The sequence below is a fragment of the Phyllostomus discolor genome, chromosome X (genome assembly GCF_004126475.2).
Source record: "Phyllostomus discolor isolate MPI-MPIP mPhyDis1 chromosome X, mPhyDis1.pri.v3, whole genome shotgun sequence".
NCBI classification, from domain to species: Eukaryota; Metazoa; Chordata; class Mammalia; order Chiroptera; family Phyllostomidae; genus Phyllostomus; species Phyllostomus discolor.
Genome location: NC_050198.1, coordinates 59,209,573 through 59,266,240, shown reverse-complemented (window position 1 = coordinate 59,266,240; position 56,668 = coordinate 59,209,573). Strand labels below are relative to the sequence as shown.

Sequence of the window (56,668 nt, the reverse complement as noted above, 5' to 3'; positions counted from 1 at the left end):
TGTAAATGTACACATCTAAAAATCTCAGTGAAATCCAAGGAGGATAAACTTGAAGAGACAATACTGAGACACATTATAATAAACTGTCAAAAACCAATGACAGATATTGAAAGCAGTAAGAGAGAGAAAGAACTCATCACATGCAAGTGATACTCAGAGAAATACAACAACTTATGTGAATCAGAAACCAGAGATGCCAGAGGCAAAGGGATGTCATATTTAAACTGCTAAAATATAAATGGAAAAAATGCCAATAAAAATTTTGATATCTAACAAACTATCTTTCAAAAATAAAGGAGAAATTATGATATTCCCAAGTAAACAAAAGCTGATGGAATTCAATGTTTGTATCCTAGCCCTACAAATAATACTAAAGGAAATCCTTCAGGCTGAAATGAAAGGACATTAGGCAGTAATTTGAAGCCAGGTGAAGAACAAAAAACTTTAGTAAATGTAATTAACAGCATGGGTAAATATAAAACCACACATTACTGAATTTTGGTTTTAAAAGTTCTGCTTTGTTTCCTACATTATTGATAAGAATTCCATAAAGCAGTCATTAAAATGTATGTTATGGGTCACACAAAGTACAAAGAAGTCAATTGTGGGAATAACAACATAAAATGGGTGGGGTGTATAGCTGTACAGAAATGTACTCTGGTATGCTGTGCAATTAAGTTTGTGTCAATTCAAAAGAGATTTTTTAAAATTTAGGAAGGTTAATTGCAATGCCTATGGTGACCACTATGTAAATAACACACACACATATGACAAGTGAATAAAAAATACGGACTAGGAGAAAAATTGACAAACTACAAAATAAGTCACTTTAGTAGGAATTGAGAAAATAAAAAATATGAGAAATATAGAAAATACTGCAAAAATGCAGAATAAATTATTTTTAAAAAGACTGCTATGTACTATCTACAAGAAATTCAAAGAATGAAATAAGTTGAAATTGAAAGAATGGAAAAATGTATTCCATGTAAACAATAAGAAAAAGATAGCTGAAGTGGCTATGCCAAAATCAGACAAAATAGACATTAAATAAAAATTATTACAAGATACAGTGAAGATCATTAGATATAGCAAATACAGTAATTATAAACATATACCAAACTAGAGAAAGCTAAGATATATGGAGTATACACCGGCAGAACTGAAGGGACAAATAGACAGTTCTCCAAAACTAGTTAATGAATTCAATATCTCACTTTCAATAATAGATAAAATATCTATACAAAAGGTTAGTAGGAAAATAGAGGATTTGAACAAGACCATAAATCCACTAGAACTAACAGATATGTATAGAACACTTCAGCCAACCATACTGGAATGCACATTCTTCTCAAGTGTGTATGGGACATTCTCCAAACAAAAATATGTTAGGCCACAAATGTAGTTCTCAATAAATTTCAAAAGATTGAAATCATACAAAGTTTATTTTCTGACTGCAGTGGAATGAAGCTAGAAATTCATAACACAGGTATGTCTGGAAAATGCACCAATATATAGAAACTGAACAACACACAATTAAATAACCTATTGGTGAAAGAAAAAATCATGAGGGAAAAATTTAAATACCCTTAAGCAATTGAAAATAAGGGAAACACAGCATACCAAAACTTGTGAGATGCAGCAAAAGTAGTGCTCAGAGGAAAATTTATTGGTCATTAGGTAAGTGTAAATCAAACCATAATGGTATGTAAAATGATTCTGTTGCAGCACAGAACAGTTTGATGGTTTCTCACAAAATTAAACACAGAAATACCATATGGCTCAGCTATTCCACTCCTAGGAATATATGCAAAATAATTAAATGAGGTGCTAAAACAAAGTTTTGTACACAAATGCTCACAACTGCATTATTTACAATACTCAAAAGGTTGAAACAACCCATATACCTGTCGGAGGATGAATAGATAAACAAAATTGTGGTATATACCTAAACTAGAATATTAATCAAGAAAAAATGAAGTATTGATATATACTTCAGTGTGGATGAACTGCAAAAATATTATGCTAAGCCAGACACAAAAACTCATGTATTGTGTAATTCCATTTATGTGGAATATCCAGAAGAGATAAATACAGATTTTTTTGCCAGGGGCAGGGTGGTAGAGGGAAAATGGGAGTAAATACTTGAAGTGTATGGGGTTTTTTAGGTGAGAAGGCTGAAAGTTCCCTGAGGCTTTGATCACTGGGGCACTACATGAAATAACGTGGAATTACTCTTTATGTAATGGTAATTATCTCCTTAGTTTATATTTTTAAGAAATTCATACACATATATAGGTCCTGTTTTAAATATACATAAAGAACTGAAAAGTCAAGTGGTAGGAAATAACTTGTCCAAGAAGTGAAAATAGGGGCACAATTTGTAAACTGGTGGTACCTCACTTGTGTCAACATTTATAGGATTGAAACTTGAATTTGGTTTGGCATCACTATTATTTTAGTTTCAAAAATTATTCCTGCTTCTTGTTTAAAGTGCAAACACTACAGAAGTGTGGAGAATAATTCTGTTATTGCCCCTTTCAACTCTCACCTGCAACTCTGAACTGCTAATTTCCTGTCAGCAAGAAAGGTCCCACAGAACTGGCCTTAATGTCAGATTCCATGCTACTGTTGTTTGTTTGGAAGGAAAAATAAATGGCTGAATCCCCTCAGGAACATGGGCACAGAGCACCAGGTGTCAGCAATCTGAGAAATACACTGGGGAGACAGGCTGACTCTCCATCACTCTCAGGTGTAGAAGTGAGATCCTATCCACAGTGCACCTTCAGAAAGTGGGCGGGAGGGTGCTATACAGTGATTGGATGAGAAGACAAATGCAAGCATGGTGAGAAGTGTGAAAAGACCCATTTCCCATTCACCTGTGTGCAAATTGTAAACCTGTTTACTGGAGTATGGTCTTTGAAAATAGTCAACTGACCAGGAAGAAGTAAACTATGTGAGTTCCCTCTTCCTTCCTCCCACAGCCCTTACTATGCAGTAGGCATCTTTTGCAAAACCCCTTTGTGCTGGGTCTCATGTCTGCTTCTGGGGGCCTGTAGGGAGAGCACCCAATTGAGTCCTACTGTCTCCAAAGGCCAACCTTGGAAGCAGCATGTGTCCCTTCTTATCAGAATTTATTGACAAACCACCTATAGAGTCAAGCCTGACATAACTTCTAGGGAATGCCAAGGTGAATGACAGAATTGGGGGTGGAGAAGGAAGGACTTTCCAGTCCTACACCCATTTGCTCATGGTAGGGCAGGGGAAGAGCAATCCAAGACACATAACATACAATGTGTAACATCATTCTTTATTATGAAAAAAAAAACCACCCAGCAATCATTATATAAAAAAAACAACAACAAAAAAACAAAACACCCAGCAATCATGAATGGGGAAAATAAAGAGAACAAATTACCCTTCAGGTGGTTATGTTACCTGACCTATAAGGTAACTTCAGCTTCTTGATCAGCCAGGCCTCCAGCTCCAGTCATGGGTATAGGCTTAGGCTGGAGAAAACAGAAAACAGAACAATGGGGATGAAGACAAACATAACATCTGAGGGCTCTTTTTAAGGGGTTTGTTTGAAGGCCTCCTCTGAGATTGTGCCCTTCACCTGCAGGGGAGGAGTTGGGATGTCAGAAGAGCCAGTTCCCTGAGTTTCATTGCAGGGCACCAGGTTCCAATTTCTGGGCCTTCCCAAAGGCCCAGAAACATCCGCCTTAACCCACTTGATATTCAAACCTCACCTTGAGCATAGTGAAGACCTGAGCAGCTCTGCTGTATTTCCACCTGTTGTCCTGAAGGCACCTGGAGTGGGAGAACAAGTGATTTCCTTTAGTACCACAGTGCAGATACTCGACCAGAAAATGCCACCACTAAGTCTATGTCGTTATATCTATGCTGGGACAGATGTGCCAGAAAGAGCACGATGTGTAATGAGGAGGAAAGACCTAGTGAAAACCAAGACCTCTGTCACTAGCATTCATGCCCACTAGAATTCAAAACAGAAACATAGAGCTGTTCAGAAGAATGTGGGAGCTTAACAATGTTGATAAAGATTTTCAAGAAAATAACAAATGGAAACCTAAAATTGCAAGCTTTCAATTATACTTTATTGAGCTACAATGCACATACTTAGCAATTGCCATTTCGAAGTGTACAATTCAGTGATTTTCAGTATATTACAAGAATGTACAGCCATCACAAGTATCTAATTCCAAAATATTTTCATCACTTCAAAAAGAAACTCCTTAAGTCTAAGAGATCACTCCCTGTTCCTTTCATTTCCCTATACCTTGGCAATTACAAATTTGTTTTCAGTACCTATGGATTTGCCTATACTGGACATTTCATGTAAATGAAATCATACAATATGTAAGCTTTTCTGACTGACTTCTTTCACTTAGTGTAATGTTTGCAAGGTTCATCTATGTCATGATATATGTAAGATCTTTGTTCTATTTATGAATTTGTAATATCCTGTTATATAAATGTACTATATTTTTATCCATTCATCAGCTAAAAGACATCTGGGTTGCTTCTGAGTGGAATATTACTGGTATGAACCTTCCTGTGCAAGCTTTTACTTGAATGTATTTTTTTCGTATCTCCTGTTATATACTTAGGAGTGGGATTACTGAGTCGTATGATACCTCTGTGTTCAACATTTTGTGAAACTTTCAAAAAGATTTCCACAGTGAATGCTCCATTTTGCATTGTACCAGTAATATATGAAAGTTCTGATATCCTCACATCCTCATCTACACTTACCTTCTATTTCACTAAAAAACCATCTTACTGTGTATGAAGTGGTATCTTGTTTAGATTAGCACTCCCCTAATGACTAATGATGTTGAGCATATTTTCATGTGCTTGTTGGTCTTCTGCATATCATCTTCAGAGAAATGTCTATTCAAATCATTTCCTCATTTTCAAGTAGTCTTTTTTAATATATTTTATTTATTATGCTATTACAGTTGTCCCATTTCCCCCTTTTATTCCCCTCCACCCTGCACACCCTTCCCACCTGCACTCCCTCCCCACCTAGTTCAGGTCCATGGCTCATACATGTATGTTATTTGGCTTCTGCAATTCCCATACTATTCTTAACCTCCCTGTCTATCTTGTACCTACCATTTATGCTACCTATTCCCTACACCTTTTCCCCCATCATCCCCGCCCCTTCCCCATGGATAACCCTCCATATGATCTCTACTTCTGTGATTCTGTTCCAGTTCTAGTTGTTTGCATAGTTAATTTTTTAGGTTCACCTGTTGATAGTTGTTTGTTGTCCTTTTACTGTTCATAGTTTTTTAATCTTCTTTTTCTTAGATAAGTCCCTTTAAAATTTTATTTATAAGGACTTGGTGATGATTAACTCCTTTTACTTGACCTTATCTGGGAAGCACTCTATCTTCCCTTCCATTCTAAATGAAGCTTTGCTGGATAAAGTAGTCTTGGATGTAGGTCCTTGCTTTCATGACTTTGAATACTTCTTTCCAGCCTCTTCTCACCTGTAAGATTTCTTTTGAGAAACTAGCTGACAGTCTTATAGGAACTTCTTTGTAGGTAACTGTCTCCATCCCTCTTGCTGTTTTTAAGATTCTCTCCATATCTTCAATCTTGGGTCATGTAATTATGATATGCCTTGGTATGTGATTCCCTGGGTGCAACTTCTTTGGGACACTCTGAGCTTCCTGAACTTCCAGGAAGTCTATTTCATTACCCAGTTTGGGGAAGTTCTCCTTCATTATTTGTTCAAATAAGTTTTCAATTTCTTGCTCTTTGTTCTCCTCCTGGCACCCCTTTGATTCAGATGTTGGAATGCTTAATGCTGTCCCAGAGGTTCCTAAGTCTCTCATTTTTTGAATTCTTGTAGAAACAAAAATCATTCTGTTCCAGTTGATTGTTTATTTCTTCCTTATGGTCCAAACCATTGATTTGAGTCCTGGTTTCCTTCCTGTCACTGTTGGTTCTCTGTACATTTTCCTTTGTTTCACTTTTCATAGCCTTTGCGTTTTCCTCTATTCTGTGACCATATTCAACCAATTCTGTGAGCATCCTGAATACCAGTGTTTTGAACTGTGCATCTGATAGGCTGGCTATCTCTGTCACTTAGTTTTATTTTTTCTGGAGCTTTGATCTCTTCTTTCATTTCAGACACTTTTCTTTATGTCTTGGCATGCTAATTAAGTATGTAGGGGAGGAGCCTTAGGAATTCATCATAGTGGGGCAAACCATGTAGCTGCGTTGTGGTGCTGTATGTGGGGGAGAGGTCCAAGTGGGAACAATGCCACTTATTCAGCTCTCTACCAGCTTTCATTCACTTCTGCCCCCTACCCACAAGCAATTTGGGTCCATCTAGTGCTGATTTCTGGGTGTATGGACTTGTGCACATTCAAAGACCCTGTGGATCTCTCCAATGAACTCACCTGTGAGGCTGGGAGTTTCTCCCATGGCTGCTATTCCCACAGGATTTCTCAGTCATGGGTTTTGAGGCTTTATTTCCCTGCACTGAAACTCTGGGTTGTGTGGTCTGTTTTGCTCCCCAGTTGTTCCTCCCTGGTTTATCTGCACACAAAGGTGGGAGCACCTGCTCCACCCACCCCAACTTACAGCAAAGCCTCTCCACCCAGCTTCCCCTCTCTGCCCCTCCTACCAGTCTACATGAAGGTTTCTTCTTTAAGTCTTTGGTTGTCAGACTTCCATACAGTTTGATTTTGTATCAGTGCTGGTTGTTTTTTATTTTTAAATTTGTTGTTCTTTTGGTTGAGTGAGGTGGCATAGTGCATCTACCTACACCTCCTTCTTGGCCAGAAGTGAGTTGTTTGTCTTTATTGTTGAATTGTAAGTGTCTGTCAGATATTCTGGAAAGGATACCTTATCACATAGGATATTTGCAATTATTTTCTACCATTCTGTGGTTGCATTTTCAATTTCTTTTTTTAAATTACTTTATTGTTGTTCAATTACAGTTGTCTGCATTTTTCCCCCACCCCAGGCAATCCCACCTCCCTCCCTTGCTTCCACCTTCCCCCTTGGTTTTGTCCATGTATTTTTTATAGTAGTTCCTGAAAACCCTTCTCTCTAGTGTCCCCTCCCCCTCCCCTCCGGCTATTGTTAGATTCTTCTTAATTTCGATGTCTCTGGTTATATTTTGCTTGCTTTTTTCTTTTGTTGTTATGTTCCAGTTATAGGTGAGATCATATGGTATTTGTCCCTTGCCACCTTGCTTGTTTCACTTAACATAATCCTCTCCAGTTCAAACTATGTTGTCGCAAAGGGTAGGAACTCCTTCTTTCTCTCTGCTGTGTAGAATTCCATTGTGTAAATGTACCATAGTTTTTTGATCCACTCATTTACTGATGGGTACCTAGGTTGCTTCCAGCACTTGGCTATTGTAAATTGTGCTGCTATGAACATTGGGGTGCGTAGGTTCTTTTGGATTGGTGTTTCAGGGCTCTTAGGATATAATCCAAGCAGTGGAATTGCTGGGTGAAAAGGCAGTTCCATTTTGTTTTCTGAGGAAATTCCATACTCTTTTCCACAGTGGCTGCACCAGTCTGCAGTCCCACCAACAGTGCACTAGGGTTCCCCTTTCTCCACATTGTCTCCAACTCTTGTTGTTTGTTGATTTGTTTATAATGGCCATTCTCACTGGTGTGAAGTGGTATCTCATTGTGGTTTTAATTTGCATCTCTCTGATGGCTAATGAGGCTGAGCATCTTTTCATATGTCTTTGGGCCTTTTGTATGTCCTCCTCAGAGAAGTCTTTTCAGATCTGTTGCCCATTTTTTAATTGGGTTGTTTATTTTCATACTGAGTTTTGGAAGTACTTTATCAATTTTGAATATTAACCCCTTACCAGATATATCTGTGGATATGTTCTCCCACTCTGTGGGTTGTCTTTTTATTTTGTTGATTTCCTTTGCTATGCAAAAAGTTTTTAGTTTGATGTAGTACCCTTACTTTATTTTTTCTTCTGTTTTCCTTGCCTTGGGATATATATCCAAAAAACACTGCTAGAAGCAATGTCTGAGATTTTGTTGCCTATGTCTTCTAGGATTTTTATGGTTTGGGGCCTGGCATTTAAGTCTTTGATTCGTTTTGAACTTATTCTTGTGTGTGGTGTAAGGAGGTGGTCTAGTTTAATTTTTCTGTGCATTATCTGTCCAATTTCCCCAACACCATTTATTGAATAAACTGTCTTTAGCCCATTATATGCATTTTCTTTCTCTGTCAAATATTAATTGACTATAAAGGTGTAGGTTTATTTCTGGACTCTCAATTTTGTAACATTGACCTATGAGTCTGTTTTTATGGCAGCACCAGGCTTTTTTTTATTGCTATGGCCATGTAGTATAGTTTGATAATAGGTAATGTGATTCTCTCAATTTTCTTCTTCTTTCTCAGGATCACTGTTGTCATGTGGGGCCTTTTGTGGTTCCATATAAATTTTGAAATATTTCTTCTAGTTCTGTGAAATATGTCATCAGAATCTCAACAGGGATTGCACTGAATCTAAATTGCTTTGTGCAACATGGAGATTTTAATGATGTTAATTATTCCTATCCATGAACATGGTAGGTGTTTCTACTTATTTGTATCTTCTTCAATTTCTTTCTTCAGTGTCTTATAATTTTCCAAGTACAGGTCTTTTATATCCTTGGTAAGGTTTACTCCTAGGCATTTTATTCTTTTTTGAAGCAATTGTGAATGGGATTGCTTACTTAATTTCTCTTTCTGTTAGTTTGTTATTGACATATAAAATGCAACTGTTTTCTGGATATAAATTTTGTATCCTGAAACTGTGCTAAAGTTGTTTATCTTTTCTAGTATTTTCTAAATGGATTTCTTAGGATTTTTCCATGTAAAAGACCATGTCATCTCACTATTACACTGTTTTAAAATTCTTTATATATATCATCATAAAATTAGGTTACCTGGTTCAGAGACCTACTATTTTTGGAAGCAAAAATACACAAATGCTTATTTCTCCAAATTGCCAATGTGTTCCTATTGCTCAGCCAAACAATCCCTGAGCTACCTGCTACTCTCAAGGAAACCCAATACTCACTTCTGAGACCACTGTGGTTTCATGCCAGACTGGAAGGAGAAAAGCAGCACCATTTCTTGCTGCACCTGGGAGAGGGTGGGCTGAGAACTGCAGGAAGATGTGGGCATGGGAATAGAGAATGCCCTCTGAGGCTCACTGATCATGGTGACCCTCACAAGCAGCTCATCATTCATGATGAACATACTGGAAGGAAAATATGTCTGTAGACAACTAATGGGTGGATAAACCCACATCCTCAACAATGATCCTCCTTCCATCACCACTCAGCAACCAGATCCTCCAAAGCCTGACTAAACCCACCAGATTCCTTGCCTGTTAGCTCTGCTGCTCCCACTGAGCTCACCTTTGGAGAGAAGGTCTATCAGCTTCACTAAATTTGTATGTTTAACCCAATTGCATTTACTCTGAAAAACAGACCAAGGGAGAGGTCAGTCTAAGCCAATTTTCAGAAGAACACAGTGTCACAGATAGGTCATATGATTTAACTAAGGTATACATCTAGTTAGTGTTGGGGTCACAAAGAGAACCCAGTCTTCTACTCCAAAGCTCACATTCTTAATCCCAATGCTGGACTGTTCCTTGCATCTACCTGTTGGCTCCCCACAATGCTTTAAAAAACCCAGTCCTGCTCTGCTACATTCCCACACCCTCAAGACTAGGCTGGGCTGCCTGTTCCTACTCAGAGCACAGCACTCACCTGGAACTGCTGGCAGGGGCAGCAATGAAGGTCTGGGTGAAGGCATGCATAGAACCCTGAGACTGTCCTTCCACTTCAACAACAACAACAACAACAACAACAACAACAACAATTACCCCCTAGAGTCACATTGCTTCACAGGCTCCCACTGCATTCCTCAGTTAGGGTGAGACTCCACACATACCCAAGGGGACAGTGGTTCACTAGCTATCCAGAAAGGGGAGGGCAACAATAGGAGCAATCTTCTCCTACTGACATGGACCCTACTATGCCCTAGGACAACCACTTCACAAGTTCATTTGATTAATTTTTTGCAGCTACCCAATAGGTGGCCATTATTAGCTCCCATTCACAAAAGAACAAAATGAAAGTTATGTGTAGCTGGCAGCCACCAAACCCCATCTCTGTGTCCCTAACAGCCCAGCTATATGGTGCTGACAGGTCATACCAGGATGGGATGGTGGTAGAGTGGAGTCAGGAGAACAGAGAGGAAATAGGAAAAAAGAGGAGGTATCAGGGAAGTTGGGAGAGTTCTGAGAAAGATCCCAGCCTGCAGGACGGACAAGTGGGGTATCTGAAGACGGGACTCTCCACCCACTCACCTTCCTTGAACACCCCATTGACACAGAAGGAGAGCATGTTTTTCTTAAATAGAAGAGTGAAGTGCTCAGTCACCTTCTACACCTCTCAACAACCTGCATGTTTCTGGGCCAGCCCAAAAGAGAAAGCAGGTTCTCACTGACAGGAACCACATGTCCACCATGAAGGAATTGAGATCATTCTGAGTTTTGGACAACACACAGAGGGAGCACACAATGTCATGTTTTGTATGTTTCAGCAGCTGAAAGTGCAGATCTGTGGAGGAAGGCCAGCAACGGTCAGGGTTGCCACACCCAGGGGCCTATGACTGGCCCCTTCATGCCTCTTTTCCCTGCCCAATCTTCCCCATCCCACATGCACTGGTGTCCTTGAGGTTCTTCATATTTTTGCTATTTTTGAAGTACTCAAGCAAGCTGCTTGTAGGAGAATAACAAGCAAACGAAAAACAAGATGTGGTGGTCTGGCCAGTGTGGGTGTTGCAATGAGCTGGCTTGTGTCTGCTGGGGAGCCACACAGCCTAGGAGCAGAGTCTGAGATGTGATATTCACGGATCTGGATCCTTTGGGTTGAAGGGAAGGGCAAGGGAGAAGCAGGCCTCATCGTGATAAGCACCGAGGAGACTCTGTCTGTCTCGAGTCATAGATCAAGTAATATCTGAGGGGACAATGAAGACTGTCTGTCACCATGTTCTAGACCTCAAATGGGACTTGAAAACTCTCATGAGAAGTCTTGAGCTTAGGTGGTTCAGTGTGTCCCAGACATCCCTCATTTCTGGTGGACCCCTGGGTACTCACTACTGGAGGAATTGCAGCACTAGACTCTTCACAACATGAGATTCTTTATAGCTTTCCTGGAATCAAAGACATTTTGAGGCAATGTGGTTGATAAAGCCTCCCTTGCAATAAATACCCCAAATGTTGACTTTTCTCCCTCACCTTGTAGGGTTTTATTAAGTCGGGACTGTGAATGTCAGTGGTAATTGGTGGGGTAAATCCTGGCCATCCTGGGGAAGAGAAGAGGAAGTTGGCAGTGTATACCAGGAAATTTTTCCTGAATAATTAGGTGAATGGATAGGCTCACGGGATCATAAAAGACAGAAGTCAGGAGTGAAAAGGACCTGGAAATTTTGTGGGCAAGATTACAGTGGGCATCTGCATCATGAGGTCCTGGAAGTTCTACTCTTGCATGTAACTTGTGTGTATTTGTTCCTCTTTTTGTCTCCCTTCTTCCTTGCCTCCCTTTCTCTGTGTGTGTGTTCTTATATGTGGATTTTGGCAGAGATCATATTCATCTTTTTCAGAAGTCCATATCCCCCCATTATGGATAAGGGTATGAAGAAAATGTGTAATTTAAGAAAGACTCATAGTGCTTGAGGGCAGATGTGGAGGTTATCCATGTGAGCAGAGACAATGATAAACGAAAGCACTTACCAAGCATAACAACTTGGGGAAATGGCGCAGGCCACGAGTGTCATTATGGTTGAAATGAGACACTCATATGGATTACTGAATCTGGTGGAGGAAAAAGGACGACATGGCTTTTCTCTCAAGGGGAGCAAAAGCCTTGGCCCTCACTCCAATGAATTGTCTTACTAGGCACCTTACAAGGTCCTTATTAACTATGCACTGGCTCACTTTAGGTGGTTACCTTTTACAGAAAACAAAGGAGCCAATGCTGCTAATCACATCACAGAAAAAGGATATTTGCAAATGAAAAAGCAAAGGTAGTTGGATGGTTACACTCATCCTTGGAAAGTTTAGCATGGTTTTTAGGAAGTGGCTTTGCAGTAAATGTCCTCAATTTAGGGTGAGGGAGTTTTAGCAAAAAGCAAGACTCATGGAGACCTAGGCACATTGCAGGCCTGATTCCCCATGGGAGAACAGAGAACCTATCTGTGGGCATGGGTCCTGTGCATCTCTGAGTGGGAGCTGGGCCCACGCCATGCAGAGTGGCCTCCCACAGGGAAACATTTCCTGATAGCACTGTCCACATCTAAATACAGAAAGAAGTGGTTGATAGTTTGGGTTGCAATGCTTCCCTTCAGTTAAAACATTCATGGCATGAACAGAGACAGGTGATCTGCCCACCAACCAGCCCCCTTGGTCTCCTCAGCCTCTGAGTTCAAGGTTTCTGGGTCCACTCTCCTATTGAGCACTGACCATCTGCCATATGGAATCTCAAAAACACACAATCTCCTCATCTCTTTCCACACCTTCACATCCATATTACTTCCCTCCCTCCCTCCCTCCTTCACCTTTTCCCTCCTGCCTTCCCTCTTCCTCAGTCCCTCTCCATCATGCTGATTAGAACCTCTCCAGAGGACCCTGACTCCCTTTTCCAGTGCCACAAGACACAGCATTTGGATTCCAGACTCCAGGGCTTCTTCCCCTTTCCTGCCTCCCTTTCTTTCTTGTGGTCCCAAGTGAAGGCTCCAGAGAAGTGGGAAGGGGGTGGGAGCCTCTTCTGCTACCTCACTGGGGGGTCCAACATCCTGTCAGGGTCAGGGCCTGCCCCAAGCATGGCCAAGAATGCTGGAGCAGGGATGTGAGTGAGGGAGGGACCAGGAGACAGGAAAGGAAATGGAGGGGAAGAAGAAAGAAAGAGAGTAAAGATAGGAGAGAAAATTGGGAAGACACTGGGGAGTAGAGACAAAGGTGAAAAGAGAAAAAATGTCATGGGAAAGATATTCTGCCCTGGTGGTGAGGGAATGGGTGTCAGATAAAGAGAAAGAAGAAAGGGAACATCTTTCCTGCCCTTTCCTTCATCTGACCCTGGCTTGCCCTAGGTCTTCATGTAGGAATGAAGAACATACATTTCTGGAACATTTGTTTGTTGGCCTAAGGGTCATGGGATGCTGGTTGAGCATTTGTTATCTGTGTATCTGTTCTGGTCTTAGTTGTTTCCTTGACTGAGAAATCCTATCTGTGTCTGGGTACCCATGGCTCCTCTTAAGAATTACTCAGGTCATATGATGTGTGGAAGGAGGGGCCCCTGAGAGTACGCTCCTTCTCTTTCTTTACTCAAGGATGCCCTATCCCCTGGAATTACATTAAAAGAAGGGATGTCATCATGACAGTCACTGGAGGCATGGGCCCTTGGCATGGGATGAGAAGTCCCCATGTCATCCTGGGATTGGAGGGGACACCCTTTTGAAGCATGGGAAAGAAGGTTCCTCCCAGAATAGGATAGGGATACTCTGTGTTATATCAGAAGTAGGAAGATTCTGTCTCAGCCTAACTTTGGGGTGGAGGACATTTCCCAGTCCAGGTTGTAGCACCTGCCTCAAGCCTTGACACTCTTAGTCCTGGTGAGGAGGAGAAGCCCTGCATCCTGGAGCACACTTTTGGGTGGGCATGCTAGAGCAAACTGGATGAAGAGTCAGAAACCAGACTCCTAGGGAAAACTAGATGCAGGGTCAGGAACCAGACACCAAACCAGGAGAACAGGTAAGAAGGTCAGAGGAAGGATAAGAGACCTCTACACATAGGTGAGGAACACAGAGAATAGAAGGTGGGGCTCGTAGCCCTCTCAGAGGACCAGGAATGCCACCTTCTGTAATAGGGCTCCAAGGAGTCAAAGGTACCTAGGAAGGGTGACAGGGCTTCACACTGACCTTATGTAGGTGGGTTGGTCTGGGAACGTGTCACACAAGGGGTTCCCTTCCAGACACAGCTCTTTGAGCTTCAGGCCTTTGATCTTCCCCAACTCCCAGGTGGAATTAAGCTGCAAAATGTGGGGAGGAAATTAAAAAATAGTCCCAGGGACAGAGGGGCATCCAAGTCCCTGAACCCACAGCCTCCCTCCTTTACCTACAGATACCTGTGTCTGCCTGCCATCAGCACTCTCATAACCACCACCCACCACTCTCAACCACTCTTTGATCTGTCCCTCTCTCATCTCATTTTTGGATAGGTTCAGGATCCTGATTATGGGGCCTATCTGTACAATATAAGACAGGCCATCCAGATGGTACAGTTTGATCTTGCACAAATTGAGGAACAACAGTTTTGAGAAAGAAGAGTTAGATTGACTGTTACTATGTGGGACCTCAGAGGCAAAACTGATCTATATCCCATCTGTTCCATCCCCAACCATAACACCAGAACTGGACCCAAGGCCTTACCTGGGGGAAACTCATTTTGATGATCTCTAAGGTGGCAGTCATGTGGTTTCTATGATTCAGAATTATATTAACATAGAGATACATGAAGCCTTCAAGAAGGTGGGAGAAAGGAATCAGATGGCTGAGAGGGGTCCAAGGGTGGCACTGACCCTTCTGATCCTTAAGTTTCCCTCCCAGGCAGTACTCTCTGCCATCATGTTCCTTAGAATTACCTTTGTCTGCCATACCTGGGTCATAGCGTAGACTCTGGAGATCAAGAGCTTTCTGGGAGACATTATATTGTTTGCTCACAGTCAGCTACAGAAGGAGATGGAGACTGAGCTCGATGTTGTGGTGGTGACAGGAAAATCAGGGGCGGGAGGTGGCACAGGTGGTTCTGGGGAATACATGTGCCTTGAGTCTGCATTACCTTTAGCTGTTCTATTTATTTTGGCTGCAACTTATCCTGCACAGAGTAGGGTACAGCAAAAGCATTGACTAGGTAGGTATCTGCAAGAAAAAGAGGAGGGGTAAGCACCAGAAACTCTTGTTCCTAAAAAGGTTATTAGCCTCTAGCCTGTCATACTGCTTAGGCACCAGGTACAGGTATTTTTCCTCCACACATACCTTTAGATTCTCCTCATTACAAATTTTGTAGCTGACATCCATCAATGTAGAAGCAGCACTAGCACCCTGGACAAAGAACAGGGCCCAGTGTTGAACATAGTGGAACTATAAGGATTGAAGGGAACAGAAATAGTGTCTGATGCCTTTGGCCCTAGCTAAGATAAATATCTCCCCCTTCCCTCTGCTGCCTCATCTGGTTTCACCATCCTATCTTATATCCACTGGAGTGAAGGGGACATTGCAATGGCTATTGATTGAATTCATTAACTATGTCTTGTCATACTTCCTTCAATAGGAAACATAAAGGTGAAAGCAAAGGAACAGACACAGGAGGAACAACATGGAATAAGGCTGGAAAACACACACAACACAGTGTTCTTTACCAAAGTTCTACTGGCCTTTACAGGGCTTTTAAAGAAAGGACCACTGCATGATTTCTTATGTTTGTGCTATACATGGATTTCTTAAAATCTATTTCCCTTCATGCAAAAGCTCTCCTCCAAATAATCAATGTAATGTGTTTAATGTGGTCTTCCTTTTGTAACGTTCCAGGACATCTTATCTAGTGCAGACCTTGCCATGACACTCACTGTGATCTTGAACCATCTCTCTGTGATTGCATCTTGTGTTTTCTTCTCTGTTTCTCTCTAGAGGTTTTCTACTTGTCCACACAGTAATATCAATATGCCCTTCATTATGTAATTTTACTCCTCTTTTGTTGCATTGGAAGTTATAGAGAGTGCTGAGTGGGAAAGTGGAGGGAAAAAAAGGGTGACCATAAATGTTAAGAAAACCTTCCGTACACTATTGCTTCTCTGACACCAGGACTATAATTGTTGAACAATGATTTCACTTCTAGCACTCTTGGGTTTTCCAGTGAAAGAAGAAAAAAAAACACAGAGAGTGAAAGAGTTGCATGTTCCCATGGACTGGTACATGCAAACCAGGCTGCCCCATCACTTACTGTAGTAATTGATACATCTAGACACCCCTCCTCTCCATGTTTCCATCATCCTTCTGGAGGTGTGAAGGCTGAAGCTCATATCCACCATGCTGATAACAAGGGATCCTCCTGCAAACATTATCTTAAAAAGAGCTCCAAACTTTCTTTCATCTTTGAGGTGAGCCACAAGCATCATTGTCTTCTGAAACAAGGAACAAAAATTCAAGTTTAGAGACACGTCTGTGATCACTTGCCATTTCTTAGGTTATCACCATAGTAGGGCAAGCAAAGTGCCAACCTGCCCTAAGGGACCATACCTTCAAACCCCAGAAAGGAAACTCCTCTACCTGTCCAGAGACTTATAGGAGAGACTTATCTGACAGATGATGCTAGCCGGGACAAATCATGCAGGATGAAGAAAGAGGAACAGGATAAAGAGGAGAAGGGGAGAGGAGGAGAGAAAGAGGAAATTGTGTTGAAACTTTTAAAAACTGGAGCAGGATGTATAAAGAACAGAGGTGTATGCATCCACAGGTTAGACTGAACACCAGCCTTACATCAGGAAGCCATGTGAACCTTGCCTCTCTTAGGGCTAACTACTTCTCCAATACATGGGAGGCAATCTCTTTCATGCTTCCCAAACCCAATTGTCACAGGTGGGTACAGGGAACCAGGTTCTTGGTGATTGGGACAAAGAATTGAACTGAAAACCCAGAGTTTATAGCAGAGAACATGGGAGCAGGCCAAGTCCAAGCAGAGATTGACCTCAGGGGCTGGAGGGACTCTATTCTTATAGGGCAGATCCTTCCTGGCTAGTTTTGGTGAGCTTTTACTGCACGTGCACAAGTAGTTGTATTACTTTAAAGCTACTGCACATGTGGTCTCCTATGATTTTCCTTGATTGGTCGCCAGGGAAGAGGGTAACGCAATGTTACCGAATTGACCTCCCTCCTCCTGGGGTCCTCCTGTACTAGGTTCACCTTTCCCTTTGCTAGAAAATTATAGTTCTCCATGTTAGAGATCGGTGAAAAGGAAAGGAGTTATTTATTCAAGTTATACAGACTTAAGAGTAATGACTTAATGTCTTCATCAAAATCCCAAAGTCCCTTAAAACACCCAAAACACACAGTCTGTCCTTCCCCTCTTTGCCTAGTCTAGGGTACCATATCTCAGGAAAAGAAATAGAAGTCCCTGGCTCAGGCAGCCCCCAGTTCTTCCTAGTAATCTGTGCTCGGCTGATAGGCCTCCCTCAGTTCCTGGCACCATCAGTTGTGTTGCTAGGATCTCCAGCTAAAGCTGCATGGTGGTTCTTTGCTAAAGCCACGTGGTGATTCTTCTCATGGCTGCATTGGGCAGGGGTCCCCACTCTGGCCAAAAGCACGTGGTTCTCCCTTATCAAGGCTGTGGGGGTCCCCATTCTGCCAAAAGTGGCTGATTCTCACTGCCACAGCTGCATGTTCCTCTCTGCATGATGGCTGCCGAGTCTCCATTTAAATCCCCGTGTCAATCCTCCTCTGCAGCCCCATTTCCAACTCCTACCATAATTGGTTACACTTGCCAGCACTCTCATATCCTCCCAGCTTTACTGGGCTGCCCATAGTGAGACTGGGCAGGCATCTCCAAGCTCTCACACAGGCACTGTGAAGAGGGGGAGTTGCCTCCCAGTTACATCCTGGGAAGTCACTCCCTTTTCTCTGGCTCAAAGCATGGCCACAGCTATTCAACATATCTATGAAACCAGTTAAAGGTTATAGATATGTTAAATGGCCATGCCAGAGGTTAGCTGCAAAGCTGTTGCTATGCAAAACAGTTCTCAATGGCCCTGCTCCATTTGTCCCTTCCCCCAACTCACACCTGTGGAGGGGGGCAAGGACATCCTATATATCTTTCTAATATTTCCTGGACACCTTGAGTTCTGGACCCCATTACAAATCCTTCTTTTGGGGGCCCCCTGGCTGAACCCTCCTACACAATCAACCACCAAACAGATTTCACCAATACTCAGCAATCTGTGCTTCCTTTGCTGGTGCAGTACAAGCTTTAATGTCAGGTGGAACAGAGGTAACAGCCTTCTAAACTGTCCCCCTCCTCCAGCCTTGATCCAAACACTACTCTATTTGAAATATCCAGAGATAGCTTTCTCTTCACCCAGTCTGAAATGCTTTTGAGTCCAGGAGATAACTCTAACATCAGCTCTTCTATAACATGGGACTGAATGACACATTGGAATGGTGTTTCAACTACCATTTCCCAATATCTATATAGATTCTTCTTTTCTCTTTCTGTTTTTTGAAATAAACATGACTTTTCTTTTTTTAAGATTTTAAAAATTGTTATTCTATTACAGTTGTCCCAATTTTTCCTCCTTTGCCCTCTTCTGTCAAGCTCACCCTGCACTCCCACAGTCAATCCCCACACTGTTGTCCTTGTCCATGGGTCATTCATACATGCTGTTTAACTGGTCCCTTCCCTTTCTTTCCACCATTATCTCCCTCCCCCGCTCCCTGTTGGCCACTGTCAGTCTTTCCCATGTTTCCATTACTTCCCCATGTTTTATTTTGTTTATTAACTTATTTTGTTCATTAGATTCCACCTATAGGTGAGATCATTTGATATTTGTCTTTCACCAACAAGCTTATTTCACTTAGCACAAAATTCTCCAGTTCCATCCATGCTGACACAAGAGGTAGGATTTGATTTCTGATTTGATCCTTTTATTGTCAGAGAACACACTCTGTAATTTCAGGATTTTTTTTTAACTTGTAGAGGATTGTTTGGTGGCCCAAGATATGGCCTGCCTTGATGAATGTTACATAGGCACTTGAAAAAGATTGTATTCTGCTGCTGTTGGGTGGAGCATTCTATTTGTCAGGTAGATCCTATTAGTTTACTGCATTATTCGGACCTCTTGTATCCTTGCTGATTTTCCCTCTAGTAATTCTGTCACTTGCTGTAAGGGTGTAGGAGACCATTCTGCATGGCGTGGGCCCAGCTCCCACTTGGAGATGCACAGGACCCACACCCACAGATAGGTTCTCCCCTGGGGAATCAGGCCTGCAACGTACCTAGGCCACTTTCAGTCTTGCTTTTGCTAAAAAACTCCCTCACCCTGAATTGAAGACATTTACTGCAAAGTAACTTCCTAAAATCCAGGCTAAATCTTCCAAGGATGAGTGTAGTCAGTTCAGCCACTTTTGCCTTTTCATTTGCAAATATCCCTTTTCTGTGATGTGATTAGCAGCATTGGTTCCTTTGTTTTCTGTAAAAGGTAACCACCTAAAGCCAACCAGGGCATGGCAAGTGAGGACCATCATATAATGTGCCCCAGAAAAGAAATATAGGCCTGTCATGGTGGAGGCCATGGCTTTTGGCTCCTCTTGAGAGTGAAGCTGCCTGCCCTTTTCCTCCATAAGACTCGGTAGTCTGTGTGAATGTCTCTCCCCCATCCACAATGTTGCAGACCCCACAAGCCAGGGTCCATGTCATAGGGGGGTGTTGAAGGCCCCAAATATCATTTTGGACTTTGAAATTTCTCCTTTCAACTCCATCAGCTTTTTCTTCATGTACTTTTGGTTCTGTTTTTGGTACATACTCACTTATGTCTGTTATGTCCCCCTGGTGGATTTGTCCTTTCATCACTACGTAATGGCTCTCTTTACTAAGTCTCTTATTAATTTTCTTTTTAACTGGAGATTGTAACCACAGGTATGCTAATAAAATATCTTGGTTGTATTGGACTCTGCTTTCTCTTTTAGGAGTTGTTTTGCTGTCCATGACTCTGCCCATAAACACTCCTGTCAACATATGTAATTTACCATGTAAAATGATTTGGAAGTTTTTTGGCATCTACAGAAATAAGGTAGTCACAATTCTCTCTCACACAGGTAGATTGACTAAGGGTATTTTATCTTTACCACATTCCTCTGAAACAGTACATCACCAGACAACAACACTAGTGTTTTGAGTGGGCAGGAAGATTATGGAAATTAGACTGTTAGAAACCGTCTTCCTTTGGGGTCTCATATTTAAGATGCTCTAGGTTTGTGTGTTGCACATTTTGTATATCAATTACCCCATGTTACCTTAGGGCCACTCATGAGTAAAATTCCAATCACAGCTGATCATTCAGTGATGTGCTCATGACAACCAGGCCTCAGATTAACGCCTCCAGGGAGTCATTGCTCTCACTGTGTGGCCCACTGTCAGGACCATCTTAAAAGTCACAGCCCTTAAGACCTTTCATGTGTGAGGCACCGGAAGTGAAATTGAACATGGGTAGAGCATTTTACCCATGAATACCACTTTCTCAGTTCCCAAAACTTGGAGGACACTTGAGTGGTCTCTTTCTCTGACACTGCACAACCCAGCTATCAGGACGTTTTCTAGGCCCCGCTCCAAAAGTCTATCCAGAATCTAGCCACTTCTCACTACCTCCATTACTACGTGTTCTGCCCAAGATACCAACATCTATAAGGTGGATTATGCTGCCTTCCATCTAGTCCTCTGGTTTAATCTCTGCCCCTTCACTGTCGGTTTTCAATCCAGCAGCAGAGCATAGGGTGTACTCATTTCATTCTGCTCCGACCTACGTAAAAATGGTTTGAAGCCCATGAGCATGTTAAAAAGTCATGAGTTCACAATGCTAGTAAACAACAATAACCACACCAAAGTGACACCTTATTTGGAAGTGTTGGTGAATGCCACGAAAGCAAACCATTTCCATGGAAATCCAATGATAGTAAAAAGAAATCAAATATTAAAGGGGGCAGTAAGGATAATGAGTGAACACATGGTTTATAAGAAGAACTAGAGTAATTTTTGGGAATTGACGTTACTTCAGCAATAATGTTTCCAAGGAGAAAGTATAAAAGTGAGTTAGCTAACAGCTACAGCAATCCCAACACCAGCCAACTAAGTAATTCTAGTGACTGAACAGAGGCATAGGCTTCCCTCATCAAGGTACTTCAGACACAAGGCACCTCAGTCATGGCCTTGTTTTGGGAATCTCTCAGGAGAGTGGATATGTGATAAAAGCCACAGAGGGATATTCCTACACACACACAGACACCCATACACACATACAAACATCCACTTATTGAATGTTTGCATCTCAGCAAAATCTGTCTCACAGTCATGCTGCCATAATCAAAAGTGATACTGGGGCATTATAAAGTAAGTAGTACTATTCACTTTGGATGATGAAGCCAACTTTACTTATTCCCAAATTGCTTATATGTAAAAATCACAGATTAACGCTCACCACCACCTTAATAAAGGTATATAGCAGAGCCCTGGATGGTGTAGCTCAGTAGATTGAGTGCGGGCTGCGAACCAAAGCATTGTAGGTTCAATTCCCAGTCAGGGCACATGCTTGGGTTGCAGGCCACGGCCCCCAGCAACCGCACATTGATGTTTCTCTCTCTCTCTCTCTTTCTCCCCCCTTCCCTCTCTAAGAATAAATAAATAAAATCTTTAAAAAAAGATATATAGCAGAAAACACAAAGGGGCGGTGTGCACCCACTGCGACTGTGGACACCACCTGAGAAGAATTAGACAGTGATGGAACTTGCTCAGCCTGAGTAGGTGGGAGCTGTGAACACCAGTATACCTGCTGCAAGAGGAAACCCACCAAAAAAAAAAAAAGAACCACCAACAGAGAACAACAGAAACAGGTGAAGGAGAGAGTGGAAGCCACAATACCTCAACCCAGGACTGATCTGAAAAAACAAAGAAATGGTGGGCAAATTACCCAGGACAAATGACTGAACAAGAATGAGCGAGAAGTCTCAAAACCTCATAACCTCACAGAAGAACCAGCTTCAACACAACCTGTCCACACCTGCACAAGAGAATCCAAGACATGATGGTTGGAGTGACCCTCAGTTAACCAGCTGGAGGTAAGGACCCACCAAAGAAAGACCCGACAAAAATGAAAACTCAAAGACACACAGAGAGCCAACATAAACAACAGCCCAAGATCTGCAAGATCAGGAGATCAAGGGGACTGCACCACTGAATTTCACAGGTCTACTACCATAGAAATTCACAACATGAACCTATGAAGTCAGAAAAGATCAATTTAAGAATGAGAGGCTAACAAGAAGAGTCTCACAAACAATAGGAAGACAAAGAAAAAATCCCCAAAGGAAAAGAAAAAAGGAAGACTCAGAAAGAATGCTAAATGAAATAGAGGCAAGTCAACCATCAGATATTGAGTTCAAAGCAATGGTTTTCAGGAAGCTCTATGAGCTCACAATGAGCTACCAGAAACTACAGGAAAACTACAATGAACTCACTGCAAACTATGTCAACATGAAAAAGGAAATAGAAACTATCAACAAGGGCTAATAGGAAATGAAGAATACAATTTTTGAACTGAAAAACACAGTAGAAGGAATCAAAAGCAGGCTAGATGAAGCACAGGATCAGATCAGTGAGCTGAAGGAAAAAGTAGAAAAAAAAAGAAACACCCAGAAAGAGCAAGAAAAGGAAAAGAGGGTCAGAAATAATAAAGAGGGGTCAAGGGAAATGCAGGACAACATGAAACATAATAATATCCATATAATGGAGATACCAGAAGGAGAAGAAGAGCAAGGGATAGAAAACCTGTTAGAAAAAGCATGGTGGAAAACTTCCCTAATTTGATTAGAGAAAAACTGACACAAATCCAGGAAACACAGAGTCCCAATCAAGAGGAACCCAAAGAGGCCCACCTCAAGACACATCATAATTAAAATGGCAAAATTCCAAGAACAACAGAATCTTAAAGGCAGCAAGGGAGAAACAGTAAGTAACACACAAGGGATCCCCGATAAGGTTAGCAGCTGACTGATAAGGCTCCAATCCAGAAGAGAATGGCAAGAAATATTCCAAGTACTGAAAACCAGAGGCCTGCAACCAAGACTACTTTACCCAGCAAGGCTCTCAATCAAGATAGAAGGCCAGATAAGGAGCTTCCCAGACAAAAGAAGTCTAGAAGAATACACCTCCTCCAAACCAGCTCTGCAAAACATGCTAAAGGCTCTGCGTTAAGAACAGGAAGAAAAACAGTGAGAAAGAGAGGAATATAGGAATATGAAAAAATGGTATTGAATAAGTATGTATCAATAATAACCTTAAACACAAATGGATTAAATGTCTCAATCAAAAGACATATAATAGCTGAATGGGTAAGAAATCATGACCCACGCATATGCTGCCTACAGGTGACCCTCCTCAGATCATAAGACTTACACAGACTGATAGTGAAGGGCTGGAAACAAATATTCCAAGCAAATGGTCAGGAATAAAAAAAAAAAAAAAGACGGGGAAGCAATACTCATATCAGAAAAAAAATAGACTTCAAAAAAAGAGCCATAAAAAAGGACCCAGAAGGTCACTTCATAATAGTCTAGGGAAGAATACTTCAAAGATACATAGACATTGTAAATATATATGCACTCAACATAGGAGCACCAAATACATAAAGAAAATCTTGGAGGACTTTAAGAAAGACATTGACAGCAACACAATCATAGTAGGGAATTTTAACACCCCACTGTCAAAAATGGACAGATCTTCCAAACAAAATATCAACAAAGATATTGTGGCATTGAACAAGGCTCTAGATCAAATGGACTTAACTGATATATATAGAACCTTTCATCCCAAAGAAGCTAAATACACATTCTTTTCAAATGCACATAGAACATTTTCAAAGACAGACCACATGATAGGGTACAAAACAAGCCTCAACAAATTCAACAAAGTTGAAATCATATAAAGCATTTTATCTGACCAGAAAGGACTGAAACTAGAAATCAACATCAAGGAAAACACTGAAAAACACTCAAACTCATGGAGATCGAATAGCATGCTATTAAATAATGAATGGGTCAAGAATCAGATTAGGGTGGAAATAAAAAAGTTTATGTAAACAAATAAAAATGAACTCACAACAATCCAAAACTTATGGGACACAGTGAAGGCAATCCTGAGAGGGAAGTTCATAGCCATAGAGGCCTTCCTAAAAAAGATAGAAACATTTCAAATAAACAACTTAACCTTACACCTACAAGAACTCAAGGAACAATAACAAACACAGCCCAGAGCAAGTAGAAGGAAGGAAATAACCAAGATCAGAGCAGAATTAAATGACACAGCGACTAAAAGCACAATCCTAAGTATCAATTAATCCAGGAGATGTTTCTTTGAAAAGATAAAGAAAATTGACAAGCCCTTAAGCAGACTCATCAAGAAAAGAAGACAGAGGACCCAATTAACACAATCAGAAATGAAAGAGGGGAGATTACAACTGATACCACAGAAATACAAAGGATTGTAAGACATTACTATGAAGAAGTATATGCCAAGAAATTTGAAAACCTACATGAAATGGACAAATTTCTAGAAAAATATACTCTTCCAAAACTCAATAAAGAAGAAGCAGAAAGCCTGAACAGACCAATAACACCTGGTGAAATTGAAGCAGTAATCAAAAAAGTTCTGACACACAAAAGCCCTGGGCCAGATGGTTTCACAGTAGACTTTTACAAAGCATTTACGGAAGTTAACCCCCATCCTTCACAGACTATTACAAAAAATCCAAGAAGATGGAAGTCTCTGAAACTCTTTTTATGGAACCAGCATCATCCTAATCCCAAAACCAGTTAAAGATATAACAAAGAAAGAAACCCTCAGGCTAATATCACTGATGAACATAGACACTAAAAGCCTCAACAAAATATTGGCAAACTGCATCCAGCAATAACTTAGAAAAATCATACACCATTATCAAGTGATTTTCATCCTAGGGATGCAAGGATGGTACAATATTTGTTAATTGATGAGAAACTTTCCACCGAAAGTGTCCACCGAAAGTTTCTTCTTTCTAATCCCTCTCTCCCACCCCTCCCTGTGTCTCTTTGCCGTAGATAACCACTAATCAGCTTATGACAACATAGAATCATTCTCATTTTCTGTAATTTTATATAAATGGAATCAGTACATGTATACTTTTGGAGGGGCCAGTTTTCTGTCACTATAATTTAAAATCCATCCATGCTATACATATCAATAATCATTGCTATAGATTACAAGTAATATTCCACTATTTGACTAAACCACAGTTTCTTATCTATTTACTATTAATAGACATTTGGATTTGGGGTAGTAGAAACAGCTGCTATCAGCAGTCATGTACAACTGTTTCTATGGATATATGCTTTGTTTTTATCTTGGGATAACTGGATTATATGTTTATTTTTTTATTTTCCTTTTTTATTTTTTAACACTTTTAATTGCTGTTCAAGTACAGTTTTCTGCCTTTTCTCCCTACCACTCCCCATAAAAAGTATTTTTTCGACATTTAAAAAATCTACTGACTGACATGTTTCCCTAAGTAAATCACATGCTATCAGGAACAAAAGTGCAATAAAGCTTGTAAAAAAATACCTGGAAAAGGCTGGAAATTAGAGGGGAATGTGAAAGCAGCAATAATGAACTCTAGCTAACAGATACTGAGCCTTCACTCCATATCAGGCATTCTATCCACTTCACAAGTTTTATCACAATTTCACTGTCTGTTTTACTTGAAATTCACTTGTGACTTTGTTTCTTTTGCTATTCTTTCTAACTTAGGTTGAAAGCTTTGTTCATTTTACTACTTTTTTTGTCCTTTCATTAATAAAATCATTTAATACTGTGGGTTGCTATCATCAGAATCATTGTTTTCATATAAAATATTGTTTTGTTTCTAACATAAAAAACTACCGGGGCTTAAGAAAAGAAAAAAAAAAAAGCTGAGTTTGTTATATGCTATACATAACTATTGAAAAAGCTTCCTAAGTTGCTGCTCATTGAAGGGGACATTTCACACATTTTAGAATGTTAGAAAGTAAAAAGAGTGTTTTTTAACATTTTTATTGTTGTTAAGGACAGTTTTCTGCCTTCCCCCCACGCTTCCCCACCACCTGAACCCTCCCCACCTCCCTCCCCTGTTTCCACCCCCTTGTTATTGTCCATGTGTGCTTTATAATTGTTCCTGTAAACCCTTCACCCTTCCCCATATGTTTATATGTTTAACTTACATTTTCCAAAGTGTAACATTTTGCATTCATGCAGCAGTGTATGAGATTTCTGATTCCTTCACATCCTTGCTAACACTTAGTGCAGTCAGTCTTTTTAATTTTAGCCATATCTCATTGTTTTAACTTGCATTTCTGTAATGACTAATGATGATAAACATTTTTTCATATGCACATTTGCCATTCTTTTTTAAAAGGTTTTATTTATTTATTTTAAGAGAGAGGGGAAGGGAGGGAGAAAGAGGGAGAGAAACATCAATGTGTGGTTGCCTCTCCCATGCCTTCTGCTGGGGACCTGTCCCAGAACCCAGGCATGTGCCCTGACTGGGAACTGAGCCAGGGACCTTTTGATTCACAGACCAGCACTCAATTCACTGAGCCATACAAGCCAGGGCTTATTGCTGATTCTTTAAAGACTTCTTTATATATATACTAGATACAAGTCAATTATCAAATACATGTTTTACAAATATTTTTCCCAGTCTGTGGATTATCTTTTTATTGCCTTAAAATATATTTTGTTTATTCTTTCCTTTATGTCCCTTGCTACAGGGGACATATCAGTAAAAATGTTGCTCCTTGAAATATCTGAGTTTTTCCTGACTATGTTCTCCTCTAGGGCTTTAATGGTGTCACAGCTTATATTTAAATCTTTTGTCCACCTTGAATTTATTTTTGTGTATGGCGTAAGTTGGTGCTTGACAGCATGGATGGAACTGGAAAGCATTATGCTAAGTGAAATAAGCCAGGCGGTGAAAGACAAACACCATATGATCTCACCTTTAACAGGAACCTAAACAATAAAACAAACAAACAAACAAGCAAAATATAATGAAAGACACTGAAATAGAGAACAGACAGACAGTGACCAGAGGTGAGAGGGGAGGGAATTTCAGGGGAAAAGGGGAACGGTTTACAGGAACAAGTATAAAGGACACATGGACAAAAACTAGAGCAGGTGGAAATGGGAGGGAGGTGGGAAGGGCTGGAGGGGGTGGGCTGGGATTGGAGTAGAAGACAGAAAACTGTACTTGAACAACAATTAAAATAAAAAGTATGTATTTTTTGAAAAGCAAAAAATGTTTTTAATTTTATGAAGAACAATTCTTTTTACCATTTGTGCTTTAGCGTTATGTTTAAGAAATTGTTGCCTAAACAAGGTTACGAAAATATTATCCTATATTTTCAAAATTTTTATAGTTTTAGGATTCACATGTCAGTTTATGATCCACTGTGCAGTTTTGGATATGATATATATTATAGGTTGAAGTTCATTTTCTGGCATAGTGATAACTAATTGTTCCAGCATTGTTTACTTAAAAGACTCTTCTTTCTCCACTGAATTACTTTGCATCTCTGTCAAAACTCAGTTGTCCCTGTATGTGTGGGTCTGTTTCTGGACTTGTTATTCTGTTCTATTGATCTACTTGTCTGTCTTGATTATGATGCCAGACTGTCTTCATTACTGTAGCTTCATTATGTCTTCAAATCAGGCAGTTTGAGTGTTCTGACTTTATTATTTTTCAAGTTTTTTTTCGTGTTCTATTAATAGTCGTCCAGATTCTTCCCCATTGCTTCCCTCTGCCCTTCCCAACCCCCTGCTTACATGGTCAATCCCCACGCTGTTGTCCATGTCCATGGTCATTTATACCTGTTCTTTCACTAGGTCCAACCCTTCTTTCCTTGCTTGTCCTGCCCCTCCACCACTCTGATCACTATCAGTTTGTTCCTTGTTTCCATGCATCTGGTTCTATTTTTCTCCTTAGTTTATTTTTGTACATTAGGTTCCTGTTAGAAGTGAGATAATATAGTGTTTGTCTTTCACGACCTGGTTCATTTCACTTAACATAATACTGTCTAGTTCCATCAATGCTGTCACAAACAGTAGGAGTTCCTTCATTTTCTTCTGTTGCATAGTACTTCATTGTGTAAATATACCACAGTTTTTTGATGCACTCATTTACTGATAGATGCATAGGCTGTCTCTAGCATGTGGTTATTATAAATAATGCCACTATGAGCATAGGAGTGCATAGGTTCTCCTGAATTGGTGTTTCAGGTTTCTTAGGGTACAATCCCAGCAGTGGAATCTCTGGGTGAAAAGACACTTTCATTTTTAGTTTTTTTGAGGAAATTCCATACTGTTCTCCACAGTGGCTGCACCAGTCTGAATTCTGACCAGCAAGTCACTAGGTTCCCTTTTCTCCACATTCTGACCAGCATTTGTTGTTTGTTGATTTATTAATGATAGCCATTCTGACAGGTGTGAGATGATATTTTGTTATGGTTTTTAATTTACATCTCTCTCATGGCTAGTGATGAGCATTTTTTCATATGTCTACGAGCCATCTGTATGCCCCCTTTGGAGAAGTGTCTGTTCAGGACCTTTGCCCATTTATTAATTGGATTGTTTGTCTTCCTAGTGTCGAGTTGTATGAGTTCTTTATATATTTTAGAGATCAAACCCTTGTCTGAGGTATTGTTGAAAAATATGTTTTCTCATACAGTTGGTTCCTTTTTCATTTTGATAATGTTTTCTTTAGCTGTACAGAAGTTTTTTAATTTGATACAGTTCCATTTGTTTATTTTTTCCTTTATTCCCCTCGTCCTACAGGATGTATCGCCAAAATTGTTGCTGTGTGAGATACCTTAAATTTAATGTTTTCCTCTAGGACTTTTATGGGGTAGCTTGTGTTTAAGTCTTTTAACTATTTTGAGTTTATTCTGGTGTATGATGTAAGTAGCTGGTATAGTTTCATTTTTTTCACATGTACCATTGCAGATCTCCTAGCACCTTTTGTTGAAGAGGCTATTTTTACTCCATTTTGTGCTTCTGTCTCCTTTGTCAAATGTTAATTGACCATAGAAACATGGGTTTATTTCTGGGTTCTCTTTTCTGCTCCATTAACATATGTGTCTTTTCTTATGCCAGCACTAAACTGTTTTGATTACAGTGGCCTTGTAATATAGTTCTATATCAGATATTGTGGTCCCTCCTCCTTTGTTCTTCTTTCTCAAGATTTTTGTGGCTACTTAGGCTCATTTTTCCTTCCATATAAATTATTGAAGTATGTGTTCCAACTCTGTGAAATACATCACTGGTATTTTAATAGGTATTGCATTGAATCTATAGATTGCTTTGGATAGTATGGACATTTTAATGATGTTGATTCTTCCAGTCCATGAACATGGTATATGCTTCCATTTTTTTTTTTTTGTATCTTTGTTGATTCTTTCTTCAGTGTTGTGTAGTTTTCTGAGTACATGTCTTTTACCTCCTTGGTTAAGTTTATTCCTAGGTACTTTATTTTTCTTATTGCTATAGTAAATGAGATTTCTTTCCCTAGGTTCTGTTTCTGATACTTCATTGTTGGTGTACAAAAACGTCTTTGATTTCTGAATATTGACTTTGTATCATGCTGCTTTGCCAAATTCACTTATTACATCAAGTAGATTTTCTTGGAGTCTATAGGGTTTTCTATGTACATTATCATATCATCTGCAAGCAATAAGTTTCACTTTTTCCTTTCTGATTTGGACACCTTTTATTTCTTCTTCTTGTCTGATTGCTATAGCTAGGACTTCCAATACTATGTTGAATAGAAGTGGTGAAAGTGGACATTCTTGTTTTGTTCCTGATCTTAGTGGGAAAGATTATAGTTTGTGCCCATTGAGTAAGATATTGGCTATGGGTTTCTCGTATATGGCCTTTATTATTTTGAGGTATGCTCTTACCATTTCCAGTTTGTTGAGCATTTTCATTATAAATGTGTGATGTACTTTATGAAATGCTTTTTCAGTGTCTATTGATACAGTCATGTGATTTTTGTCTTTCATTTTGTTTATGTGGTATGTTACATTTATCGATTTGTGAATATTATACCATCCCTGCATCCCTGGATGAATCCCATGTAGGCATGGTATATGATCTTTTTCATGTATTTCTGGATGGGGTTTGCCAATATTTTGTTGAGGACTTTAACATCTATATTCATGAGTGACATGGGCCTGTAGTTTTCCTTCTTTGTTGTGTCTTAACCTGGTTTTAGAATTGATAATACTGGCTTCATTAAAAGAGGTTGGGATTCTTCCCTCATATTGAATTTTTTAGAATAGTTTGAGAAGGATAGGAGTTAGATATTCCCTACTTGTTTGATAAAATTCACCTACAATGGCATTGGTCCAGGGAGCTGTGCTTCAGGAGATTTTTTTTTATTATTACTGCTTCAATTTCACTAATTATTGTTAATCTATTCAGGTTTTCTGCTTCTTCTTGATTCCGTTTTATAAGATTATGTGTTTCTAGAAATTTGCCCATTTCACCCAGGTTGTCAAATTTCCTGGCATATAGTTGTTTGTAGTAATTTCTTACAATCCTTTGTATTTCTATGGTATCAGTTGTAATCTCTCCTCTTTCTTTTCTGATATTATTTATTTGGGTCCTCTCTCTCTTTTTCTTCATGAGTCTCCTTAAAGACTTGTCAATTTTGTTTTTGTTTTCAAAGAACCAACTCCTGGATTTATTGACCTTTTGAATTGTTCTTTTAGCCTATGTCATTTAATTCTGCTCCAGTCTTGATTATCTCCTTTCTCCTATTTGCTCTAGGCTTTCTTTGTTGTTCTTTCAGCTGTTCTTGTAGTTGTAGGGTTAGGTTGTTTATTTGAAATTTTTGTATCTTTTCTACTTAGGCTTATATTGCTATGAACTTCCCTCTCAAGGCTGCCATCCTGTGTTCCATAGGTTTTGGTCTGTTGTATATTCATTTTAATTTGTTTCCAGAAATTTTTTATTTCTCCCTTGATCTCATTGTTAACCCATTCATTTTTTACTATCATGCTATTCAGTCTCCATGAATTTGAATATTTTTGAGTATTTTCCTAGAGGCTGGTTTCTACTTTAAAGCCATTGTGATCCAAGAAGAAGCTTAATATGATTTCAATTTTTCTGAATTTTGGGGGTTTGTTTTGTGACCTACCATGTGGTCTATCCTACAGAAAGTTCAATATGCACATGAAAAGAATGTATAGTCTGCTGCTTTGAGATACAACATTCTGCAAATATCAGTTAAATCCATCAATTCAAGTGTGCCCTTTAAGATCTCTTTTGGGACTTCCGACCAAGATGGAAGCATAGGTAGACACACTGTGCCTCCTTGCACAACCAAGATAGGGACAACAACAATCTAGAAACAGAATAAGAGCCAGAACTGAGAAAATTGAACTGTATGTAAGTTGGACAATCAAGGAGTTAAAATAGACACATTCATCCAGACCATAGGAGGGGCGGAGTCGGGAAGCCAGGTGGAGAGGGGTTGCAAGGCACAAAGAGCATTGGGACTGGGTGCATAAGACTGCAGTGGGCAGACCCTGGGCACTCAAGGAGCAGCTGGAAAACCCCAGCCAAGGGGTGGCAATGGGCAGACCCAGTGAGGTGGCAATTTTGGATCAAGGCACTGTGCACACCCCAAGATCCCAGCACTGGGAAATAGAGCCTTGGGGCACTAATTGAAAACACCTGTGGGGGTTGGGGTGCAGGGAGATACTCCCAGCCTCACAGGAGAGGTCGCTGGAAAGACCCACGGGGTGCACAATCCCACCCACACAGGAATCAGCACAAGAAAGTTCCCGTTTGCTTGGGGGAAGTGGTGGAAGGGACTGAAATTGTCAGAGAGCAGAGCAAGCACCATTGTTCCCTCTTGGACCCCATCCTTACATACAGCATCACAACCCAGTGACTGGGTTGCCCCACCCTGGTGAACACCTAAGGTTCTGCCCCTCATACATAACAGTCACAACCAGACCAGAAAAAGAGAGAGAGAGAGAGAGAGAGAGAGAGAGAGAGAGAGAGAGAGGGAGAGAGAGAGAGAGATGGCTCAAAGAGAAGAACAAATGAAAGCCCCAGAACCCATCCTTTTAAGTGATCAAGAGATAGCCAACCTATCAGATGCACAGTTCAAAACACTGGTGATCAGGATGCTCACAGAATTGGTTGATTTTGGTTGCAAATTAGATGAAAAAAATGAAGGCTACAATAAGTGAAATGAAGAAAAATACACAGAGAACCAATAGTGATGGAAAGAAAGCTGGGTTTCATATCAATGGAGTGGACCAGAAGGGAGAAAGAAACAACCACACAGAAAAGAATGAAGAAATAAGAATTCAAAAAAATGAGGACAGGCTTAGGAACCTTCAAGACATCTTTAAACATTCCAACATCCAAATTATAGGGGTACCAGAAGGAGAAGAGGAAGAGCAACAAGTGGAACATTTATTTGAAAAAATAATAAAGAAGAGCTCCCCAATCTGGGAAAGGAAATAGACTTCCAGGAAGTCCAGGAAGCTCAGAGAATCCCAAAGAGGTTGGACCCAAGGAGGAACACACCAAGGCACATCAAAATTACAGTAGCCAAGGTAAAAATGAATGAGGGAATATTAGAAACAGCAAGAGATAAGGAGACAGTTACCTACAAAGGAATTCCCATCAGACTGTCAGCTGATTTCTCAAAAGAGACTTTGCAGGCAAGCAGGGGCTGGAAAGAAGTATTTCAAGTCATTGAAAGGCAAGGACCTACATCCAAGATTGCTCTATGCAGCAAAGCTTTCATTTAGAATGGAAGGGCAGATAAAGTGCTTCTGAGATAAGGTCAAGTTAAAGGAGTTCATCATCACCAAGCCCTTATTATATGAAATGTTAAAGGGACTTATCTAAGAAAAAGAAGATAAAAAACCTGTGTAGTAAAATGACAGCAAGCTCACAGTTATTAACAACCACACCTAAAATAAAAACAAAGAGAAACTAAGCAAACAACTAGAACAGGAACAGAGCCACAGAAATGGAGAACACATGGAGGGTTAGCAACAGGGGAGTGAGAGGAGGAGAGAGGGGTAAAAGGTATGGAGAAAAAGTAGCATAGATGGTAGGTAGAAAATAGATGGGGGGGGCAAGAATAGTATGGAAAATGTAGAAGCTAAAGAATTTATGACACATGGACATGAACTAGAGGGGGTGAATGTGGGTGGGGGATGGTGTGTAGGGTGGAGGGGGGTGGAGGGTGGTAAAGGGACAGCTGTAATAGCATAATCAATAAAATATTTTTAAAAATCTCTTTTGCTTTGTAGATTTTTTTTGTTTTGAAAATCTATCCTTTGATGCCAATCGGTTGTTCAGACTCCCTATTATGACTGTGTTATTGTCAAATTCTCCTTTTATATCCACCAAGATTTTCTTTATATATTTAGTTGCTTCTATTTTGGGTGCATATATGTTTACAAGGGTTATATCCTGTTGTGTGATTGATCCCTTTCATATTATGTAATGTCCTTTGTCTTTTGTTATGGCCTGCGTTTTGAAGTCCATTTTCTCTGATAAAAGTATTGTTACTCCATGTTTTTTTCATTTCCACTTTTGTGGAATATCTTTTTTAATCCCTTCACTTTCAGTCTGTGTCTCTTTTGTTCTGAGCTAAGTCTCTTACAGACCAAATATATATGGGTCATGTTTTCTTATCCATTAAGCTACCCTATGTCTTTTGATTCAAGCATTTATTTAAACCATTTACACTTGAAGTTATTATTGATAGGTATTTATTGCCATTTTATTCTTTATACCTATGTTCCTCTCTCTCTTTGTTTTTTTTTTTCCTTTCTTCTTCTTAAAGAAGTTCCTTTAGTATTTCTTGCATAGAACACTGATTAGGTGGTAATATAATTCTTTAGCTTTTTTCCCCTCTAGGAATGTCTTTATTTCCCTTTCAGGTTTAAATGATAGCCTTGCTGGATAAAATAGTCTTGGTTGTAGTTCCTTGTTTTTCTTTTCTTCCCTTTATTTTTTTTTTACACATAATCACATTCAATAGAAAGGTTTATAGAGGGAAATGGGGAGTAAATTTCAAGCTAATCTACAGGTTTCTGGACCATTTTTAAAGAATATTTTTTATTGTTGTTTAAGTACAGTTGTCTCCATTTTTGCTCCACCAGACCCCCAGCCCTCCCCACCTCCCACCTCTGATCCCAACCCCCCTTGGTTTTGTCCTTGTTTCCTTTATAACTGTTCTTGAAAACCTTTCCCTGCCCTCCCCCATTATTCTCTCTCACCTCCCCTCTGGTTATTGTCATGTTGTTCTTAATTTTAATGTCTCTGGTTATATTTTGCTTGCTTTTTTTTTTATTAAGTTCCACTTATAGGTGAGATCATATGGTATTTGTCTTTCACCACCTGGTTTCTTTGACTTAGCATAATGCTCTCCAGTTCCACCCATGCTGTTACAAAGGGTAGGAGCCCCTTCTTTCTTTCTACTGTGTAAAAGTTCCTTGCTTTTCATCTCACTGAGTATTTCATGTCAATCCCTTCCTGCCTGAAGTGTTTCTGTTGAGAAATCAGCTGATAGCCTTATGGGAACTCCCTGTAGATAACTGTCTTTCTCTTTGTGCCTTAATATGTCCTTATATTTAACCTTTGGCATTTTAATTATGATATGTTTTGTTGTGAGCCTCATTGGGTTCAACTTGATTGAGACTCTTTGTATTTCTTGAACTTGTGTGTCTTTTTCCTTCAATAGGTTTGGAAAGTTTTCAGCCATTATTTCTTCAAACAGGTTCTCAATCCCTTTCTTCTCCTTATGGTATCTCTAGGATGTGGATGTTGTTGCACTTGATGGTGTCCCTGTGGTCCCTTGGACTTTCCTCATTTAAATTTTTTTTTCTCTTTTTGTTGCTCTGCTTGGCTGTTTTCTGTTTGCTTTTTACATTTAAATATTTAAATCTTAAAGAACATATGACTTTAAATAATATCTGCCTTCTTTGTTACTATATCCTATAAAATATGCTGTGAATAAGGAAATCTAACTTTATTTTTATTTTATTTGTTTATTTTTAGACAGAGAGGAAGAGAGGGAGAAAGAGATGGAGAGAAATGTCAATGTTTGGTTGCCTTTTGTGTCCGCCCCCCCCCCCACCCCCCCGGGGACCTGGCCTGCAATCCAGGCCAGTGCAGGAAATCCAGGACATCTAACTTTATTTTAATATTTAATAAAAGTAACTTTCATTTTCTTTACTTTGGGATTTGAAAATTCTAATTTCATCATAATAAGCACTTATAAATTCTTTGGTCTCTTCCTAGGCTTTTAAAATTATATATACTTGTATTGGTTTTAATTATTCTAGCCTGGTAATTATTTTAGTATAGAATATAGCAAGTGTCTCTTTATTATGCTTTTTCTAGATGGCCATCAGAGCTAGGTGGTATTTTTACTGTTTCTGATGAATGTAAGGATGGGAAGAATGATTTACCCAATGTCATAAAGTTAGAATGTGGTGGATAGAGCCTTGGGACCCAGATTTCCTTCCTCTTACTGTAGTGTTCTGCTTGGCAGAATCATGATTTTGCTTTGTTCCTTTGTGGTTTGGTGTATCTCTGTAACTTTAATGATACAACCAACACCATGTTCTCTTGTTTCTCTGCTGCTGGTGGAGAGAATAAGAAAACAAAAAGCGGGAATGTACACATATCACTTACATGAAGATGTGTAATATTTTCATTCCTGTATCAATTATATCAACTTAACCATTCTACAACATAAAAATTGCCATTTGTAATATAAATGTGTGCTTATTTTCCTTCCTAACTCTATAAAATCTCTGATGTATTTATTGTTGTTCTTACTTGATAGATGGAGAAACTAAGGCTGAGAAAAGTGAAGAAATCTTTTGCAGGTTGTATTGCTAATTAGTGACAGAGCCAGAGTTCCCATATAGTCAGTCTAATTTTGGTGGCTATGCTCTTAACACTCAATTAATCTGCCCTTATATATAGCAGTTTTCTGTGGCCTAGATCCTGGCTTGTTTAAACCTTAACTGGTATGGTGTCTGTGCTGTACCATTAACATATAGATACTCACACAACACCCCAGGAGAATGACAACACTGGTAGTGTGCTTATTCTTTTCACAATAGAACTCAATCTGGGAGACATTTTATTTTCACCAAGTACCAGGAGGTATAGTGATAAGGATATCAAAACCAGGGTTGATGGGGAGGGAAGGTTTTCTTGATTATCTCTCATATACAGACACTACACTAAGTACTTTATGTATGGCATCTCATTTTATCATTTTCATTTATATTCCCTAAAGGAAACTATTTCAGAGATAATATCACTTGTCCCATGCTACACAGTTGTGTCAGCCAAAATGCTACATCACTATTTTCATTACCCTCAAACATTTTGTGTCACATTTATCATGTTATCTTTCACTGTCTTTTTGTCATTTGTGAGTGTGCAGTAGATATGTATTGGTCAATGAGTGGATAAGGGTGGGAAAATTCATTTGCTGAGTGCAAAGAATAGGCTAAAAATTAGGTGCTGCCATTAAAAGAGAAGGTAGGCTCAGATTCTTTTCTCCTGATTTTCTTCAAAAGAGGCACAAAAGTTGAAATGGGAGCATTTTTACCAATTATATTCATATTTACTTTCCCTCCTAACTTCAGAACAACTCCTCCATGGGCAGTGACTAAAAATAACTTCAGACTAAGGTTAAAACAGTGACCAGAGGGGAGGGGGAAGGGTACAATGGGGGATAGAAGGGGAAGGGTCATCAAGGAACAGGTATAAAGGACCCATGAACAAAGACAACAGGGAGTGGGGAAGGTAAGATTGAACGTGGGAGGTGGGGATGGGTAGGATGGAGGAGAGTAATGGAGGGATAATGGGGACAACTGTAATTGAACAATAATAAAAAGGAAAAAAACTCTTCATTGAATGTGAATGGCCAGATCAAAATTTTCCTCTCAGACCCTAGTTATATTAAAGTACAAAAGTCACAGAAAGGATACATTAGGATATTGGCGATACTTCCTAGTAAAGGAGGACTCTTATTTTAGATGACATTCATATTCTACCTGCATCAATTAATGAAATCCAATAAGAACATTAATAATAAGAGTTAATTTTGACCTTGTACTCAACAGAGATCCTTTCTATTAATATTTCAGAGTAAGCAATGGAATGCAATTTTCATTTTGTTAAACTTTTTCAGTCACATTAATATAATTCCTTGGCCTTTACAGAGTTCCTTTTTTCCTTCTTACCCTGCTGAAACCCCAGGATGCTTGCCCACCTGGGATCTTGTAGGTCTGTAGGGCAGTTGGGAAGACTCCCCAGTTTCATCCTGGTGAGCAGTTTGGGCCTGCAGAAGGGAATTAACTCACCCAATGCCCTATCATTGGCAATGCCTCTCACCAGAGGACCCAGGAAACTCTTGACCTTTACCCCAGCATGTTGCCCAGATAATTTTGTCATTGTACTTCTTTAATATTTTGCCTTCTGGGGCTCCAAGAATATCACAGACACCTAGCTTATGTGCCTACTATAGTTGGCAGTGGCTGAGATACTGGATCTTATATAGACATCCTGAGACTCATTACTCCCTGGACACCAAAATTATGGATCCTGTCTAGGATCTTGTTTTTCTAGGGCTTGAAAGACAACAAAGCTGCCTAGCTCATGTGCGAAATCAACTATAGCAGTGGTTTTCAAACTTTTTTTTTCAAGAAACCTGTATACTTTTAAAATTATTGAGGACACCAAAAGCTTTAGTTTATATGTGGGGTATATCAATTGATATTTACCATATTATTAAATAAAACTGAGAAAAATTAAATACTTATTTATTTGTTAGGGTAGAGAATATTAAAAGAAATCTTTTTTTACTTATTTTATTTTTCAAGTACAGTTGTTTCTATTTTGTCTCCACCACTCTCCCCCATCTTAACCACCGTCACCTCCCACCCTCAATCCTACCACCCTTTGACTTTATCCATAGGTCCTTTTTACATGTTCCTAGATGATCCTTCCTCTTCTTTCTCCAACTAACCCCTTCCTCACAGCCCTATGGTTTCTGTAAGTTTGTTCTTTATTTCAATGTCTCTGGTTTTATTTTCTTTTCCTGTTTGTTTTGTTGATTAGGGTCCACTTACAGGTGATGTCATTTGGTATTTGTCTTTCACTGCTTGGCTTATTTCACTTAGCATGGGTAGGAGAGTCATGAGGGTAAGAGATCTTTCTTACTTTTTATTTTGTTAAATATTTTATTTACTTATTTTTGGACAGAAGGAAAGGGAGGGACACAGAGAGAGAGAGAAACATCAATGTGTGGTTGCCTCTCATGTGTCCACTACTGGGGACCTGGCTTGCAATTCAGCCTTGTGCCCTGACTGGGAATTCAACTGGTGAACCTTTGGTTTGCAGGTCAGTGCTCAATCCACTGGGGCACACCAATCAGGGTTCATTTTTATGTTTTGATCCCTCACCCATTTGAAGTTTATTTTCATGTATGGTGTATGATATGGATCTATTTCCCCAAAATGTCTCGATTGTTCCAGCACAATTTATTAAATGTCATTCTTTGCCCTAGTGATTTTATATTATTTATCATATACTAAAATTTCCATGTGTACTTGGGTGTATTTCTGCATTTTCTATTTTATTCCACAGAGCTGTTTGCCTATTCATGTACCAGTACCATGATATTGCAATTACAGAGGCTTTATACTATGCTTTAATGTCTGGTATCATTACTCCTGTCTCATATATTTTGTTTTTCATTTATATCTTAGCAATCCTGACATTAAAAAAATACAACTCCTCTATCAACCTGTCTAACTTAATAACAGTGTTTACTGATATTTTTAAAATTATCAATTGTATTAAATTCATACATTAACTTAGGGAGAATTAGAATCATTTTAATGTTGAGTTATGTCCAAGAACAATGAATGTTCTTGTTTATTAAAGTTTCCTCTATTTGGGAATGTTTTAAATTTTTGTGATATAGATGTTATTATTAAGTTTATTCTTATGAGTGTATGCTTGGGACCACTCTGCATGATAACAGAGACTGTAGCCCCATAAGAGCAGGCCTTGAAAGAGACTGGTAAGTCTCACTGGAAAGCCAGGAAATGCAGGTGGCAGGCATGACCAGACACTAACACTGAGGGCTCCTGTGGGAAATCAGGCCTGATAAATACATTGTATCCTTTGAAATTTGCTTTGCTTTGTATAGCACTGTTGATATAAGCCAGATGTTTAAGTTCAAAGAATAAGGAGTGAACTCCTTGCTTCATGAAATCCACCTTTACAACCGTCTGGCATCAGCATGTCTCACCAACTCTGACAGGAGACAAACTCTGTGTTTCTTCCATTTTTATCTGTAAATAATGTCAGTTTTTTATGACTATAACCTTTTGGACATTGATTGATAAATTATGCTTGTATGCTGTATTCCCTTACACATTCCAATCCTAATAAAAGCCATTGGGGAGAAGAGTTCAGGGCATTATCCACTAGAGGAAATCACCACATCCTTTCCCACTGGAAAGAACAGATTGTGTCAAGGATGACTCTTTTTGTCTGTGACTGAGAGAAACTCCGCAGCCCAGGGTCCCCCACACATATAATCTTAGTTGTTGCTATTGTGTATGAGCTTTTCTCTACCAATATGTACTCCAGCTATTTGTTATTTGTTGTTGTTGTGTATGTATACAAAGACTATTGATTTTATATGTCAGCTTTATAAACTGCTACCTTAATGATTTCTTTTATTGTTTCAGTTAATTTGTCATTGTTTCTATAAAGGTTTTTCAGGTATACTATATCATGTATACATAAAGATGGCTTTAATTTCTGTTATCAATTCTTATAAATCTAATTCATTTATCAAGTAAACTGACTAAGACATATACCACAACATTGAATAACAATAAAGTAGTGGGCATACTTTCCTTGTTCAATGATTATAAGGAAGATCAATGGGTTCAGTGAGAATTACCAAAAATTAGAGGGAAGCCAGAAGGAACTTATTGCAAACTACATCATCATGAAAAAGGACATAAGAACTATTGAAAAGATCCAGAAGGAAATGAAGAATACAATTTCTGACCCTTGCTGGTGTGGCTCACTGGATTGAGTACCGGCCTGCAAACTAAAGGGCCACAGGTTCGAGTTCCCAGTCTAGAGCACATGCCTGGGTTACACACCAAGTCCCCAGTAGGAGGTGCACAAAAAGTAACCACACACTGGTGTTTCCTTTTCTCCCTCCCTTCCCCTCTCTAAAAATAAAAAAAAATAAAATCTTTAAAAAATAGTGTAATTTTTGAACTGAAAGACACAGCAGAAAGACTCAAAACCAGGCCAGCTGAAACAGAGTATAGAATCAATGAGCTAGAGAACAAGATAGAAAAAAAAACTCACAGAAAGAGCAAGAAAAGGAAAAAAAAGACTCAAAAAGAATGAAGAAGGGTTAAGGGAACTGCAGGACAACATGAAACATAATATCTGTACAATGGGGATACCAGAAGGAGAAGAAGAGAATGAAGGGATAGAAAACCTGTTTGAAGAAGTGATGATGCATCAGAGAGATGCAGATTAAAACCACAATGAGATACCACTTCACACCAGTCAGAATGGACATCATAAACAAAGCAACAAACAACAAGTGTTGGAGAGGTTGTGGAGGAAATGTGTCCCTAGTGCACTGTTGGTGGGACTGCAGACTGGTACAATCACTATGGAAAGCAGTATGGAACTTCCTCAGAAAACTAAAAATGGATCTGCCTTTTGACCTGGCAATTCCACTGCTGGGACTGTATCCTAAGAACACTGAAACACCAATACAAAAGAACATTTGTACCCCGATGTTCATAGCAGCACAATTTACAATAGCTAGGTGCTGGAAGCAACCTAGATGCCCATCCGTAAATGAATGGATCAAAAAACTATGGTACATTTACACAATGGAATTCTATGCAGCAGAAAGAAAGAAGGAGCTCCTACCCTTTGCAACAGCATGGATGGAGCTGGAAAGCATTATGCTAAGCAAAACAAGCCAGGCAGTGAAAGACAAATACCACATGATATCACCTTTAACAGGAATCTAAACAACAAAACAAAAAAACTAGCGAAATATAACCAAAGACACTGAAATAGGGGATAGTCTGACAGTGACCAGAGAGGAGAGAAGAGGGAATTTCAGGGGGGAATAGGTAGGGTTTACAGGAACAAATTTGGAGGGCACATGGACAAAAACTAGGGGTGGGGGGTAAAGGGGGGGGAGGGGGGAGAGGGGGGGGGGTGGGCTGGAATGGGAGTAGGGGGGAGAAAACTGTACTTGAACAATGATTAAAATGAAAAAAAATTAAAAAAAAGAAGTGATGATGCATCACATCTCAAATTTGATTAGAGAAAAAGTCACACAAATCCAGGTAGCACAGAAGGTCCCAACCAATATGAGCCCAAAAACGCCTACTCAAAGACATATCATAATTAAAATGCCAAGTTTTAAAGACAAAGAGAGAATCTTAAAAGTAGCAAGATAGAAACAAGAAGTAACATACACATTAGTTCTGATAAGGATAGAAGCGGATTTCCCAAGAAACACTACAAGCCACAAGAGAGTGGCAGGAAATATCCCAAGTAGTTAAAATTAAAGGCCTGCTACCAAGACTACTCTACCCAGCAAGGCTCTCAATTAAAATGGAAGGTGAAATAGGAGTTTCCCAGACAATAGAAGTGTAAAAGAATACACCTCCACCAAACCAGCATTGCAACATATGCTAGAGGGACTGCTATAAGAAGATGAAGAAAAAGAGTAAGAGAGAGAAACACAGGTACAAAGGGGATAAAATGGCAATGAATAAGTACCTCTCAATAATAACCTTAAAAGAAACCAAAGGGTCATTGGTTTGATTCACAGTCAGAGCACATGCTTGAGTTGTGGACCAGGTCCCCAGTAGGGGTGCTCAAGTGGCAAGCACACACTGATGTTTATGTACCTCTCTTTCTCCCCTCTTCCCTTCTGTTTAAAAATAAATTTAAAAACTTTAAAAATAATAATAATAACCTTAAAAATAAATGTATTAAATGCTCCAATGAAATGAGACAAGGTAGCTGAATAGATAAGAAAGCATGACCAATACATATGCTGCCTACAAGAGTCCTGCCTCAGGACAAAAGATCTACACAGACTGAAAACTAAGGGCTGGAAACAAATTTTCCAAGGAAAAAGTCAGGAAAAAAAAGTCTGGGTAGCAATACTCATATCAGACAAAATAGACTTCAAAAAAAAAAAAGGGGGGGGGCCATAAAAAGAGACCCAGAAGGTCACTTCATAATACTGAAGGGAAGAATCTATCAAGAAGACATAAACATTGTAAATATATACACACCCAACATAGGAGATATTTACACCCAAATATTTAAAGAAAATATTGGAGGACTTCAAGAAAGATATTAACAGCAAAACAATTATAGTAGGCATTTAAACATCCCACCATCAAAAATGAATAAATCTTCCAAACAAAATATCAACAAAGATATTGCAGCATTGAACAATGTCCTAGATCAAATCAACTTAACTCATATACATAGAGGGCATTTCATCACAAAGAAGCAAAATACACATTCTTTTTCAAATGCGCGTGGAATATTTTCAAAGATAGTCCACATGATAAGACACAAAATGAGCCTCAACAAATTTAAGAAAATTGAAATTGTATCAAACATTTTCTCTGACCAAAAGGGACTGAAATTAGAAACCAACCTCAAGGAAAAAATTCAAAAACACTCAAAGTCATGGTAATTGAACAGCATGCTATTAAACAATGAATGAGTCAAAGATGAGATCAAGGAAGAAATCAGAAAGTTTCTGGAAAAGAATGAAAATGAACTCACAACAACCCAAAATTTATGGGACACAGTGAAAGCAGTCCTGAGAGGGATGTTCACAGCAATGTAGGCATACCTAAAAAAAAAAAAAAATCGAAACCTTTCAAATAGACCACCTAACCCTACAACTACAAAATATTGAAGAACAACAATGAAGGCAGCCCAGAGCAAGTAAAAGAAAAGAAATAATCAAGATAAGAGCAGAATTAAATGACATAGAGACTAAAAGCACAATTCTAAGGATCAATGAATCCAGGAGCTAGTTCTTTGAAAAGATAAAAAACAAAATCAGCATGCCTTTAAGGAGACTCATCAAGAAAAAAAGAGAGAGGACCCAAGTAAACAAAATAAAAAATGAAAGAGGAGAGATTACAACCGATGACTGGAAATACAAAGGATTGTAAGAAATTACTATGAAGAACTATATGCCAAGAAATTAGAAAACCTAGGTGAAATGGATGAATTTATAGAAAAATATGATTTTCCAAAACTCAATGAAGAAGAAGCAGAAAGCCTGAACAGACCAATAACAGCAGTTGAAATTGAAGCAGTAATCAAAAAACTCCCAATACACAAAAGCCCTGGACCAGACTGTTTCACAGGAGAATTCTACAAAGCATTTAAGGAAGAAATAACCCCTATCCTACACAGACTATTCCAAAAAATCCAAGAAGATAGAAGACTCCTAAACTGTTTTTATGAAGCCAGCATCATCCTAATCCCCAAACCAGATAAAGACACAACAAAGAAAGGAAACCTCAGGCCGATATTGCTGAACACAGATGCTAAAATTCTCAACAAAATATTGGCAAACTGCATGCAGCAATACATTGAAAAGATCATACATCATAATCAAGTGGGATTAGTTTCAGGGATGCAAAGATGGTACAATATGCACAAATCAATTATCATAATATGTCACATAAACAAAAATCAAAGACAAAACTCACATGATCATACTAATAGATGCAGAAAAGTGTTTGATAAGGTACAGTACCCATTTATGATAAAAAAAAAAACACACTCAGCAAAGTGGGAGTAGAAGGAACATACCTCAACATAATAAAGGTCATATGTGAGAAACCTATAACCAACATCATATTCAAAGGGCAAAAATTAAAAGCTTCCCCACTTACATCAGGAAAAAGACAAGGCTGTGCATTTTCAGCACTTACATTCAACACAGCATTGGAACTCCTAGCCAGAGTGATCAGACAAGAAGAATAAATAAAAGGTATACATATAGGAAAGGAAGAAGTAAAACTGACATTGTTTGCAGATGACACGACAGTGTACATAGAAAACCCTATAGACTCCACCAAAACACTGCTCCACCTAAAAAGTGACTTTGGTAAAACAGCAGAATACAAAGTCAATATTCAGAAATTGAAGGCATTTTTGTACATCAACAATGAAATGCCAGAACAGAAATAAGAAAAGAATTCACATTTGCTATAGCAACAATAAAAATAAAGTACCTAGGAATAAACCTAACCAAGGAGGTAAAAGATCTGTATTTGGAAACCTACACAACATTGAAGAAAGAAATTAAGGAAGACACAAACAAATGGAAGCATATACTGTGTTCATACATCAATATATTCATACTACCCAAAGCAATTTATAGATTCAATACAATCCTTATTAAAATACCAATAACATAATTCACAGATATTAACAAACATTTCAAAATCTATATGGAACCATAAACGACCCTGAGTAGCTGCAGCAATATTGAGAAAGAAGAACAAAGTAGGAGGGATCACAATACCTGGCATCAAACTATATTATAAGGCCACTGTAATCAAAACAGCCTGGTACTGGCATAAGAACAGACACATGGACCAATGGAACAGACTAGAGAGCCCAGAAATAAACCCAAGTCTCTATGATCAATTAATATTAGACAAAGGGAGCAGTAGCATAAAATGGAATAACAATAGCCTCTTCAACAAGTGGTGTAGGAAGATCTGCACATGCAACAAATGAAACTCAATCACCAACTTATATCATACACAAAAATTAATTCAAGATGAATAAAAAAATTAAATGTAAATGGAGATGCTATAAAAGCCCTAGAGGGGAACATAGGCAGGAAAATTTCAGATATTCCACACAGCAATATTTTCACCTATATGTCTTGTAGAGCAAGGGACATAAAGGAAAGACTAAACAAGTGGAGCTTCATCAAAATAAAAAGCTTCTGATTGGCTAAAGAAAACAGCAGTATTTTACTGATGAAAAGGGAACCAACCATATGGGAAATTATATTTCCCAATGATACCTCAGACAAAGATTTGATCTACAAAATATATGAATAACTCACAGGACTCCACTCAAGGAAGACAAACAACCCAATTAAATAAATGGGTAAAAAAATTTAACCAGATATTTCTCCAAGGAGGACATTCAGAGGACCCAGAGACATATGAAAGAATGTGCAGCATCACTAGTCATCAGAGAGATGCAAGTTAAAACCACAATGAGATACCTCTTTACAGCAGTCAGAATAGCCATCCTAAACAAATCAAGAAACAAGTGCTGACGAGGCTCTGGATGAAAGGGAACCCTAGTGCACTGTTGGTGAGAACTCAGACTGGTGCAACCACTATGGAAAACAGTATGGGTTTTCCTCAGAAAACTAAAGTGGAACATCCTTTACCCAGCAATACCACTGCTGGGATTGTACCCTAAGAATCCTGAAACACCAATTCAAAATAACCTATGCATCCCAACATTCATAGCAGCACAATTTACAATAGCCAAGTGTTGGAAGCAACCGAAGTGCCCATCAGTAAGTGAATGCATCAAAAACCTGTGGTACAATTACCCAATGGAATACTGCACAGCTGAAAGAAAGAAGGAGATCCTACCCTTTCCAACATCATGGGTGGAACTGGAGAGCATTTTGGTAAGTGAAATAAGCCAGGTAGTGAAAGACAAATACCATGTAATCTCACCTATAAATGGAACCTAATCAACAAAACAAACTGTAAGCAAAATATAAGCAGAAAGATTGAATAAAGAACAAACTGACAATAACCAGAGGGGAGGAGTGAGAGGGATAATGGCGGATAATGGTTTCTAGGGTGGGAGGCAGGGGTGGGTAGGATGGGGGACCAAGGTGAGGTGAAAATGCAGAGAACTGTACTTGAACGACAATAATAAAATAATGAAATAAAATAAAGAAACAAGTAAAGCTTCTGGAGAGAAACTTGATAATAGCTAATAAAACTACATATGTGATTAACTTTTGGCCCAATAATTGCACTAATGGGAATATAACTTGAAGATATATTCCCACAAATGCAAACATATTTATGACCAAGATTATTCATTGCAGCATTGTTTGCAATTGCAAAATGTTGAAAACATTTTACACGCCCATACAAAGGTGAATGGTTGCATGGGAGAGATACAACCATAAAATGTAGTCCAATTCAGCTGTAAGAAAGATGAAGCTCTCCATGGAATGATAAGAGGTGATTTCCTGGAATGCTGTTAAGTGGAAAAGGAATAGTGTAATGGAGTACATATAGAATGCTATCATCCATTTAACAAACAAGGGAATATAAGAAACCATATATGTATCTTCTCATTTATGCAAAACAAAATCAGGGTAGATTAAACCAGACACTTAAAGATACTGGTTATCTATTGTAGTAGTGTGGCAAACAAGTGGAAAGAAGTTGGAAATAGGAAAGAGATATAAGTTATGAAAGAATCATTTTTCCCCAAGTAGACATTTTTGTATAACCCAGACTTTTTGAACAACAGTAATGTTTCACAATCCCCAATTTTTTAAAAAAATTAAAATCAACCAGGGTGTGAGGAGGGAGCTTAAACTCAACTACAGACACCAACAAATTAACCTAATTATAATACTGGTACAAATGATCATCTGAACCACATTGAAGAGGCGAGGAAGGAAAGAACCACAGTGAAGAGGTGAGGAAGAAAAGAGCCAAATGAAGAAAGTTGGGGAACTGTATTTTGATTGCATCCTCTGAGGCTAAAAACAAGAACTGTACAGAAATGCAAGTTAGTAAATGTTTTAACAGGGCCATTGGTTAGCATCCATATCGCTACTTTATGTATTCATCAGAAATGAGCAAATAAGAAATTATTGTATATAATAAGAGCAAGGTCAGAGAAAGAAGTTACAAATAAGGATAGAATGGATTGAAATCAGAAATATCAGTATGAGCTCCTGGCTTTTAATATCTATACATATAGGTTGGTATAGAAATATAGATGTATCAATAAGGATGTGTATATACAGTATATTTCCTATTTTGTTGATGGGGAAGGCCTAGCAGAAATGAAACCCCAGAGGCAACGAACATACTCTGAGAATTTGGTTTCTAAATGTAATTTTCCAAGAAAAGGAACCAGGGCTCCTTGAAGAAGTGGTTTGATTCAAGGGCTATGATGTGAAAAAAAAAAAAAACAAAAACAACAAAACACAAGATAAACATGAACATCCTATGGTGCCAGTAAAGAAGAAAGTATACAAAAAATATATATAGGATCATGTCAAAAGGATGCAGAACCAACCAAAAGGAGCCCCAATGACAAAAGCCAGAACAATTCAAGGAACAAAACAAATAATGATATACAGTTAATCCTTGAATAATGCAAGGATTAGGGGTGTCAACCCCTGCATACACGAAAATCCAGGAATAACTTCTGACTCACCTATAGTTGGCCCTATGAATCCAGGGATTCAACCAACCTGCAGGTGGAAAACTGCAGTTGGGAATGCAAAAATACTGTTTTCCATCAGTGATTGGATGAATGTGCAGATGGAAAACCTGTGTTAAGGAAGGGACTACTGTATTTGCTGAAAAAAAAAATTACGTGCATGAGTGGACCTGAATATTAGTGGACCAGCACATTTCAAACTTGTGCTGTTAAAAAGTCAATTTCAATTTGATTATGACTCATAGTATGAGTTATTCATGAGTAGATATTGATATAAATTATTTAAATGACTTGTTGAATTGATAATTTAAAATAAATTTTATAACATATTTTTATAAATAATTTGACAATTTATAAATAAGGGAAAGAGGATAGCTCTTCAGGAGAATTCCAATGAATAAATGTAGTAGGAATGAGGATAATAGAAAGTAACCAGTAAGTAATAATTGTTGTAATCAAGATCCCCAGATGGATTCTAAAAGTAGTGAGTAAAAAAAAATGTCTGAGGAGAAACAGGATGTGTTCACAGTCTTAAAGTATTTCTTACTCAATATTTATTGCTTACAAATAGAAAAATAGCACCATTACAATAGGGTGCCATAATTGTTACCATCTTAATCAAGTGATCAATAAGAATGTCATCAGTAATACAACATACAGAGATCACAGACCCCTGACGTGATACACTGCGGAGGGAACAAAATCACATTTACAGTGTTGTGGTATAAGACCTAAAATTAAGGCCCAATTATACGTATGTCTTGACATCTGGGGAAAACCCAAGGGGTTGAAATGACCTAACCACAATTTTACCTCCCTATTGTGCTCCCACAACTAAGGTCCCCTAGCCAAAGAATGCTCCTTTAAAACAACATTTATTTATTTTTTAGACAGAGGAAAAAGGAGGGAGAAAGAGAGGGAGAGAGACATCAATGTGTGGTTGCCTCTCCCACGCCCCCTACTGGGGACCTGGCCGGCAACCCAGGAATGTGCCCTGACTGGGAATTGAGCTGGTGACCCTTTGGTTCTCAGGCCAGTACTCAATCCACTGAGTCACAACAGCCAGGGCAAGAGTGTTCCTTATCATGGGAACTAGGCACAGTGCCTGCTTAACCCCAAGTAATGGAATTCAGTTTCTCACCAGCTCCTTGTTCCTTGATGTCCCTTTCTTCCCCCCCCCACCTTGCAGTTATTTCCCTCCCCCACCCCCTCCGGTTATTGTCAGTTTGTTCTTTAATTCAATGTCTTTAGTTATATTTTGCTTGGTTCTTTGTTTTGTCCATTAGGTCCCACTTATAGGTGAGATCATATGATATTTGTCTTTCATCGCCTGGCTTACTTCACTTACCATAATGATTTCCAGTTCCATGCATGTTGATGAGAAAGGTAGGAGCTCCTTTTTCCTTTCTGCTGTGCAATATTCCATTATGTAAATGTACCACAGATTTTTGATCCATTCATTTACTGATGGGTGCTTAGGTTGCTTCCAAGACTTGGCTATTGTTAAGTTGTGCTGCTATGAACATAAGGCTGCATAGGTTCTTTTGAATTGGTGTTTCAGGATTCTTAGGGTACAATCCCAGGAGTGGTATTGCTGGTTCAAAAGGCAGTTACATTTTTAATTTTTTGAGGAAATTCCACACTGTTTTTCACAGTGGCTGCACCAGTCTGCATTCCCATCAACAACGTACTATGGTTCCCTTTTCTCCACAACCTCACCAATGCTTATTTTTTGTTGATTTGTTTATGGTGGCCATTCTGACCAGTGAGAAGTGGAATCTCATTGTGGTTTTAACTTGCATCTCTCTGATAGCTAGTGATGTTGAGCATACTTTCATATGTTTTTGGGTCATCTGTATGTTCTTAGAGGACTGTCTGTTTAGATCCTTTGACCATTTTTTAATTGGGCTGTTTTCTTCCTAGAGCGGAATCATGTGAGTTTCAATATATTTTGGAGATAAAATCCTTGTCCAAGTTATCATTGACAAATATAATTTCCAATACAGTTGGTTCCCTTTTCATTTTGCTGATGTTTTATTCAGGCCTGAAGAAGATTTTTATTTTAGTGACGTCTCATTTGTTGAGTGCCAGTCTTCAAATCAAAGTTTCACTGGTTCAATTCCCAGTCAGGGCACATGCCTCAATTGTGGGCCATGTTCCCAGTATGGGGCACACTAGAGGTAACTACACATTGATGTTTCTCTTTCTCCCTCCTCCCCCCCCCTAAAAATAAATAAATAAAACCTTTAAAAAGATATTTCATTGGGAGATCTATCCATTTTTTATAGTGGGGTGTTAAAATCCCCTAGTATAAATGTGTTGTTATCTATATCTCTCTTGAAGTCATCTAAGATTTTCCTTATTATTTGGGTGCTCCTATGTTGGGTGCATATACAAATATAATGTTTATTTCTTCTTGATCGATTCTTCCCTTGAGTATTATGAAGTGTCTTTCTGTGTCTCTTTTTGTGGCCTTTGTTTTGAAGTAAATTTTGTCTGATGTAAGTATTGCAAACCTGGCTTTTTTTTTTTTCCCTGTCCATCTGCACAGTATATTTTATTCTAACCCTTCACTTTCAGTTTGTGTGTATCTTTTGTTCTCAGGTGGGTCTCTTGTTGGCAGCATATGTGTGGATCATGTTTTCTTATTCATTCAGCCATCCTATGTCTATTGATTTTAACATTTAATCCAGTTACATTTAAGGTTTTTATTGATAGGTACTTATTTATTTTTCCCCTTTGTACCTAGGTTCTTCTCTCTCCCTCTCTCCCTCCCTCCCTCCCTCTCTCTCTCTCTCTCTCTCTCTCTCTCTCTCTCTCTCTCTCTCCCCCCCTCTCTCTCACTCTTTTTCTTCCTTTCCTTAAAGCAGTCCCTTTAGCATTTCTTGAAATGCTGGTGTGTTGGCAGTGTAATCTTTTAGACTTCCTTTGTCTGGGAAACTCTTTATTTTGTCTTCCATTTTAAATGAGATCCTCACTAGATAGAGTAATCTTGGATGCAGGTCTTTGCTTTTCATTACTTGGAATATTTCTTGTCATTCCCTTCTGGGTTTGGATTATTTCTGTTGAGATATCAGCTGATAGCTGTTGTATGTTACTAGCTGTTTCTCCCTTGCTGCCTTGCTGCTTTTAAGATTCTCCTTTTTTGAATTTTGCCATTATAATTATGATGTGGCTTGGAGTGGGCCTCTTTGGGTTCACCTTGATTGGGACCCTCTGCACTTCCTGGACTTGTGTGACTTTTTCTCTCATCAAATTAAGGAAGTTTTCTGTCATTACTTTATCAAACAGGTTTTCTATTCCTTGCTCTTCTTATTCTCCTTCTGGTATCCCTATTTTCCAGATATTATGATGTTTCATGTTGTCCTGCAGCTCCCTTAATCCCTCTTCATTGTTTTTGTGTCTTTTTTCCTTTTCTTGATCTTCCTGGGAATTTTTTTCTATCTTGTCCTCTGGCTTGTTGATTTGATCCTGTGCTTCATCTAGCCTTATTTTAATTCCTTTTACTGTGTTCTTCAATTAGAGATTGTATTATTCATTTCTTCCTGAGTCTTATTTATCATTTCTATGTCCCTTTTCATGCTGATGTAGTACATAATAAGTTCCTTGGAGCTTCCCTGTAGTTCTTAGTAATGCTTACTGAGTTCATTGAGCTTCCTTATAACCATTGTTTTGAACTCAATATCAGATAGTTTACTTGCCTGTATTCCATTTAACACTGTTTCTTGGGACTCCTGCTTTCGTTTTGATTGAGGATTGTTTTGTTCATCACCCCATTGTACAGGAAACTCTTGCTTTTTTTCCTGCTTCTCAAATTGATCTCCTTTGAATTCCTGTCTCTATGGTGTGAATTCCATGGTAGGAGACCTGTGGGATTCAATGGTGCAGTCTCCTCGCTCTCCTGTACTTGATGCTCTTGGAATGCCCTTTATATTGTTTATGTTGGCTCTCTGGCTGTAATTAGGTTTGAATTGTTGTTGGGTCATTCTTTGGTGTATTCTTCATTCCGGGTGGCTGGCCGAGTGTCTCTCTATCTACCATGTCTTGTATTCTGTTGTGCATTTGCTGCCAGAACAAAAACAGTCATAGAAACACACCCTCTTCAGAAAAAATAACTCCCACCTACAATCCCACTATTAATAGCAAATTATCCAGTATTAATGAGGGTGTAAAGAGATTAAGACTGTTATAAGAAAGGAAATGTAAATATGAGATGACTATTCAAAGGAAAATGATTTTAAGATGGTAGAGGGAGGAGCACTAATAGAGTAAAGAATCAGAGCAAAGAGAGAAAGTAAAATTTGCATCATAAATAAAAAAAATGGATCAAGAAAGTGGAATGGCATAAGAGAAAGTAAGTGTATAGTGTGAGGTTAAAAAAGGACCAACAAAGCTATCATTTAGAATGGAAAGGCAGATACAGTGTTTCCCAGATAAGGTAAAGTTAAAGGAGTTCATTATCATCAAGCCCTTATTATATGAAATGTTAAATGGACTTACCCAAGAAATAGAAGATCAAAAACTTTGAACAGTAAAAAGGCAAGAAACTCAAAACTTTCAACAATGGAACCTAAAAAAACAAAAAGAAAAAGTAAGCAAACAACTAGAACAGGACTAGAATGACAGAAATGGAGATCACATGGAGGGTTATCAGTGTTGAAGGGAAGAGGGAGAATGGGAGAAAAAGGCACAGAGAATGACAAGTATAATTGGTAGGCATAAAATAAACAGGGAGAGGTTAAGAGGGTATAGGATATGGAGAAGTCAAAGATTGTATATGTACAACTTATAGTCATGAACTAAGGCAGTAGGGGGAATGCAGGAGGGTGGAAGGGTGCAGATTGGAGGATGATAAAGGGAAGAAAAATTGAGATGACTGTAATAGCATAATTAAGAAAATATACTTTTAAAAAGATAAAGGATACAAGTAAATAAAAAATTAAAAATAAGAGACTAGTTGGAGAAAAAGATCCACCACAGCACTATCAAGAACAAGTGAGCTAAGATTAATACAGGTGGGATGGGAATGAGAGGGAAAAAAGAAAGACAGAAAAGCTTAAGGGATGTGTAGAGGAGAGGGAATTGATTTTGAGATGATAGAGGGAGAGGGAATACTAAGAGTGAGGAAAGAAAACCATGCTAAGACATGGAAAAATTGAAATTTGAGATGAAAAACAGAAATGGCAAGATGAAAAAAAAACAGAAAAGAAAAAAGAATCAGGCTAAGACAGGGAAAAGTTAAAATTAGAGCCCCCCCCCCCAAAAAAAAAGAATGGTCAGGATGAAGGTACAATGGAGTAGGGGAGGGAAACGGTAAAATTTGAGATTTAAAATACAAGAATACTGAAGATCCACAAATAAAATTTAAGAAATGTAACAACTACTGTATCCACAACCAATGAGCAGAGATTGATAAAGGTGAATAGAAAATGCATGTATCTTAAGAGTGGGAAAAAGAATGTGAATTGATCACTGACAGCAAAATTTGTTTTGAGAGGCCTCATGGGTGAGAAATATTAAGAGTTCAGAATAGAAACAAATGTAGCATGATAAAATGCAAAAATGTAAATACAAATAAGAAGAGGAAAAAAGAAGGTAAAATGGGGTAAGAGAAAGGAGGAGCAAAGTGTGAGATTTTAAATAAACTATAATATAAAATCTAGTTGCTTAACATGCACAAACTTAAAGGTCAAGAAATGAATGTTAAAAAGCTATGCACGAGAGAAAATTTCACAAATCATGAAGACAGTGGTAGATTTATTCTTGATTGCATCTAGTATTTACCATTGTTTTTTTTTTTTCTTTCTGGATCTGCCTCTGGTGATTTCAGCTGATGTCCCAGTCTGGCCTTAGGCAGACTGTTTGGGACTACCAGGTATCCGCAGTCTGTGGCTGACTCATTCAGTTGTTAATATAGTCATTCTGTACTCAGCAGTCAGGCTTAAGCACTGCAGGGTGGGGCAGAGTAACTGCTGTGGGTAGATTTATTGCTTCCTCTCAGGCTAATGCTACTTGGAAAGGAGTGATCTGTCTGAGCAGATGGCTGTTGCAGTATAGGAGATGATTTAGCACAGAGATCCTGGTGGCTTCTCTCTCAATTCTCTCCTCAAAGCCACCAGCCCCAGCCTCTCTTCAAGCGTCCACTCTGCCACATCTTTGCCGGAGCCCTGGATAAGCAGCTGCAAATGAAAATATATGTATTGGCCCTTGAAAAAGCTCTTTGTGTCTCCAGCTGTCTGTCCTTAGCAGAAAGAAACCCTGTTGCTTTTTGCATTTGGGTGTTATCTGGGTACATTTTGGGCTCTGATGATGTGAGCTGGAGAGTCCAGCTTGGAGTTTAGACCCCACATTTCTCAGGGGGAACTCCCTGGAGGCTGAAATATTCCTCTTGCACTTCAGCTGCTACCTGTAGGAGCCCAGCCAGCCCTCTCAGGTCTCCACAGTCCATACCAGTCACATTGTGGTGGAGCTGTTTCTTCTGTCTGCCTGTGGTTACAAGGCTTCTTTATTGCTATTGTTCAGTTTTTTATTCTGGATGACTTCCCCACAATTTAGTTATAATTCCAGATTGGTCCTGGGAGCAGATTAGCATAGCTTCCACTCACTTCTCTGTCATCTTGGATCCCATCCTCAGACATTTCTCATAGCAATACTTTTTCTGCTATATTTCCTTAAGCAAGGGAAACAAAGAAAAAAATAAATAAACGGAACTACATCAAACTAAAATGTTCTTGCACAACAAAGGAAACCATCAATAAAGTGAAGATACAATGCAATGTAAAAACATATTTCTCAATGGTACATCTGATCTGAGGTTAATGTCCAAAATTTATACAGAACTTATATAACTGAACACCAAAAAGCATACAATCCAATTAAAAAATAGTCAAAGTAACTGAATAGAAAAATCTCCAAAAAGAACATGCAGGTGACCAACAGACATATGAAAAGGTGTTCAAAGTCACTAATCATCATGGAAGTACAAATTAAAACCACAATGAGATACCACTTCACATCTGCCAGAATGGCTACCATCAATAAATCAACAAACAAGTGCTGGTGAGGATGTGGAGAAAAGAGAACCCTTGTGAATTGTTGGTGGGAATGCAGATTGGTTCAGCAAGTATGAAAACAGTTTAAAGTTACCTCAAAAATTAAAAATTAGACAGCTCTATGACCCAGCAATTGCACTTCTGGAGATATATCAGAAGAAGTCCAAAATGCTAATTAAAAAATATATGCACCTCTATGTTTATTGAAGCATTATTTACAATAGCCTAGATTTGGAAGCAGCCCAAGTGTCCATCAGTAGATGAGTTGATAACAAAGCTGTGGTACATTTACAGAATAGAACACTAGTTGACTATTATAAAGTTGGAAAGCTTACCCTTTGCCACAGCATGGATGGACCTGGAGAGTATTATGCTAAGTGAAATGAGCCAGTCAGAGAAAGACAAGTACCATACAATCTCACCTTTAAATAGAACCTAATCAACTAAACAAACAAGCAAGCAAAATATAACCAGAGTTATTGAAGTTAAGAACAATCTCACAGTGACCAAAAGGGAAGTGGGAGGGAATAATGAAGGAAAAAGGGGAAGGGTTTTCAGGAACAACTATAAAGAAAATATGGACAAAACCAAGGGAGGTCAGAATCAGGGGAGGGACATAGAAATGGCTGGGGTTGGGGGGTGGAGAGAAAATGCAGACAACAGTACTGAACAACAATAAAATACTTTAAAAATAAATGAATAAAACATAAAAAGACAGTACTTTGATGAAAATGAAAATAGAAACACCATGTACAAAACATATGAGATGCAGCTAACATGTGGTCAAATAAAATATATAGCTATAAACACCTACATTTTAAAAAGGCATACTAAACTAAAAACTAGCACAAATTAGGAAATAAAAATTACACCAAAAGTAGATGCAATAGCCCTGGTTGGTGTAACTCAGTGGATTGAGTGTGGGTCTGTGAACCAAAAGGTCAATGGTTAGATTCCCAGTCAGGGTACATGCCTGGGTTGTGGGCCAGGTCCCCAATGGGGAGCGCATGAGCAGGAACCACATTGATGTTTCTCTCCCTCTCTTTCTCCCTCCCTTCCCTTCTCTTTAAAATCTTAAATAAATAAAATAAATATAAATAAATAAAATCTTAAAAATAGTAGATGAAAAAGTGAGTAGAACTCTATCCTGACAAAAACTTCAACTTACAATTATGATATGACCCAGCAACACCATTCTTAGGTATACACCAAAAAATGATTGAAAATGGGCATTCAAACAAGAATTTGTATGCAAATTTTCTTCGTTGTAGCACTGTTCATAGTAGCCGGCAGATGAAAATAATTCAAATGTTCATGAACTATTGCGTGGATAAAGAAAATGTGGCATATCCATACACTATAATTATTTATTGATAACAAGGAATGAAGTACTGATACATGCTACAACATGCATGAACCTTGGAAACATTATGGTAATTAAAAGAAACCACACACTAAAGATGATATATTGCATGATTTCACTTATGTGAAATATCATGAATACATATATCCATAGCCACAGAATGCAGATTATTGGATGCCAGACATTGTGGAGAGAAAGTAATGGAAAATAATTTCTTAATAGATAGGAGGTTTTCTATTGGGGAAATGAACATTTTATGGAACTAGACTTGGTGGTGGTTGCAAAACACTGAATATACTAAGTGCCACTGAACTGTACCCCTTCATATGGTTAAAATGTTGTATTTTATTTTAGGTAAATTTATATCTATTTGAAAACAAAAATTATTTAGGTAATGTGAGAGAATTCCATAATGCTCTCCCCAACACAAACACAAGATTCTGGACCCCTGTTCACTCAATAAAATACTAATAAAAGCTTTTGTAATTCAATTTTGCACATGTAATTGAATTTCTGAATGATTTGACCTTAAAATGTTGAGATTATCTGAGTGGATTTGACTTTATTACCTGAACTATTAAAATACAGACAATTTTCTCCAGATGGAACAGATATGGAAGTCAGAGAAATTCTAAGTGTGAGAGGGATTTGAAATAACAATGGTTCTCTCTTGCTGAGGTTGAGGGGGCTGGCTGCATGTAGTTGCTGAGACCAGTCCCTGCC

General features: G+C 38.8%; 1 protein-coding gene and 1 pseudogene across 1 annotated transcript; both read right to left on the bottom strand.

The window, feature by feature from the left end:
* Positions 1 to 3,380: 3,380 nt before the first annotated feature.
* On the bottom strand, positions 3,381 to 12,597 carry LOC114504870 (annotated as a pseudogene).
* A 1,347-nt stretch (positions 12,598 to 13,944) lies between these two features.
* Positions 13,945 to 27,748, bottom strand: LOC118498394 (nuclear RNA export factor 5-like). Its single transcript, XM_036016353.1, is given in 8 exon segments — positions 13,945 to 14,098; positions 14,273 to 14,393; positions 14,512 to 14,585; positions 14,724 to 14,793; positions 14,906 to 14,985; positions 15,099 to 15,207; positions 15,693 to 15,749; positions 27,716 to 27,748. Coding segments are annotated over 8 exon segments (666 nt in total). The 3' UTR covers positions 13,945 to 13,976.
* Positions 27,749 to 56,668: the final 28,920 nt, after the last annotated feature.